At 40.1% G+C, this 71010-nt stretch overlaps 5 protein-coding genes and 1 long non-coding RNA gene across 6 annotated transcripts; 3 read left to right on the top strand and 3 right to left on the bottom strand.

Annotated features, from left to right (window-relative positions):
- Positions 1–19225: 19225 nt before the first annotated feature.
- On the bottom strand, positions 19226–21354 carry LOC122010304. Its single transcript, XR_006119841.1, has 3 exons — positions 21297–21354; positions 20865–21037; positions 19226–19243 (listed from the first exon to the last, which is right to left on the bottom strand). It is a non-coding gene; the product is annotated as an uncharacterized LOC122010304 (long non-coding RNA).
- Positions 21355–32297: 10943 nt separating this feature from the next.
- On the top strand, positions 32298–35261 carry LOC122035609. The gene is made up of 3 exons (XM_042594821.1): positions 32298–32453; positions 32596–33950; positions 34033–35261. Exons 2-3 carry the CDS (start codon positions 32667–32669, stop codon positions 34837–34839), a joined length of 2091 nt encoding a protein of 696 aa, XP_042450755.1. The 5' UTR covers positions 32298–32453; positions 32596–32666; the 3' UTR covers positions 34840–35261.
- A 9477-nt stretch (positions 35262–44738) lies between these two features.
- LOC122035577 (alpha-amylase isozyme 3B-like) lies at positions 44739–46609 on the top strand. Its single transcript, XM_042594818.1, has 4 exons — positions 44739–44907; positions 45104–45236; positions 45310–46115; positions 46188–46609. Exons 1-4 carry the CDS (start codon positions 44815–44817, stop codon positions 46437–46439), a joined length of 1284 nt encoding a protein of 427 aa, XP_042450752.1. The 5' UTR covers positions 44739–44814; the 3' UTR covers positions 46440–46609.
- Positions 46610–46673: 64 nt separating this feature from the next.
- On the bottom strand, positions 46674–58235 carry LOC122035561 (vacuole membrane protein KMS1-like). Its single transcript, XM_042594817.1, has 9 exons — positions 58110–58235; positions 57934–58006; positions 56127–56338; positions 55779–55857; positions 54363–54668; positions 48603–48757; positions 48222–48338; positions 47239–47424; positions 46674–47139 (listed from the first exon to the last, which is right to left on the bottom strand). The coding sequence occupies exons 1-9, from the start codon at positions 58173–58175 to the stop codon at positions 46975–46977; spliced, it is 1359 nt and encodes a 452-aa protein (XP_042450751.1). The 5' UTR covers positions 58176–58235; the 3' UTR covers positions 46674–46974.
- Positions 58175–59131, bottom strand: LOC122003837 ((S)-8-oxocitronellyl enol synthase CYC1-like). The gene is made up of 2 exons (XM_042558838.1): positions 58550–59131; positions 58175–58204 (listed from the first exon to the last, which is right to left on the bottom strand). Exons 1-2 carry the CDS (start codon positions 59129–59131, stop codon positions 58175–58177), a joined length of 612 nt encoding a protein of 203 aa, XP_042414772.1.
- A 1050-nt stretch (positions 59132–60181) lies between these two features.
- LOC122035593 (SWR1 complex subunit 6-like) lies at positions 60182–62573 on the top strand. The gene is made up of 4 exons (XM_042594820.1): positions 60182–60433; positions 60719–60821; positions 61925–62031; positions 62112–62573. Exons 1-4 carry the CDS (start codon positions 60329–60331, stop codon positions 62313–62315), a joined length of 519 nt encoding a protein of 172 aa, XP_042450754.1. The 5' UTR covers positions 60182–60328; the 3' UTR covers positions 62316–62573.
- The last annotated feature ends 8437 nt before the right edge of the window (positions 62574–71010 follow it).

The raw sequence follows: 71010 nt of genomic DNA, 5'->3' as shown, positions 1-71010 counted from the left end.
TTAATAAATTACTCAAAAAGGTTTGGAAGGAAATTTTAGCTAAGAAAATGATTTATCTTTGAAAAGATCACTTAGCCAATTTTAGAGTTAGAAAAAAAAAATTAGTTTAAAGAGCGAAAAAGGAATTTTTAAAGATTCAAAATTTAGTTAAATTTGGAAAATACTTAACTTGAAAATAGTATCAATTTGTAAAATTTTAACTAAGGCCATTTTCACTTAGAACCAGAAAAGTTAGTTCTCTTTCCAAGAAGTCCTAAAGTCCAAGCATGAGTAACTTAATTTCTTTAGCCACATGTCTAACCATTAGCTACTAGCTGTTTACCTAGAGGATAACAGTTTTCACTTGGTTAGTCAAATTAAGTTAGTGATCCAGTTAGTTTTGACTAAGACAGGATAGCTTAACTTGATTAATATAATTTGGTATTTAACACCCAAACTTATGTCGATGCACAGATGATCCTGTCCGAGCGCTGAGTCGACGGACGCTGGGGACGTGGCACGCTCCGCTATCTCCGACTGGTGGTGTAGCTTCTCCGGCGAACCTGCAAAGAAGTCGGGCCGGGAGGGGTTTCCCGGCGACGGCCCTCCGACGCTCAAGTCAGGCAACGAGAGAGATAGCGTAATGTGGCTACAGTAAAGAGTTACGCATACCTTCGTCGACGTCTGGGGGTCCTTATATAGGACCTCGGGGAAAAGTGGACACGCTTTCCGATGCATGCACGCTTCCCCAAACAACCCTTAACGAGCCTGTGTCAGAAAAGTACCTCTGGCGCCATCCCACAATCGTCCGAGCATATCCCGGATGTTACGGTGGAAGCTTCCACCGTATAATCCTGTGTACGGCTCGGCCGCCAACTTTGCTTCTTGTCGGTGGCAGGTGTCTCGAGGATGATGTTATCCCCTGTCTCCTTTGTCCTCTTGCATTCCCTGTCTGTTCCAGGGCCGAGCGGGTAGGCCGCTTGACAGGCATATCACTTCTGCATCGATCATATGCTCGGATGAGATTGCTCCTGCCTCTGTTGCCTGGTGCCTCGGCCGAACGGACATCCCACTCGGCCTTAAAACCTTTTTACCTTTGAGCATCGGAAACCTGACCCCCCAGTCGGGTTGTCTTCGTGCGGTTCAGGGGATTCACGGCTGGTCGACCTACATCGCCCGAACGGTCGGCCCGCTTCGTCCGGTCGACCAGTCTCAAAGTAGAATCTCTTGACCTTTGACCTCCACGTGTCATTGACCTTCCGCCAACGAGGATCCCCCGTCCTTATCACCGGATCACATGCCTCCCCTTCAAGTCTAGTCGAAGGAGGCGCTAAGTCCGACTGACTGGACTACCGGTCGGCCTGAGTTATACCGCCCTGCCACTCGGGAATGTTCCTCCAACCGGCCGCTCGGCCTATTCTGAGCGCTGGCTTTCCTGCCGTGTTGTCGGTCCTCGTTGACACCCTTCGAATCTCCTCGGGATTCATGCAAATCTTCTCCATTAAGACCAAGCACGCACGCTATGCACCGTAATGGCGCTCATTAAATGCGCCCCTATGACATGATGCCACATGGCGCCCCCGCTGGCGTCATCGTACGGTTCGGCGATGTGTCCGATGGGACATCAGTGGTTTGAAATGAACGGCCCGATAGGGGCCTCGATTCCAGTGACCTGCATCCGACGGTCGAGGCCGATCGGGCCCGACCTTATAAAGCCTTCACCTTCTTCTCCGCCGCACCCTTGCCTTCGCGTGTCCCGCAACCTTCCTCGGTGCTTCAGCGTTCCGACGACTCTAATTCTCCCTTCTCCGACGATTCTCCGCCCTCTTCCTTCGATCCTCAACTCCTTTGTAAGGTTCTTCCTCTTTTCTTCCTTTCATCCTTGTGTTTTCTCCGCGTTCTCGGTCGTGTTTCATCCTTTGGTTTCTGTTTTGCTCCTTTCTTCGCTTACGCCTTAGCTTTCCCCTTCGATTTCTGCTTCCTCCATTGGTCTGGCGATGGCAAGCTCCTCTCAGCCTGCAGACCCGGCTCTTGGCCCATGGTACACCACCATGGAGTTGCGGTTCGATCGGCGCGATGCCGAGAGCCTGTTTAACGCCTATGATATCCCTTCCGACTTCTAGATAATATTACCTTGACCCTCCGCTCGGCCACACAGACCGCCGAGCGGCACCTTTTGTCTCTTCCGCGACCAATTCGTAGTCGGTCTGCGGTTTCCCCTCCACCCCTTCATCATCGAAGTCTGTAACTTTTTTGGCATTCCGCTCGCCCAACTAGTTCCCAACACCTTTCGCCTCCTATGCGGGGTTGTGGTCTTATTTAAGATACACAACATTCCCCTCTGTCCGGAGGTCTTCTATTATTTTTATTACCCCAAGCAGTCCGAGCCGGGCACTTATCTATTTCAAGCTCGGCCCGGTTTAGTCTTTTTTGATAAGTTGCCTTCTTCCAACAAACACTAGAAGGAGAACTTTTTCTACCTTCGTGTTCCCGGGCGGCTCCCCTTCCGTACGAAATGGTAGGTCAGACCGCCCATCTCTCCCGAGCTGAAGAAATATAAGACCCGATCGAACTATCTTCAAGCAGCGAATTTGCTAGCCGGTCTGAAGCTCGACATCAACAAGCTCCTACCTGAAGGAGTGATATACATATTTGGTTTGAGTCCGAGCCGGCCCCCCCTCCCGAGCAGCTTCGGTAAGAACTTCACTTGTATATTTGCTTTGAGTTCTAACTGATTTCCTTCTCTTTTCTTTACAGCGAACATCGTAATGGAGTCGGTACTGTTCAGAATTTTGAAGAAGAAAGCGGCCGCGCTAGAAGCGGCAACGGCCGCGCCAGAAGCGGCAGCGGCCAAGGAAATGGAGCAACTGGGCATTGCTCCGGTCGGCTCTCATGAGGACGAGAGCGAAGCGCAGGCAGGCGAGTCGACCGCTCAGGCTTCGCCCATGGATGCTGCTGCCGGTGCAACTTCTGGCAAAGAACCGGCTGTTCGGGAGGAAAGCTCTGATCCGGAGGGCGCGCTCCCACTTAACAGAAAAAGACGGAGAGTTGAGAAGCCCCTCCGTTCGGCAACCTCTGCAGTGCAAGCGTCCGAGCGGACGGGCACCGCCTCCCCATGCGGACAAACACCATCGGTCGAGGCGCTATCTTCCGATCGGACTCCTTCTCAACTGGAGGCGGCTGCGGCCCCCCATCGAAGCAGTTCCGGTTGCCTCCCTTCCTCCTGCACCACGCCGAGTCCTCCGCTTGGGCATTTTATCCACCTTGTCCAGCCCAACCTCCGATCCTTTGGCGTCCGCTCAGACGACTCCGGGCCAGTGACGCACAGTTAGGGCTACTCTGCATCTCCCTACTAAGGCTTTTATGGTCGAGTCCGATCGGTCGACGACCCCCGAGCATATGATCACTATGAAGGGGCCCCTCGCTGAAATGTGGGCGGACGCTCGGGCCCGAGTGGCCATGATACCACTCGACAAGCTGGCTGATAGTCACATGCAGCAGTCCACCGGGGTAAGGTTTACTTCTTTTTTATGTAGTTTTCCCGATCGGCCTCCTTAACCTTTTATTGTACATCAGCGGTGGGTGGAAGAGATTGCTGTCTCCAACCTCTTGGCGATGGTGGAGGACGAGCTGAAGAGTCAAGGCGACCCTTCGTCTTCCCGAGGCCCTTCTTATGCCAAGTTACAGAAGGAGCTCGACAAAACCAAGGATCTGTTAGAGGCCGAGCGGAAGAAGACGGCCGATCAGTCCTACATGTTGGACCAGCTAGATAAGAAGGTCAAATCCTATGACCGCAAGATTGAGCTGGCCACCACTCGGAAGAACACCGCCATCGCCGATCTGTAAAAGAAGAACGTGGAAGCCCGCGCTCTGGAGCATCGCGTGAATGAGCTAGCCGAGCTGCTTGAAGGCGAGCAGAAAGGCCGCTCGGAGGAGGTGACTAAACTCAAGGGCGATTTGAAGGACCTGCAGGAAGCTCTTGAAGCTTCCCGAGCTGCCTTCAAAGAGTACCAAGAGGCGGAGCCGGGCCACGTCGCCGCCTTGAGGCAAAATTACATCCGCTCGGCGGGGTTTGTAGAGAAGGTCTGCGACTGGCTGGTCATCGCCTTCGAGTTGGCCATCATAGCCACGGCGGATTATCTGAAGACTAAGGGTCAGCTTCCCGAGTCCGTGGTCATCCCCGCAACGGAGCACGCGGTGCTTCTTTCTACCATCCCAAAGCATATCTTTGACTTCCTTGAGTGAAGTATTTTCAAGAAAGCTTCCGATCGGCGAGTCTTTAATTTTCATGTGGCGTCTGTAACCTTCAAATGCTAATTTTAAATGAATGCCCACTCTTGTTGCGTTAGCCTTTACTTTCGAGTGTTCCTTTTGACTATGCCGACCGGTCTCTAGACCTTTTTTCCGTAGAGGCTTTCTATTTGTAACTGAGGTGTTTTTATTTCTGTGTCGTTCGGTCAGACGACCTTCCACTAGGGATTTCTATAAGCATTTCGCCTTGCGTTTTCCTTTACTGCGCCGATCGGTGAAATGACTCTAGAGTTTAACGTCGCCGCTCAACGGGCTTCAAGCCGAGGGGTTTATAGTCGCCGGTCCGACTCTAAGATTTAACGTCGCTGCTCGATGGTCTTCCTACCGGGGGGTTTATAGTCGCCGGTTCGACTCTAAGATTTAACATCGCTGCTCGACGGTCTTCCGACCGGGGGGTTTATAGTCGCCGGTTCGACTCTAAGATTTAACGTCGCTGCTCGATGGTCTTCAAGCCGGGGGGTTTATAGTCGTCGGTCCGACTCTAGGGTTTAACGTCGGAGCTCGACGGTCTTCAAGCTGGGGGGTTTATAGTCGCCGGTCCGACTCTAGGGTTTAATGTCGGAGCTCGACGGTCTTCAGGCCGGAGGGTTTATAGTCGCCGGTCCGACTTTAGGGTTTAACGTTGGAGCTCGACGGTCTTCGAGCCGGGGGGTTTATAGTCGCCGGTCCGACTTTAGGGTTTAACGTTGGAGCTCGACGGTCTTCGAGCCGGGGGGTTTATAGTCGCCGGTCCGACTCTAGGGTTTAACGTCGGAGCTCGACGGTCTTCAAGCCGGGGGGTTTATAGTCGCCGGTCCGACTCTAAGATTTAACGTCGCTGCTCGACGGTCTTCAAGCCGGGGGGTTTATAGTCGCCGGTCCGACTCTAAGATTTAACGTCGCTGTTTGACGGTCTTCAAGCCGGGGGGTTTATAGTCGCCAGTCCGACTCTAAGATTTAACGTCGCTGCTCGACGGTCTTCCGGCCGAGGGGTTTATAGTCGCCGGTTCGACTTTAAGATTTAACGTCGCTGCTCGACGGTCTTCAAGCCGGGGGGTTTATAGTCGCCGGTCCGACTCTAGGGTTTAACGTCGGAGCTTGACAGTCTTCAAGCCGGGGGGTTTATAGTCGCCGGTCCGACTCTAAGATTTAACGTCGCTGCTCGACGGTCTTCCCACAGACGGCGCCAATTTGATCCTGTCCGAGCGCTGAGTCGACGGACGCTGGGGACGTGGCACGCTCCGCTGTCTCCGACTGGTGGCGTAGCTTCTCCGGCGAACCTGCAAAGAAGCCGGGCCGGGAGGGGTTGCCCGGCGACGGCCCTCCGACGCTTAAGTCAGGCAACGAGAGATGCAGCGTAATGTGGCTACAATAAAGAGTTGCGCATACCTTCGTCGACGTCTGGGGGTCCTTATATAGGACCCCGGGGAAAAGTGGGCACGCTTCTCGATGCATGCACGCTTCCCCAAACATACCTTAAAGAGCCTGTGTCAGAAAAGCACCTCTGGCATCATCCCGCAATCGTCCGAGCATATCCCGGATGTGACGGTGGAAGTTTCCACTGTATGATCCTGTGTACGGCTCGGCCGCTAACTCTGTTGCTTGTCGGCGGTAGGTGTCTCGAGGATGATGTTATCCCCTGTCTCCTTTGTCCTCTTGCATTCCCTATCTGTTCCAGGGCCGAGCGGGTAGGCCGCTCGGCAGGCATATCACTTCTGCATCGATCATATGCTCGGATGAGATTGCTCCTGCCTCTGTTGCCTGGTGCCCCGGCCGAACGGACATCCCGCTCGGCCTTAAAACCTTTTTACCTTTGAGCATCGGAAACCCGACCCCCAGTCGGGTTGTCTTCGTTTAGTTCAGGGGATTCACGGCTGGTCGGCCTACATCGCCCGAATGGTCAGCCCGCTTCGTCCGGTCGGCCAGTCTCAGAGTAGAATCTCTTGACCTTTGACCTCCATGTGTCATTGACCTTCTGCCAACGAGGATCCCCCGTCCTTATCACTGGATCAACAGACATAAGCATTCTTAAGTCTAGGCAGTATCCTATGCATCTCACATCATTCTAAGTATTTTCAAACACAAGCAAGTTAAACCTAGTGTGCTTGTGAGATCTCTGGTTTTTTCTAGGGGTACATGATTTCTAGGGGTAATTGCCTAGGCTAACCTAGACTTTTCAAAAACTAACAAAAGTTGGAATTTTGAAAAATGATTTTTCCTAGAATTTTAAAAGAATTTTAAAAACAAACTGAATTAAAAGTATAGTAAGCAAAATATAAGGTCTATTCTACTAAGCACAAGACTAAACAACCCAATAGTAAGTTATCAATACAAGAAGTAAGTGTATGTCTAATAGATATAATGCATGTACAAAGTATGATCAACTAGGAGGATCGTCAGCTGGAGGAGGTGATCGCTCGGGTGCATGTAGTGCACGAAGAACCTCCTCTCGGAAAGTGATCATCTTGGCCCATAGTGTACGGAAACCATCTGAGATAAGTTGTCGTGTCTGTGCGGAAGACCGCTCAAGACGAGCGAGTCTATCCTCAATGGATAAGGAAGTGGAAGACTGAGCTGACGTCGAAGACTGTGATGGATCGAGAGGCTCTTCAAATAGCTGAGCATCAGTGAACTCGAATAACTCCTCCTATCCCTCGGATGGCTGAAAGTACTCGTCTGGGGCTAGGCCGAACTCCTCGGCTGGAGCAGCAGACTCATCCCCAACTAGATCGGCTGGTGGCAGCCTACCTCTCCATGCAAGGACCCCCTGAGTAGTGATATCTATATGTGCTAATCCAAGATGACACTGGCCAAACTCATTATAAGGTGTAAGGTGGGTAACCATCCCATGAGTCATATCTATACCATCTATAGTCGAGAAGATATATGTCAAGATATGACAGTAGGGCATATGGACTACATAGGACATAACGAGACTGGTCACATGAATAATGTTATAAAAAATATGTAATGCGATGTCTATGTCTAAGTGCTGACACAATGCATACAAAAAGAAGGAATGCAATGGACACATCTTTGGGATATCCCGAGATGAGATAGGCAAAATGCATGCTATTAGGACTCTATACATGATGTAGTCCTGAACCCTAAGAGAGAGTGACCTGAAGTCGGAAACTCCAAGTGGTCTCTCCTCCCCCAAAAAATACATATGGAGTGTATCCAATGTAATATGGGAGTAGGGCTCGTCCAATGGCAAATCCCTACTAGGGTAGCACAAAAATGGGCATATATAGGGTCTAAGATCTAGATTGGTACGTAATAAGGAGGGGGTAAGCTGAAAATCCTTTCCACAAACTCTGGTGGAATAGGTCAAGCCATCAACTCTTTCTAGGTTGTTATACAATTGAGCATATAAGGTCTGATTTACTGCATTACTACAGTAAACTAGCTTATAAACTGAAAATGCTCAATCGTTTGGACCACAAGCTGACAATAACTAGAAAAAAACTGTCTATTAAAATATCTACATTTGATTACAGAATATGTATGCTCAATGAAATCAAGCCTATGTTGCTCAGTGAGGAATCTAGCATCGGCAGAGGGGACAGTACCAGAAGTGGACTCAACATTGCGTCGTTTCCTAGTTTTTAACCAAACATGGATATAACAACAAAAACACACAATAAAAGTATATAGAAATATTTAGGATGGATTGGGTATACCTAGGTGCCCTTGTGAGGTTTAAAGGGAAGAGACTTTGACTTAGTCAATTTTGGGTTGAAGGCGCCTCGGCGTGTTGATTTGAGGAGAAAACGACGAAGAAATGCGTGAGGAAAGCGAACAGAGAGGTCTCTGTTTGTTGTAACTTTTCGTGTTGAAGGCGCCTTCAAAGCACTTGAAGGCGCCCTGAAGGCTGTGTTGGAGGCGCCTTGATGTGGTCAGAGGCGCCTCAAACGCGTTTGACGAGAAGTTTCCCGCCGCTCTCGAGGGCGCCTCCTCTTGCGTTGGAGGCGCCTTCGAGAGGCGTTTTGCGGCGCCTTCAAGAGGCGCCTTGCCGAGTTTAAAATTAGCATAAGATTTAATTATTAGTTTTAGTTTATTAAGAAATTAAGTTATGCTTAATTTATTAGATATATTTAATTAAACTAATTAAGTTTAATTTGTGTTAATTTTGATTAAGTTAATTAATTAGTTAAGTTAATTAATTAATTAAGTTAATTAATTAGATTAAGTTAATTAAATAGTTAAGTTAATTAATTAGTTAAGTTAATTAATTAGATTAAGTTAATTAAATAGTTAAGTAATTTATTAACAAGTTGATCAATTTTGATTAGGTTAAATTAAATTGGTTAAATTTTGACTAAATTAATCCTAGATCCATCTCATCGGATTCTAAGTTATCAATTAGAAAATCTTAAGTAGTTTTGTGAGATAGTTATCTTTAATTTAGATTATTTCTAAGGATTAATTTACATTTGAGTTAGACTTAGGTTTTCCGATTAGTCAATTAAATACACATTTTTAATATTAGCTCCCAAGCTGTGGCGATGCACTAGACCTTCTTGGGTATGAGATCATCCACCACTTCTAGACAGAGCCTTTCAAAGAAATTATGTATTTAATTTTCTTTTTGAAATCTCCAGGTATAACTAATCAAGTGTAAATTACGCCTAGGTCCTTAATCTAGCCTAATCTAAGTATGTACATATTGTAAAGAAAACGAAATAAACAATCATCAAGCAATTTTATCTAATTATCAAGATAGTTTTTCTATAGGCTCCCCCTGGATCATAGCCTCAATATGGTCTATCAAGGTAATGTACTTGATCCTTGGGGACTCAATATTGACCAAGTCCAACTTGATTGACCAAGTTGAACTTAGGTACCCATGCTTGGACTACCTTTCTATTCGATCTGTTAACAAGCGATAAATAAGACCAGTACTTTCTTCTAGCTTTAAACCCTAGTCCGGATCGATTGTATACGACTTTTTATTTTTCAAGAATCAAATCAAGATTCTTGGAACCCAGTGTGAACCATTCCAATGCTATCTTCAAATCCTTAACTTGCATTTTCAGACTGGAATTCTCTTCCTCAAGCTTTTGGACTTGAGTTGAGGTTCCAGTCTGAATCGGGTCAGTCAAGGATTCAGATTTGGGGTTACTTTTTTAAGGGATGTTACCTCCTTAAGAAGTGATCTGATCTGAATGTTGGATTTAGCTAATTTATGCATTAAATAATTAATTAAATTGTATAAGCGAGAGATACTTACAGAGGGGTTAGGCCCTTCAAAAATGGATACGGATCCGTAGCTTCTCTCGGACTCAGCTTTCAATTCGTCCTTGCTTCCGGATTCATTGATTTAGTCTCGGGCCGTCATTGTAAGGAAACTCGTCTGTTCGAGTTCTTCATGGTCGGACTCTTCTGAGGAAGACTCGTCACAGGTCGCCTTCAGAGCCTTCTTCTTTCTTAGTTTCTTCGCGTTTTTTTGGTTAGGACAGTTTGCCTTGATGTGTCTCTTCTGGTTGCATCCGTAGCAGGTGACTTCGACTTTCATCTTTGAGTTTAGTTGAGCCTCCTTGGACTGAATTACCTTTTTGACATCCTTCTTGTTGAAACCTTTCTTCTTTCTGTAGAGCTTCCTCACTATTAGAGTGTATACTAAAAGTCTAGCTTTTTGTAAACATTTATTTTTGAAATAAAGAATCACATTGGTCAAATGTCTACATTTATGCTAAGTGTAGTTGTTCAATTAATTTATATTGTAGATAACATGGTGTGTGGTGTCACACACAGAAGATCATGTTATTGATTTCTTATAAATTATAAGCAATAGCTCACGACTGAAATGGAAAGGAACAAACCATTAGAATAGTCGTAGTGTAATTAGGTATTAGTTTATCTTGACTGATAAATTACACTAGTACACTCTGAGTGTATTGAGCAGGACCATTTAAGGTAAGTTCTTTTTATACTGACTTAATAAAAGAATAAGACCTTTGTTATTATGGAAGTGTGTGATCTTAAACTCGATATAATAACAAGCACGTGTACTTAGTATTTATTTCTTTGACTTATCAAAGGGTGAGATTTAGCTCGATAAATCAAGAGGTCTGATAAGTTGGGAAATGATATTATTTATAGTGTGTATTATTGATTATAGAAGGAAATTGTGTCCTAGTAATCTAGGTTGATAATATTTCCAAGGGGAGCTCATAAGGATTGTCATATAAACCCTGCTGGTGGACTTAGTCTGGCATGACGATAAGGTTGAGTGGTACTACTCTTGGACTAAGATGTTAATTAAAGAGAGTTGTCAGTAACTCATTTAATTAGAGGACATTCAACATCTTAAACATAGGGAGATTAACACACTCATGATAAGAAGGAGCCCAAAATATAATTTAGGATTGGTGCGGTAGTTCAATAATAATTCTTTAGTGGTATGAATTATTATTGATGAAATTAAGTTGGGTGTTCGGGGCGAACACAGGAAGCTTAATTTCATCGGGAGACCAAAACCAATTTCTCCTCTCAGTCCCTATCGTAGCCTCTTATTTATAAAGTGTTATACCCACTTATACCCACCTTCCTACCCAACCTTAGTTGGCCAACCACAAGCAAGCTTGGAGTCCAAGCTTGGGTCGGCCAAGCCAAAGGTTGAGCCAAGTAAAGGTGGTCGGCCGTAGCTTGGAGCCCAAGCTTGGTGTGACCAACCATATAAAAATGAAAGGGATTTTATTTAAAATCTTTCCATATGTGGAAGCCATGATTTTAAAAGAGAGTTTAAAATTTAAATATTTCCTTTTATAGCTTTCTACAAAAGATTAAGAGAAATATTAGATATCTTTCCTTATTTGTAGTTAAAAGGAAGATTTTAATTTTAAAGAAAACTTTCCTTTTTGGAAATCATCCAAATGTTTTAATAGAGAGGTTTTAATTTATAAAATTTCCTTTTATAACTAACCATGAAGGGAAAATTATTAGAGAAATTTTTATTTTAAAAATTTTCGAAAACAAATAAGGAAGTTTTAATTTTATGTTTAAAACTTGCCTTATTTGGAGCACATGAGGTGGCCGACCATGTAAAGGGTTAAAAGGAATTTTTAATTAAATTTTCCTTATTAACCAATGACAAGGAGAATAAGGGAATTTTAATTATAATTAAATTTCCTTATATGCCAAGACCAAGGAATATAAAAGAGGGGGTAGAGGTGCTTCACCTCATAACATATCTTCTAGTATTCCCCTCCTCTCTTCCTTGGTGTGGCTGGCCCTATTCTTCTCCTCTTCTCTTCTTCTTTAGTGGCTGATGCATCCCTCACTTGGAGTTCATGTTGGTGGCCGGTTCTTGCTAGGAGAAGAAGGAGAGAAAGGAGGCTTTGCTCTTGCATCCCTTGGAGCTTGAAGGTTGGTGGCTGAAACTTGCAAGAAGGAAGGAGTCTTGGTGGTTCTCATCTCGGTAGATCGTTGCCCACACAACGTCCGAGATAAGAAGAGGAATACGGTAGCAAATTAAGAGGTTGTTGCTTACAAAGAAATGTATAACTAGTAATTCTATTCCGCATCATAGTAGTTTTTCCTTTGTAAGAATTTTGAAATACCAAACACAAGAGGCATATGATTCTATGTTTCGAATTTGTGATTCAAGTTTGTATTCTTTTCTTTTCTTTTTCGATCTTGTGATTCGATTGTTCTTATTGGTTAAACCTAGGGTTAGTGTAAGGAGATTGAATATTGAATTTCTTTAAAAGGCTTTGTCAAGGAAGTGGTGGATGATCCCATAACCAAGAAGGCCTAGTGCCTCGCTATGCTTAACCTGGAAGACAATTTTAGAAATAAATATTTAATCAACTTTGTAACATGGGTGGAGTTGGATTAATAATGTTAAACATCGTTTGCGACCCAAGTCTAAACCTCTAAGAACAGATAAGTTAAATTTGAAATCAATAATGTTAAGTTCTGTTTGTGATTCCTAATTTAATTTCTAAAGAACACAATAGGTTGTTAGGAATGGTTCAGGACTTGTACAAAATTTTTGTACAGGAGAACCGGTACGATATTCCGAGTATCAACCAACAATTGGTATCAGAGTTAGGGTTTGCCTCCGTGTGTTTGGTTTTCAATTTAATTATGCACATGTCATACATAATTTAGGTAGGATAATAGTAGGATGTGCTAACTCTGTGGTTACAGGCTCTAACTATTATGACTTATAGATATTGTGTTGGATTGGACCCTTGGACATGTCAAGGGCATTTTATGTGTGTGCATGATTGTATGTATTAAATACAGCAGAAGCTGTATTAGTTTTATGATTTTATATTTTTGTTTCGATCTAGATTACATGTACATTCCTTTGTAGAATATAGGATCGATATATGTAAAATTCTATTTTTGTCGCGGATCGTATCCTTGTGAGGCACGGTACTTTTTATGGACCAGAGGCAAAGCGGAAAAATAAGCAAGATAGATGCGGCGACTAGACCTGATTGTGGTGGCTAAAGATGGCAGCAGCTAGGGTTGACAGCACACGGAGGACAGTGATGGAAAATGTCATAATAGTTGGAAAATTATTTTTTCCATATTTGTTGCTTTATTTGCTGTGATGTGTGCTTGCATAGTTAAAATTCCTCACCTTAAATAACTAAGTGGGAGAGGGATTAGTAAATAAATTCCATGGTCTCCATTACTGGTTTGAAGTGATGTGACAAACTTGCGTGTTGGCTCTGAGTGCCTCCCTCTACAACGGATGAGTTTGTTTGCAGATCACTAGATCAAACTTCCTTTATGGATGGTTATAGGAAATTATTTAGGATGTGTGTGATCTTCTCCAACTGAAGAGACACAATTCTATTTAATTGACTAAGTATCAAGTAATGGTATACACTTAGGCACATTTAATAGTATCCTCCCCAACGGAGTCACTGCTATTATTTGTGTGACCAAAGGAATACCAACTATTAATTTTATTTGTCATAAAGTTAGGATGGCAAGATAATAAAATTAATGGGTAAGACCCTCTTACAAATGTTGAATTTGTATACGTCCACACTAACGTGGCATGCAAAATTCACGGTGTTTTGAGGTGTTAGTAAATTTAAATAGTATTGTTTGAGGAATCAATATTATTCTAAATTTAGAGTCTTGACCAAAAGTTTATTTTGTGATTCTTAGGATGACTTTCAACCCACTGGCTATTATTCTAAAAGAGAACAAACTTACTGGTCCCAACTATATAGATTGAAAAAGAAACCTGGACATTGTCCTAACTGCTGAAGACTATAAGTTTGTACTGTTAAAGACCTGCCCTGATGCACCTAATAGCGATTCTAGTGAAGAGGAGATTGAGTATCATAAGAAATGGGTAAAAGTAGATGAGATAGCGCAGTGTTACATTTTGGTTTCAATGTCAAATGTGCTGCAACATCAGCATCAGGACTTACCAACTGCTTATGATATGATGAACAATCTGAAAGAACTCTTTGGATACCAGAATCGGGATGCTAGGCAAGAGGCAATGAGAAAGTTAATGATAGCCACCATGTCAGAGGGGACACCCGTAAGGGATCATATCCTCAAGATAATGGCTTATTTGAACGAAATACAGATCCTTGGAGCTGAAATCGAAGGGGAAACTCAGATCGATATTATTCTCCAAACGCTACCGAGAAGTTTTGAGCAGTTCCGCCTGAACTATAACATGAACAAAAGGGCTTATACATTGGCGAAACTTCTAACAGAACTTCAGGCAGCAGAAGGTATATTTCGTCATAATTCTCAGATACACTTTGTTGAAAATGTTTCTACTTCTAAGTCGAAAGGCAAGAAGAAGAAGAAATAGGTTGGCTCAGCAAAGAAGGTGAAAAGATCTCTAGGTACTGAACCTAAAGCTGGAGTGAAGAAGTCAAAAGGCAAGTGCTTCATCTGCAAGCAGACTGGACATTGGAAGGCAGACTGCCCTCGTAGGAATCAGAACAATAGAGGTATATCTTATTCTCTTGTAGTTGAAACATGTTTAGTGGTGTTATCTACCAGTACCTGGTGTGTAGATACAGGAGCCACTGATCATGTCTGCAATACATTGCAGGGGTTCCAAGAAACCCGACGACTATATGAGGGAGAGATAACAGTCTACATGGGCAATGCTACAAAAGTGGTAGCTGTTGCAGTGGGAGACGTCTACTTATCATTTGATAGGAATAGAAGTTTAGTTTTGAGAAATTGTCTTTATGTACCAACTTTTAGAAAGAATTTAATTTTAGTTTCTAAATTGTTTGTGGATGGATATTCTGTTTCTTTTGATGACAAAGTAGTTATCAAGAAGAATAGGGTTATTATTTGTATACTCTAAATCAAATAACTCTCATAAAGCAACAAATGGAAGTTAATAGCACATCTTCTAATTCTAATAAGAGAAAGGAACATTCGCAAATGAACCAAACATATCTTTGGCATCTAAGGCTTGGTCATATTAACTTGAGTAGGATTCAAAAGCTTATAGCCGATGGACTCTTGGATTCATTAGTGTTGGAAAACTTTCCAACGAAGGTAAAATGACCAAGAGACCTTTTAAGGCCAAGGGGTATAGAGCCAAAGATGTGTTGGAACTGGTTCATTCTGATTTGTGTGGTCCTATGTCTATCCAGGCAAGAGGAGGTTTCGAATATTTTGTCTCTTTTATAGATGATGATTCGAGATACGGATACATTTACTTGACGCACCGTAAGTCTGAGTGCTTTGATAAGTTCAAAGAGTACAGGACTGATGTGGAGAAATGTCATGGTAAAAGTATCAAGACACTACGGTCTGATTGTGGTGGCGAATACCTCTTAGGAGAATTTAGGAATTACTTATCAGAGGCTGAGATTCAATCCCAATTGTCTGCACCTGGCACACCCCAACAGAATGGTGTGGCAGAACGAAGGAATATGACTTTTATGGAAATGGTTAGATCGATGATGAGTTATTTAGAATTACCAAATTCGTTTTGGGATATGCTCTGGAAACAGCAGTATATATTCTTAATATGGTACCTTCTAAAACAATACCCTCTACTCCCATGGAATTATAGAATGGGTGTAAGCCTAGTCTGAGTCATATCCGGATATGGGGTAGTCCAGCACATGTGCTAAAGGGAGATACTGACAAGTTGGAATCACGTACAGAAGTTTGTCTGTTTGGGAACGAAAGGTGGTTTATTTTATAATCCTAAAAATCAAAAGATCATTGTAAGTACCAATGCTCAATTTTTAGAAGAAGATTATGTAATGAACCATAAGTCCATGAGTGAAATTGTTATAGAAGAAATTAGAGAGGACACGCCTAATTTAGTACCAATAGTGCAAGATGAAATATCACAAGAAACTGCAACACGTATCACAAATGATACACAACAACAAACAGTGTCTCGTCGTAGTGGGAGGGTTGTCAGGCAACCTGAAAGATTCATGTTTTTGAGAGAGTCGTCGGACTTGGTCCCAGGTAAACATGAACTTGATCCCAGAACATATGACGAAGCACTCCAAGATATAGATGTAGCATCTTGGCAAAGAACGATGAATTCTGAAATAGAATCTATGTATTCTAACAAGGGTTGGGAGCTTGTAGAACCGCCAAATGGTGTAAAAGTCGTTGGATGTAAATGGATCTACAAAATGAAAAGAGGGGCAGATGGGAAGGTGGAAACTTTCAAAGCAATGCTTGTTACGAAAGGGTACACTCAAAAAGAGGGAATCGATTAGGAGGAAACTTTTTCGCCGGTGGCCATGCTTAAGTCTATCCGGATACTCTTATCCATTGCTGCTCATATGGATTATGAGGTTTGACAAATGGATGTCAAGACAGCTTTCCTCAATGGAATTCTTGAAGAAAACATCCATATGAAGCAACCAAAGGGGTTCATTAAAAAAGGCAAAGAGCATCTAGTGTGCAAGCTAAATCGGTCGATTTATGGATTGAAGCAAGCTTCAAGATCTTGGAACATCCAGTTTAATGAAGTAATCCAATCATATGAATTTATTCAGTGTCCGGATGAGTCTTGTGTATACAAGAAGTATGATGGAAACGTGGTGATATTTCTTGTATTATATGTAAATGACATTTTGTTAGTTGGAAATAATATCAAAGTATTGTCGAAAGTAAGGGTATGGTTGTCCAAACAATTCAATATGAAGACATAGGAGAATACGCACATATTCTTGGTATCAAAGTAATAAGGGATCGCAAGAAAAGGATGTTGTGCTTGCCCCAAGCTTCATATATCGATACAATCCTTGCTCATTTTAACATGCAAGACTCCAAGAAAGGTTTCCTACCTTTTAGGCATGGAGTAGCTTTATCTAAACAGATGTCTCCGAAGACATCAAAGGAGATAGAGAACATGAAGGTAGTTCCTTATGCTTCGGCTGTAGGAAGCCTAATGTATGCTATGTTGTGCACGAGACCGGATATCTATTTTGTCGTGGGCATGGTTAGCATATATCAAAGTAACCCTGGACAAGGACATTGGACTGCTGTAATGCATATATTAAAGTACCTGAGAAGGACTAGAGATTATATGCTAATTTATCAAACAGATGATTTGCTCCCTATGGGTTACACGGATTCCGACTTCCAATCAGATAGGGACAATAGTAAGTCTACATCAGGTTATGTGTTTACTTTAGGAGGTGGAGTCATTGCATGGAGGAGTGTTAAGCAGAAATGTGTTTCTGACTCAACTATAGAAACTGAGTATGTGGCAACCTCTGAGGCAACAAAGGAAGCAGTGTGGCTCAGGAACTTCCTAATGGACTTAGATGTGATTCCTAGTTTGCCCAAAATCATCACAATTTATTGTGATAATAGCGGTGCAGTAGCAAACTCGAAAGAACCACGAGCCCATAAGGCGAGTAAACATATAGAGCGCAAGTACCACCTGATACGAGACATCGTAAAGCGAGAAGTTGTTGTCGCCAAGATTGCATTAGCGGATAACCTGGCAGATCCTTTCATTAAGGTCCTTCCAGCGAAAGCTTTTGATCAGCATGTTGAAGGAATGAGAATTAGATGTATGGCAGCGTTTATGACAGCATAGTCTTTTAGTATAAGTGGAAGATTGTTAGAGTGTATACTAAAAATCTAGCTTTTGTAAACATTTATTTTTGAAATAAAGAATCACATTGGTCAAATGTCTACATTTATGCTAAGTGTAGTTGTTCAGTGAATTTATATTGTAGATAACATGGTATGTGGTGTCATACACAGAAGATCATGTTATCAATTCCTTATAAATTATAAACAGTAGCTCACGACTGAAATGGAAAGGAACAAACCATTGGAATAGTCGTAGTGTAATTAGGTATTAGTTTATCTTGACTGATAAATTACACTAGTACACTCTGAGTGTATTGAGCAGGACCATTTAAGGTAAGTTCTTTTTATACTGACTTAATAAAAGAACAAGACCTTTGTTATTATGGAAGTGTGTGCTCTTAAACTCGATATAATAACAAGCACGTGTACTTAGTATTTATTTCTTTGACTTATCAAAGGGTGAGATTTAACTCGAAAAATCAAGAGGTCCGATAAGTTGGGAAATGATATTATTTATAGTGTGTGTTGTTGATTATAGAAGGAAATTGTATCCTAGTAATCTAGGTTCACTACAACAAAAACCCTCATAGACATCAGTTTTCCACCGATGTCTATTACATTTTCGACCGATGTCTATGAAGGCGGTGTAAAAGGTCTGCCATTTTAGACATCGGGTTAAAACCGGTGTAGTATCACTTAACGACATCGGGTGTAAAACCGATGTAATATTATATGTTAATAACACCAGTTTTGGCAGCGGTATACGACCGATGTAATATTAGTTAAGGATACCGGTTTTGCAGTGGTGGAAAACCGATATAATATCAGTAATGTTTAACGACACAAATTTGATTTTCGAAATAGTGAAAAACCAATATTATCACCAAACAAATCATAAAATTAAGTTAATATTATTAATTCACTAAGAAAATCACAAATAAAAATGCACTGATGTATCTAAACACACCAAGTCAATATCCATATAACCAATACATAAATATTCTTCTTACAACATAAAAAGATAATAAATATTGTGCACATCAAGTCAGTATTCACAAATTACACATAACTATTCTTCACAAGTTGTTGAATCGCTGGGCGAAGCCTCTTATCACAAGGACGATGATATCACACGAGTGTTTAGTTTGCACCATCAAATCCATTTCATTGTCGCTGTCTACTACAATCTTGAATCGGTGCGGGTCGTTACGGTATAGCTCAACCTGCAAACGAATGATGAGATTGTAAACCATAAACAGAAGTGTGTTCATCATTTGCTTAGTTTAACATATAGTCAATTATCAGTTCTAGTAGGGTAAATAATCCAGAAAACTCGACTCGTATCAATGAGTTTGCACAGGCATTGCTAAAATGTGTCGTCAACTTTGCCGTAGAGAACTTACATGAAAAGGAGGGGCATAGGTTCCACGAATTTCAGTATTGGGAAATGAAGTCTTAGAACCAGGTTTAACAACTTTGACCCTTTTTCTGTTAACTTCTAGAATTCTTCTTTCAAGATTTCCTGCACTTGGAGCCTGTGAGTGACAATTTGATGAAAGAACAGTTAGCCAAGGAAGATGATCATTAGTAGGGCTCTAGAAGTGAGCAATTACCTCCTTTGTAGACCTGTCTTTCTCACAAAGTACCCTTATACGATTAAACATCATAGATATGATTGTAACATTCAACAAGAAACATATACATAGTTGATGGTAATTACACGATCTTTTGAAATGAAAGGATACAACTGAAACCTAGTGCAAGGATACACCATCTAAAATGAACATGGATAGGATATTTTAATATTTCTGCAAGAAACCTAGTGCATATCAACTGATATCACATACAGAAAACTTTTTCAAGACATACCTCTTGGTAGGCAGACTTGCGGCACCTGTCAGTCTGTTTTGCAAGACGAATCTTTTTCAAGACATACCTTCAATAATAACATTGCAGAAGGGAGTTTTAGTATGGTTCAAATAAAAACGAGTCGGAGAGAAAACAGAAGCATATGATTTTGCTTCTTTGCTTACTTCTTCTTCTCAATTTTATGTCTCACTAGAAAAAGTATCCTTATACGATTGAACATCATAGATATGTAAAAATCATTGTCAAAAAAAATTAACGCAGTATGATGTGCGAATTGCAGTACTTGAAAGTTGTTTGAGATGATTTTTACATGTATGCTGAAGATTATTTTTATAAAGGAAAAAATGAAACAGGCAAGTCAAAAAATCTGCCTTTTTTGTATCACTTCTCCAAAAACAAATCTATAAGCAAGTGATACCATGACTTGAGAAGTATTGCTGATCGCATCATGGAAAATGAACCAAGCAAGGCCTCTTGCAGTGTTTTCTCATGTTTTTCCATTGCTTAGTTAATTGTTATGAATAGTTAATTCAGAACTCAATCTGCTATTGTGCCAAATGATTGCATGCTACGTATTAATTGAGAAAACAATTGAGGGAAATTGACAGAATTTTCAGGAGTGAAATACATGATACAAAGAAACTTACTGAGACTTGTAAAATATCTTCACAAGCTAATGCAACATCCAGTAGAAGAAGGCATACACGGAGAGCTATTTATTGCATAGGAAAAAATAGCAAGGCAGAATAAAAAGAATCATCTTATCAATAACTCATAAGATGATTAAATTAAGGCATACCTCTTTAATTGGCTCGATATTCTGAACAGCTTTTTGAGAACAGATAATGACTGTGTATACTCATGGATATGGTAGAGAATGATTGCCTGTGAAGAACCAAATTAACAAAAATACTAAGAAGAGAGCAATTTGTTAACTCATTCACTAATTATGGAAAGAAAAATTTTGACAAAATGCGTTGAACTACATACAATATTCAACATTGTTACTGAAACACCAAACTCTTGGGCATGGACAACTCTACTGCTATTTATCTTTCAGAGTCAATCTAGTCCACAAAAGTATGCGCAAGCTCTTCACTCTGCTCCTATAACCAATATAGTTATTAATCAAAGAGTGCATGTAAAATATCTTTTCAGTTGCAAGAACAATACTAGTTTAAGAAATCATAGAATATTGACTGAATGAATAAACATGGATTAAACAACTAGAGTTCTAATACATATAACATGCCGTCATAAAACATCCATTTACAATCTAAATGCTAAAATAGAAAAGAAACTTATCATAATAAATCAAGGGAAGTAAACTTTTAGAAACCTTTTCAACCCAAGAATCTTTATAATCCACAATAAATGGGCTTCTTACTTTTGAAATTAGCTCCATCTGCAATAGTGGCAAAGATAAACAAAATGAATAAATAGCACGCAAACACTATACAGAACACATGCTATTACGAGCATATGAACAAGATGGCTATTGACTTTTTTTTCTATATAGATGAGGTAGCAAGCAAACAAAGCGAATGATATGGAGATACCTGTAGTATAAATGGAAAGACTAAGATAGAACCCAAGAAATGAGTCAGACAAGAGAAAGGAAGAGAATGATATGGAGATAGAGCAAGCAAAGAACTACAACAGTAGAAAAGATAGATCACAGCCCTCACCTCTTGTTCTCGACCTTATGCTTCACCAGTAGAGCTGACCCAAATGCACCTTTCCCTATCTGCTCCAAAACCTCATACTGCTCCATTTCACAACCAATCTTCACCCAGGTCATCTATATTAACACGACCCTTTTCTCCTAAGATGCGGTGAAATCAAACCTTTCCTTACCAAACTGCAACCAAACATTCCAAGAAACCCTATGTTATAGACTCATACATCATAAATGAATTTAATGTGCTAACGACAACCAATAAAAGCAGAGATCAAAAATCAACCCGAATGTGGGATTCTTAGCAAATCGAGAAGGGTAACAGAAGGGAAAAAAAGCCTCCCACACAAAATGTGCAACGGAAGGACATATATCAAAGCTCTAACAAGCATTTCTACCAACGATTAGCAAAGAACGTGGAGCACGGAAGGAACGTTGTTACCTGCATTGTTCGTGGCGGATCGAGTTGGATCTAACAATCATCAACTCTTTCTGCTGCCCTAACAAGCCGCTAGACCTAAAATCCACAGCAAGAACCACAACACTGCCGCAAATCAAACAAAAACCCCAGCTTTTTCTCATAAAATCACCATATTGGAAACAAAAAAAAATGGTCGATTCAAAAAGCCCAACAAAAAGATCCAACTCGACCATCACCTCCATAATGCAGCTCCACGATAACCAACAAAAGCAAGACATAAAAGCAAACAGATCGGGCGGCTCCAACCTTAGCTTGAGGACCTGACCGAAGGCTGCCGTCTCCAACAAGCCTTAGCTGCTAAGTCTCCACCAAGTCTTCAGATTTCGACGATAAACATCAAAAAGTAAGGAGAAGCAAGGGCGGAAAAGGGCTCCTATTCTTACTCAGAGGGAGGAGTTGGAGGAGATGAGGTGTGGTTGGACGAAGCAAGGGGCGTCTTGATCCTGATCGGGAGAGGAAGGGGATGACGCGATATAGGTTTAGGTTTGGAGGGAAGAGTAAAGTGTTGCAAATTTTGGCTAAGTATTGGTGGGAAAATTAAATTATTTTATTGTATCATAGACACCGGGTTTTAAAAACCGCTGTTAAAATCGATGTCTATTAACTAAAAAAAGGTGCTCATAGACATCGGCTTAAAAAAACCGATATCTATGAGCGAAAATCTGCGCTTATAGACACCGGTTTTAAAAAAAAACCGGTGTAAAATACTCAAAGACATCGGTTTTTGTTTAAAATCGTTGTTGTTCCACCGATGTCTATGAGGGTTTTTCTTGTAGTGGTTGATAATGTCCCCGAGGGGAGCTCATAAGGATTGTCATATAAACCCTACAGGTGGACTTAGTCCGGCATTACAATAAGGTTGAGTGGTACTACTCTTGGACTAAGATGTTAATTAAAGAGAGTTGTCAGTAACTCATTTAATTAGCGGACATTCGACATCTTAAACACAGGGAGATTAACACACTCATGATAAGAAGGAGTCTAAAATATAATTTAGGATTGGTGCGGTAGTTCAATAATAATTCTTTAGTGGTATGAATTATTATTGATGAAATTAAGTTGGGTGTTCGAGGCGAACATGGGAAGCTTAATTTCATCGGGAGACCAAAACCAATTCCTCCTCTCGGTTCCTATCGTAGTCTCTTATTTATAAAGTGTTATACCCACTTATACCCACCTTCCAACCCAACCTTAGGTGGCCGACCAAGCCAAAGGTTGAGCCAAGTAAAGGTGGCCGACCCTAGCTTGGAGCCCAAGCTTGGTGTTGTCGACCATATAAAAATAAAAGGGATTTTATTTAAAATATTTCCATATGTGGAAGCCATGATTTTAAAAGAGAGTTTAAAATTTAAATATTTCCTTTTATAACTTTCTACAAAAGATTAAGAGAAAGATTAGATATCTTTCCTTATTTGTAGTTAAAAGGAAGATTTTAATTTTAAAGAAAACTTTCCTTTTTGGAAATCATCCACATATTTTAATAGAGATATTTTAATTTATAAAATTTCCTTTTATAACCAACCATGAAGGGAAAATTATTAGAGAAATTTTTATTTTAAAAATTTCTGGAAACAAATAAGGAAGTTTTAATTTTTGTGGTTAAAACTTGCCTTATTTGGAGCACATGAGGTGGTCGGCCATGTAAAGGGTTAAAAGGATTTTTTTAATTAAATTTTCCTTATTAACCAATAGCAACGAGAATAAGGGAATTTTAATTATAATAAAATTTCTTTATATGCCAAGACCAAGGAATATAAAAGAGGGGGTAGAGGTGCTTCACCTCATAACATATCTTCTAGTATTCCCCTCCTCTCTTCCTTGGTGTGACCGGCCCTATTCTTCTCCTCTTCTCTTCTTCTTTAGTGGCCGATGAATCCCTCTCTTGGAGTTCTTGATGGTGGCCGGTTCTTGCTAGGAGAAGGAGAGAAAGGAGGCTTTACTCTTGCATCCCTTGGAGCTTGAAGGTTGGTGGTCGAAACTTGCAAGAAGGAAGGAGTCTTGATGGTTCTCATCTCGGTAGATTGTTGCCCACACAACGTTAGAGATAAGAAGAGGAATACGGTAGAAGATCAAGAGGTTGTTGCTTACAAAGAAAGGTATAACTAGTAATTATATTCCACATCATACTAGTTTTTCCTTTGTAAGAATTTTGAAATACCAAACACAAGAGGCATACGATTCTAGGTTTCGAATTTGTGATTCGAGTTTGTGTTCTTTTCTTTTCTTTTTCGATCTTGTGATTCGATTATTCTTATTGGTTAAACCTAGGGTTACTATAAGGAGATTAAATATTAAATTTCTTTAAAAGGCTTTGTCAAGAAGTGGTGGATGATCCCATAACCAAGAAGACCTAGTGTCTCGCCATGTTTAACCTGGAAGACAATTTTAGAAATAAATATTTAATCAACTTTGTAACATGGGTGGACTTGGATTAATAATGTTAAGTATCGTTTGCGATCCAAGTCTAAACCTCTAAGAACAGATAAGTTAAATTTGGAATCAATAATGTTAAGTTCTGTTTGCGATTCCTAATTTAATTTCTAAAGAACACAATAGGTTGTTAGGAATGGTTCAGGACTTGTACACAATTTTTGTACAGGGGAACCAGTACGTTATTTCGAGTATCAACCAACACTCACCAGGTTGATGAGTTCGGTCGTGAGCTCGTCATCGTCGTCATCTGAATCTGGTTCTTCTTCTGACTCCGGTTCGGTTCTGCGTCTTGGTTTTTACTCACGCGCTCTGCCTGTACCTGCAACCAAAGATATACCCTTCTCGGCCACACGTGAGTTAATCTGTTCATGAAATTCGAATTCTGAAATTACAACTCATCCAATTTAATTGAAGAGAGATCCTTGGATACCTTGTAAGCATCTACCATGGACGCCCACATGGTATTCCTCAAAAAAGCATTTAGGGAATACTTGATGATATCTCTATTTTCTACCTTTTGTCCAATTGCGTGGAGACCGTTGAGGAGGTCTTGGATGCGTGCATGCAATTAGCTCGTTGTTTCTTCTTCCTGCAACTTAATATTAAACAGTTTATTAATAATAAGATCCCTCTTACTTACCTTGGTATCAGATGTGCCCTCGTGCAACTCGATCAACTTCTCTCGCAGTTCTTTGGCGCTCGAGAACGGGCCGACGCGGTTCAACTCCTCCTTCGTTAGTGCACATTGGAGGGTGCAGGTTGGAGGGTGCAGGTCGCTTTGGCATTGGCTTCTACTTTCTTGATCAGAGTCGTGTCCCAGTTCTTGTATGATATCAGTTTGTCGGCGCCGTCAGTTGGTAGTTTGAGCCCGATTTGTTTATCATCCAGACTTCAAAGTGAGTCTGAAGGTATGCCTCCATCTGACCCTTCTAGTAACCGAAGTCATCTTCGGTGAAGAGCGGTGGGCGAGCGATGCTATACCTTCTTGGAGAGCCATTGAAGATCTAGCACAAAAAAATAGAAAAACTTGTCCCAGGACTTTATCCTGGATTAGTAGTGTGGAATAAAAGAAAAACTAGCACGCGTTCTCGAGTGGTGTTGCACCAACTTCGAGAAAAATTTGATTATGAAAAATCAGATCGAAAGGCGGCAAAAATACCGTCTCCGAAAAACTAAAAATCACCACGAAAGAATGCTTGACTGGTTGTTGCACCAAATCGAAGCGCCCCCGCTCTGATACCAATTGTTGGATCGAAAAGCGCTACGGGGTGAATAGCGCTCGTGGCTTTCACTTATCGTATTCAAAAATTTGACGAGAGTTAAGCAGCGGAATAAGAAAATAAACACAAAAGACACCAAGTATTTACTTGATTCGGAGCCTAGGACGACTCCTACTCCAAGGCTCACTCTCGTTGAGCGTTTACTTTGGGCAACAACTATATCGCGCAAAAGGTTACAACTTTAGAATATGTAGGACCGATGCGGCCGGGTAGAAGGGGGGTTGAATAGCCCTGAAAAATCAAACGCAACCCTTTCTCGTACGATTAAGCTAACACATAAAAAGTAGATTAAATAGAAAATAAAGCATAAAAACGAGGCACCGAATTTGACTTGGTTACAACCGGGGAGGTTGTTAATCCAAGGATGAAGATCGCACTAAGAGCTCCTTCAGGCGGAGAAGCCTCGTTTACAGCAGTGTAAGCTAATCTAAACAGTGGAAGCACACAAGTGTTGTTTACAATTTCTGAACTGATGAAGAGCTTCTGGACCAAGGCTATATTTATAGCCTTGGTCAGGGCGCCTGGAAGGGTTCCGGGCGCCCTGGGGGGGGGATAAAGTTTTATCCCCCAACGTTCAGATCACGTAAATCGCGATCTTGGTCAAAATCAGGGTCCGGGCGCTCGGAAGCATTCCGGGCGCCCCGGACAACTCCGGGCGCCCGGAGCAAAAAGTCAACTATGGTTGACTTTTTGTCCGGGACCACTTCTCCGTTAAGTCCCCGTCTCGGTCCGGGTCTTCTGCTCCGGATCCGCTTGATTGGGTGATCTCTGACATCCGGAATAGGGCTCACCCGAACCCATCTTCCGGTCTTCTCAAGCGTGCTTCCCTCCGGCTTCTCGTCCCTCGGAATTGCCGCGTGTCCCTTCTCGTCCACCAGCGTACTCATCCGCAGACTTCGTCCCTCGATCGCACCCCGTGCCGACCTTCGCGCTAGCTGCGTCTCTTGCTCCCCGAGCAATCTTCCGCTCCGGCTTTCGTACCTCGGAACCATCGCGCGCACTTCCTTCTCGTCCGCCGGTGTACTCTTCCGCAGCGCCTCGTCCCTCGGACGCACCGCGTGCCGTCCTTCTCGCTAGCTGCGTCTTCCGCTCGAGTACCTGTGCTCCTAAGCTCCTGCACACTTAGACACAAGGTTAGAAAACAACAGAACCTAACTTAACTTGTTGATCACACCAAAACCAACCTTGGGGTTCCAACAATCTCCCCCTTTTTGGTGTGATCAACCCAAGTTAAGCTAGGGTTAACTAGACAAAAAATAAACTAACTAAATTTACAATTTAGTACACAAAGATAGAAAAAAATAGTTTTAGGCTACCTCCCCCTAGACTTATACTTATCCTTCTCCCCCTTTGATCACAAAAAAATGGGGTTCCAAAAAAAAATCTAAGGGTTAAAGACTTAGAAAATTTTGAAAAGCTACCTTAAAAAAAATTTCTAAGTCAAAAGATTCTAAGTTAGAAAAAGAATTTTGCAATCAATAAAACTTAATTAAATATTTTGAAAAATATTTTTGAATCAATAAAAGCAGAAAAAACTCTAAGTAAAATTTTAACTTAGGAAAAAATAATTTTTGAAAATTTTTCTAAACACTCTAAGTAAAAATTATTTTTGAAAATAGAATTTTAAAAAAAATTAATTATTTAAAAAAAATTTATGTCAAAATTTTGAAACATGTTTGAATAACTTTTTAAAGCATTAAATAATTCTAGTATTAATGCTTTATTAATTAAACATTTATTTCAATATTTGGCTTCCAGGCAGTGGCGAGGCACTAGGCCTTCTTGGTTATTGGAGCAACAATCACTTTCTAGTCAAAGCCCATAAAGAAATTTTTGTTTAATTTTCTCACTTAAAGCGCTAACTTTGATTTTAAAAATTTACACTAAACAAGATTTAGGAACCCAATAAAGGTTCCAACCTACTGGATTAACTAAAAATTTCTTAGGGACATATTTTCTAGAGATATTTTTAATTTGTCCCGGTGATATCTATAATACCAATTCAAATTATTGAACCTTCTAAAATTGGTTTTAGATGAGCAAGCAGAGTTTTTCAAGTTTTCTACTTGAATTTTTAAATTTTGAATTTCTAATTTTAATTTTTCATTTTCTAAATTTGATTTATCTAGCATTTCTAACGGACAAGATGTAGCTAATATTGCTTTTAAATCTTTATTTTCATTTTCTAATTTGCAGCAATCTTTTGTTAAAATTTTAATGAATTTAAACATTTTATCAGGAGGAAGAGATCGTACCTCACTTACCTTGTCGATCTCGTTGTCGGTTTCTCCCCCTGAACTGCTGCTCTCTTCGGACGTGGCTCCCCCTTCATCGATGCTTTCGATGCTCATTTCGGAAGAGCTTGACTTGCAGTCGTCGTCTTGATGACTCGCCATTAACGCGAGCCCGGAGAACTCCTCGACTTCCGATTCCGACGACGTATCGTCCCACGTCGCTTTTAGGGCCTTGTGCTTTTGGATAGGCTTCTTACCCTTGTCCTTCCCTTTGTTCTTCAGTTTAGGGCAATTGTCCTTGACGTGCCCTTCTTCATCGCAATGGTAGCAGCGGATGGTTCTTTTCTTTCTTCCCTGCGGATGGTTAGATTTCCTAGATTTACAAATATTTTTAAATCGTCTTACCATCATTACCATTTCCTCGTCGTCAAGAGAAGATTCTGACTCAGGTTCGTCTCTCGAAGCTTTAAGAGCGACATTATTCTTGGGCTCCTTCGGACCTGCACATCTTGACTCATGCACTTCAAAAGTTGAAAAGAATTCGTCTAATGAAATTTTTTCTAGATCTTTTGAAATGTAAAAGGTATCTACTAGTGATGCTCATTTTGAGTTTCTAGGAAAGGAATTTAGGGCATACCTTAGCGAATCTCGGTTACTTACCTCTTCTCCGAGATTCGTAAGTCTAGTGATGAGTTCCTGAATCCTCGAGTGTAGATGTGCAATTGTTTCACCTTCTTCAAATCGGAGGTTTGTAAGCTGGTTACGAAGTAAATCCCGTCTTGCAAGTTTGGCTTCGGATGTTCCTTCGTGTAACTCAAGGAATTTCTCCCAAAGCTCCTTTGCCGAGTTGTAGGTACCGACTCGATTGACTTCTTGTGTTGGAAGTACACTTAGCAGATGGAATTCTGCTTTCTTGTTTGCCACGTGGTCAGCCTGCTCCTTCTTTGACCATTGATTATTTGCTTTGCCCTCTGGTGCTTCATAGCCAAATTCCATTGTTAGTAATAAATCATAATCTGTTTCAAGAAATACCTCCATTCGCTTTTTCCAGCTAGCGAAGTCCCCTTCGAATTTTGGTGCGTGGATGTTAGATCCGGCCATCTTGTTGCTTCGTTCGGCGGTTAGTCCTCCTGAAGCGACTCGGCTTTGATACCACTTGTAGGACCGATGCGGCCGGGTAGAAGGGGGGGTTGAATAGCCCTGAAAAATCAAACGCAACCCTTTCTCGTACGATTAAGCTAACACATAAAAAAGTAGATTAAATAGAAAATAAAGCATAAAAACGAGGCACCGAATTTGACTTGGTTACAACCGGGGAGGTTGTTAATCCAAGGATGAAGATCGCACTAAGAGCTCCTTCAGGCGGAGAAGCCTCGTTTACAGCAGTGTAAGCACAGAAAGACAGAAGCTAATCTAAACAGTGGACCAAGGCTATATTTATAGCCTTGGTCGGGGCGCCTGGAAGGGTTCCGGGCGCCCTGGGGGGGATAAAGTTTTATCCCCCAACGTTCAGATCACATAAATCGCGATCTTGGTCAAAATCAGGGTCCGAGCGCCCGGAAGCATTCCGGGCGCCCCGGAGCAAAAAGTCAACTGTGGTTGACTTTTTGTCCGGGACCACTTCTCCGTTAAGTCCCCGTCTCGGTCCGGGTCTTCTGCTTCGGATCCGCTTATTGGGTGATCTCTGACATCCGGAATAGGGCTCACCCGAACCCATCTTCCGATCTTCTCGAGCGTGCTTCCCTCCGGCTTCTCGTCCCTCGGAATTGCCGCGTGTCCCTTCTCGTCCACCAGCGTACTCATCCGCAGACTTCGTCCCTCGATCGCACCCCGTGCCGACCTTCGCGCTAGCTGCGTCTCTTGCTCCCTGAGCAATCTTCCGCTCCGGCTTTCGTACCTCGGAACCATCGCGCGCACTTCCTTCTCGTCCGCCGGTGCACTCTTCCGCAGTGCCTCGTCCCTCGGACGCACCGCGTGCCGTCCTTCTCGCTAGCTGCGTCTTCCGCTCGAGTACCTGTGCTCCTAAGCTCCTGCACACTTAGACACAAGGTTAGAAAACAACAGAACCTAACTTAACTTGTTGATCACACCAAAACCAACCTTGGGGTTCCAACAGAATACAATATCAAAACTGAAATAACAATTATACCGACGAGGAAAATAGTAATCCTAAAGCTTTGGGTCGTCGGGGTCTTGTCGTAGCTTAGCCGGATCATTTTGTTAGCAGTACACAGCTCAAAGATGTCTTGAAATTCGTTGAGTACAAGTGCTGGTCGAAACCTCCTTGTATAGCCTGCTGAGGGCGCCCTCAATCCCCTTGAGGGCACCCTCATCCGCGCCAAATCTGTCGCGCGGATGGGCTTTGAAGAAGTCCTCGCTAATCCTCTTGAAGGCGCCTCCATACTCCTTGAGGGCGCCTTCAAATCTGTCTAAGGCGCCTCCAGCCTTGTTGTGCACACTTCTTCTCCTTTGCACCCGAGGCGCCTCTAAGCTCCATGAGGGTGGATCGGGTACTGTTCATCCGAGGCATAATGTGCTCTTTTGTCTCTGTAAAATAAGCTAGTCCACAAAACAACCATATATCATATAAAACAAAGTTAGCACATAAATAACATAAACAAGAATACCTGACAGTCACCGGACTATCCGGTTCTGACTTCGGATTTCCGACCGGAAATTCTAGGTCGAGCCGACACCTATTGTTTCCTCCGCGGGGAATGCATCCTCACCTACACCACTCAGGAGAGCATATCTGATGTCAGTCCGGTCCTCCAGACCGACTAGACTTTCTGTATAGAGTTACCACCCCCTAAGACCTAGGGTTACCACCCCCTAGGGTTTTCCGCCACCTATGGTTATCTCCCCCTAGGACCTAAGGTTGTCACCCCTTAGGGTTTTCCTTCACCTAGGGTTACCACCCCCTAGGACTTAAGGTCACCACCCCATAGGGTTTCCCACCACCTAGGGTTACCACCCCCTAGGACCTAAGGTTACCACCCCATAGGGTTTTCCACCTGCCTAACTGCAGTTAGGACTTTCCTGCAAACTCATTCATACATGTCAGATAACAATTAACTTTAACTTTGAATCCCTTTGTCATTATCAAAACTTGTGTTCGATCGTCGGATGCTTCCCACACCAACAAAACAGATGATCGGTCGACCGAACAAGGCTAACTCAGAGAAGATATCAGTTCAGACCAAAACAGAGCAGGGTATGATCAAATCTTGATCGGTCGATCGAACCCTGATGAATTAGCACAGTTCAGATCGAGCAAAAGTAAAGAAGGAAGAGCGACGAATCAGTCGATCGAACCATGGGATCGGTCAACCGAACAATCATCACTTAATGGCGCATTAATTCCAGATCTCGGTGAACAGGGAAGAATCTCTGTTTGGTCAACCAAACAAGAGGATCAGTCGACCAAACACTTTAATGTCATTAAATGCCGAAGATCGAATCAGCATCAGATCTCAGCGAAGATGGAAGGGAGTTGGTTCGGTCAATTGAACCTAGGGATCGGTCGATTGAACGTCGACGACTCTTATAAAAGTGAGCTCGAGGTCCGAGGCTGTAATGAAAAGAAAATATGTTCTGGTTCGAAATTCATCTATGTGCTAGTTGCGACTATTCATGCTTCTGCTCTACAACTCACGCAAGCAACTACTTCGTTCAAGCGCCGACCAAGCATCATCTTCCATATAAGTGTCGGTATATTTTATTTTTAAAAAGCTTGCATTATACTTAAACTCACATAAGATAGTAGGTTGTTACTATCTTATATTCCTGCATATTGTACGCACTGCTTCTTTTTGAGATTTTCATAAAGAAGAATCTTAGTGGATTGCCTATTGGTGCGATCAAGGATCGCGAACCTTGGAGTAGGAGTCGACCTAGGCTCCGAACCAAGTAACTGAACCTGTTCTCTACTTTTTCGCTACACGACTATGATTTAAACGAGTAAAAGAAAAGTTTTTAAAAGCGCGATATTCACACCCCCCCCCCCTATCGCACTCTTACGATCCTACACAATCCTCACTAGAAGGCACATTATGATCATCTTCTTTTAGAGCTACTACCATATCACCATACTTCTCAGCATAGATTGAAAAACTCGAATATAATTTAAAGATGAGGAAAGCATAATGTATGTGGAGTTCCATCTAGTTGGAACATCCAAAGCAAGGTGTTTCTTGTACTCAATGTTTTCAAGTAAAGTTGTTTCTTTGAATTTTCCAATCCTAGCAGGAGACATTCTAATATATTTTATGGTTGACCTTACATTCTCTACTGATTCATCTGTTATTTTTAACCCATCTTTGATAATCAAATTCAGAATATGTGCTAAATACCTAACATGAGACATTTGCCCACCTAATATGCAATTAAGCAAATTCATAAATTTTCTTTTCAAATATAGAATTGTTGTGTCATTTGAACTTGCATTGTCAACGGTCATGATGAACACATTATTAATGCCCAAATCTAGCAAGGATTTATAAATCAATTCACCAATATCATTGCTTTTATGATTAGAAACAGGATAAAAATTCAAAATTCGTTTATGCATCTTAAAGTCAGTATCAATAAAATGGGCAGTTAGGCACATATAATATTCCTATTGTTTTGAATTCCAAGTATCAGTCGTCGAACAAATCCTACCACTTTCATTTTTAATAAATGACTTCAAGTTATCCTTTTCTTCCATATATAACTTATAACAATACCTAGTAATAGTAGACCGAGATAGAACAGAAAATAAAGGATAAACCATACTCATTAAGTATTGAAAACTCTTACCCTCTACAAATCTAAAAGATAGCTCCTGAACGAATTTCTAAACTTGTAAATTAGCTTTTACTTTGCCAGACACATCATCAACTTGTCTTCCAACCAAAATTAATTGACTTTATATTACCTTTAAGTCCTTTAATATTTTATTTATTTTACTTTGCCTCACTCCCTCTCGATCGCTTGCTTCATCGAGGTCTCGATCCGATTGCGGCTCTGATGCAGGAACATCGTCGCAGTCGGAGATTTCTTCCCTACGTCAGGATCCTTCAGGCATTGGACGATTCTAGGGGTCTTCTCGCTGTCGTTGGCTGGCTTGCTGGATTGGGATTTGGGGGTTCTCGGACTCTGCGTTTTTTCGGGAGGTCGAGCACTCTCAGGTAGAACGGAGGTTGAGGAGGAAACGCTGTAGCAGAAGATTCGGTTTCTAAGCTCGCAGTTTGTTCCTTCTCTTTTGGATATTTCGGTAGAGGCTCGTCTGGCTAGGCACTGGTTGTTGAATGATGTGTATATTTTGTGCAGTTCCGAGGTGGTCGCGAAAGATTGCCACCTTACTGCCCTGGCTGTTGTTTCCAGTTCTCTTTTTCTGGGGGATGTCGCCGCTCCTCCCTCCGAGGCTCCGCTTTGAGATCACCTCGCCTAGGATCGCTTGTCTGAGCGTCCTCGTCCTGATCCTCGTATGGTACAAGGCTTTGGTGCCTCTATTGAATTATTTGCAGGCTTGTAGGGCCGCTCGCGAGCACGAGTGGCAGCGGACACTTGCAATCGAGATGCAGACGCTTTTGAAGACTGCCATCCGCTGTTGCCGGAACTGTCACACTCCGTACAGGGACCAGAATCCGACTGGAGTCCGCTTCAAGTGCTCATACTGCGGCCAATTTTCTAAAAAGCCCATCTTGGATCTTCCACGTTCTGTTAGGAGCTCCACGTTCAGTAAACTTATGAGGAATTTTGGATGGATATGGAGTCAGGATCAGGAAGCCCTGAGAAATATCAACAGGGGTTGTTCTACAGTGGCAAAATTTTCATCATTTCTCTTTTTCTTTCCTTTCAATCTGATTTTCTACTTATTTGTCCATATGAGATGGTTCTGTAAAGTAGCGTTCAAACATAGTTCAACAGAAGATGATTCCGACACAGACCACAGAGGGGTGTTTTATAAGAGAGGGGATGGAGGAAACCTTCATGAAAGCGGATGGGAGAAAACGAGGAGGAAAGCTGAAGAGAAACGTCAGGCAAAGTTGGAAAAAGAAATGCTGGAAGAGGAAGAGAGAAAACAAAGAGAGGAAGTTGCAAGGATGGTAGATGAAAGGAGAAAGATGAGAGATGAGAAATTGAAAGCTGAGGGAGAAACTACTAAGGGTTCCATTGCTGATGTGGAAAGGAACAGTTATAAGCAAGCTAAGCAAGCGGAGAAAAGAAGGAAAGATCGAAGAAATGTCAGGGATAGGGGATCCGGTAAAAGCAACTCGGATGTTGAAGATTTAGAGAAGATGGCAAGCAGCATGAATGAGAGAAAGCATGGGTTTTACAATAAGAATCACAATGAGAGACATAATGTAGTGAGAAACACAGCAGTGATATCAAAGCCACTTGCCTTGGAGACATCACTTGGAAATAAAGTGATTCCAGGTAAAACAAGATACTCTAGTCATATAACTAGCAACTGTCCATCAAGAGGTTTTGGTGGCTCCATACTTTTTGGGAGAAATACCCAGAACCCAACTGGTGCTGTAAAGAAATCAATTAAACCAGTTACAATCTTCATGAATCATACTTTGAAAAATGTAAGAAATTCTCAAGTGGCTGAAGCTGCAAGTGTTAATATCCCGTCAAGTGGAGATAATAAAATTCTCAAAAGCAACCTTCATCAGCCTGTAAGTTGCCATAAATCAAGCTCTTTAGTATTCTTGTTTCTGATAAATGTGCATTGATTGTTGGATTTTTTGCATTTCCTAGATAAATTCATATGTACAACCACGCCAAGCTATTCTAATGAAACCATGGCACCAACTGTTTACTAATACAGATACTACTAACCACCCTGATTCAGCTACTCCAACTAGTCAAAACAATAACAGTCAAATAGAAGCTCAGGTTACAGGCGTAAATAATCAGAAGTTGCTTCCGGACAATTTCTGCGATAGTCAAACTAATTTCACACAACCATTTTCTTTAAATTCTATGACCTCATCCAATGTCTTATTTAGTAGCTCTTCGCCCAAAAGCTTGTCAGATGAATCTTTATTTTCTTCCATTAAGGATTCAACACCAAGTGTTATATCAGAAGAACCAGAAATTTTTGAAGATCCGTGCTATGTGCCGGACATGATATCCTTGCTTGGTCCAGTTTCTGAGGAACTTGACAATTTTCCATTAGATACAGGGTCTGATTTTCTTTGCAATGATAAGGTGGTGGAATCTCAAGCATTAATGTATCCTTCTGCTCCTGGAATCATATCTAAGCCTTCTCCAATCGAGTGCCCTATTTCTAGATTGCAAAATTTAGAAGAAAAGCAGACTACTTTTGGCCAAGTTTCATGTAACTTAAAGTCTCAGGATTTACATACGACGAATGTTGATGGGTCACAAGGTACATGGCAGATGTGGGAACCTCCATTGGATCAGAACATGGGATTATTAGGAGGGTCTTCCAGATGGCTTTCAACCATAGGACATCAGCATTCACAACAAGAAGAAGTATTAAATCTTTTCTCGAACAACTCTTTGGTATCACAAAGCATAAGGGAAGCACTGCAGTTTTGAGTACCAAGTCTCCACAATATGTTCTTGGTGGTTTTCCACAGAATGGAGTCACACATGGTGCATATAGTGCTGCAATAATCCTTGGATGCAGACACCACCTTTGTGATCATTAGCTTTTGATGGAGAAAACCATTTCCTTCCCTTGTGTCTCACAGATAAAGTGCAACAAATTGCTGCAATGGTAATTAGTCCAAACAAGTCAAAACCTGATTTCTCTATTGTATCTCCTATTAGTTGGCTGAGGTAAGGATTTAATATGCATAACAATGGTTCCTTGCATAATCTAGTTTTTCTGTATTGGAAATATATTTATACTGTTTATCTTCACTAAAAAATTTGAATCCCTTTGAACATTTTGACATTGTGCTTCTGTGTGTACTTACTGCCTGACGAATTGCTGAAAATGAGTTACATTTCTTGGAATTATGATTAATTTAGTTTTTTTTTGTTGGGAGATAGTCACATATTATGCTTGTTTGCTTGCAAATGATGATTCTATCCAGTGATCTCATGATCTATTTTATCACTCCTTCAAGTGTTTTGTTCAAGTTATAAACTTTGCATCCTCAAACTAATTAAAGTCTACATATCACAATAAAATAAGGGCGGATCTCTGGAGCCATTTTCATGGGAGGAGTCTGGAACAATGTTTCATGGCTCATAATTCTCAAATATTTAGGTGAATTAAGCTTCCTTCTTTTGAAACATTATGCGAATATTTTCTTTTGGGTGGTATGGTGGAACAAACTGAGAAAAACTTAATTTATTTTGAGAAGTCATGGAGTAACCTAGAAATAACATAAAAAAAATGTCAATATTCGCCAACAAAAGTTGAGAATACAATATTTTGGCACCATTTGAGAAAAATAAGGATTACTATAAAAAAAACATTATTAAACATTATCTATAATCTATAAATATGCATATTAAAACATTCTATTTGTATATCCTGTATATACATCTTTTTATATAACAAATTTAATATTGTTGAATGTCTTAGTGGATTATTTTTTATATACAATATGCCATATAAATATGCCCATGATGACCGGTCATAGTCGGTCTAAAGCCCGGATAAAGATGGAGGGCAACCTTGTCAGCCAGCGTTAAAATTATGGTAAATATTCAATGAATGGATCCATTAAACTATTGTGCTAATGCTAGGTTGTTCCCCGAAGGAACGCGTTGCACGATTCGACTATAACGTCTTGGCAACCGCTACATCTTCAGAACTCAGGTATAATGCTAAATATGCAAGAGCTCACATTACAAGGTCCGACTGGAACGTCTCAGCAATGACCGCTACATCTCAGAACTTGAGTGTAGTATTAAATAGACAAGAGTTCTCACACCATAAGTTGAATAAGAATAAATATGATAGGAAAATTAATAATCTAGATTTGGAATATGGAACATAGGAACTCTCACTGGTAAATCAATGGAAGTAATAGATATAATGATTATGAGAAGAATTAGTATTTTGTGTGTATAGAGACAAAATGGGTAGGCAAGAAGGCAATGATGATAGAAAACTCGGGTTTTAAGTTATGGTATATTGGAAAGAGTAAAGCAAGAAATGGAATGAGTATTATTGTAGATAGTTTGTTAAAGGATGAAGTTGTAGGAGTAATTAGAAAAGGGAATAGAATTATAGTCCTTAAGATAATAGTGGTGAAAGAAACTATGAACATAATTAGTGTATATGCACCACAATTAGGATTAGATGAAGCTACCAAATCAAAGTTTTGGGACGACTTAGATGAAATGTTACAAAATATTCCACCAAATGAAATGATTTTAATAGAAGATGATCTAAATGGGCATGTCGGAGTGAAAAATGAGGAATATTAAAGGGTATATGGGAGTTATGGGTTTGGAATGCGAAATTAGGAAGGGAAAACTATATTAGATTTTGCGATAGCATATGATTTTATATTAGCTAATACATTTTTTAAGAAAAGAGAAGAACACTTAGTCACATTCAAAAGTGAGAATAATAAATCGCAAATTGACTTTCTTATGGTTAGGAAGAAGGATAGAAAGATTTGTAAAGATTGTAAAGTCATAGGTTAGTAGCGTTGAATATACGCCTCAAATATAGTATCAATAGAAAGAAAATATATATGATTCATAGAATTAAGTGGTGGAAGTTAAAGGATGAGAAGCAAAAAATATATTTAAGAAGAAAGTAGAAGTACAAATATTAGGTGAAATATACGATGACTTTAATACAACATGAGATAAGATGGTATCAAAGTTGAAAATGGTAGCTAAGAGTGTACTCGGTGAGTCAAAGGGACATGCACCACTAAGTAAGAAATCTTGGTGGTGGAATGAGAAAGTACAAGAGAAAGTGAAAGAAAAATGAATAACTTATAAGGAATTATATATTTGTAAGAACGAGAAAAACTTAAAAAAAATATACAATAGGCAAGAAAGAAGCTAAGAAAGTAGTGAGTAAAGCAAAGAATGAATTTTTTTAATGATTATATCAAAAATTAGATACAAAAGAAGGGGAAAGAGACATTTATAGAATAGCTAAAATGAGAGAAAGGAAAACAAGAGATCTTAGCCAAATAAAATGTAGTAAAAATGAATGTAATAAGGTATTAGTAAATGATGGAGAAATAAAAGAGCAGTGGAAGAGGTATTTTCATCAACTTTTTAATGAAGGTTTAGGTGACCAACTTAACTTAGGTAATTTAAGTAAATCAAATGAGCATTGAAATTTTAATTTTTATCGTAGAATTCAAACTTTAAAGGAGATGCACAATTGAAAAGTCATTGGACTAGATGATATTCCGATAGAGGTATAGAAATGCCTAGGAAAACAAGGTATTAAATAACTTACAAAAGTATTTAACATGATATTGAAAACGAAAAAAATATCTGATTAATGGAGGATAAGTACTCTAGTTCCCTTATATAAGAACAAGAGAGACGTACAAAATTGTGCAAACTATAAGGGTATTAAACTAATGAGTCATACTATGAAACTTTGGAAAAAAGTAATAGAAAAAAGATTAAGGAAGGAGACCACAGTGACCGAAAATCAATTTGGGTTCATGCCTGGAAGGTCGACAATAGAAGTTATACATCTTCTTAGATAATTAATTGAATAATATCGGGAGCAAAAACAAGATCTACACATGATATTGATTGATTTAGAAAAAACTTATGATAAAGTCCTAAGAGAAATTATATAGAGAATTCTAGAAAAGAGAGATGTTAGCGTAAATATATATTGAACTAATTAAGGATATGTACGAGGATGTAACGACCAGAGTAAAGACTTCAAGCGGAGTAACTGAAGCATTTTCAGTAAAGATAGAATTACATCAAGGATCAGCTCTAAGTCCTTATCTTTTTATATTAATTATGAACGAACTCACTGCACACATTCAAAATACAGTATCGTGGTGCATGTTGTTTGCATATGATATTATTTTGGTAGATGAAATACGTGAAAGTGTAAATGTTAAACTAGAATCTTGGCGGGAAACACTAGAAGGGAAAAGTTTTAAGCTTAGTAGATTAAAGATAGAATATATGGAGTTTAAGTTTAACAATATTGGAAGTAATGAGATAATTGTTAAGATAGGAGAGGACGAGTTGCCCGGAACCGAGAGATTTAAATATTTAGGATCATTTTTGTAAAATAATGGAGGGATTGAGAGAGATGTCTTACATAGAATACAAACAGGATAGTTGAAATGGAGGGGAGCGTCGAGTGTTTTATGTGACCGTAAAGTACCTCTTAAACTTAAAGATAAGTTATATAAAATCGCAGTTAGATCTGGTATGTTATATGGAGTTGAATGTTGGCTATAACTCGAGCACATGAGCAGAAGATGAGAGTTGCAGAGATGAGGATGTTAAGGTAGATGTGTGGACATACGAGGATAGACAAAATAAGAAATGAGAGCATTAGAGAGAGTCGGAGTTGCATCTATTGAGGAAAAACTCCGAGAGACGCGTTTAAGATGGTACAAACATGTATTTAGACGACCAATAAATGCTCTAGTTAGGCAATGTGAAACTAGGATAAACATGCATATCAAACGAAGAAGAGAAAGACCAAAAAAGATTTGGTTAGCAACAATAAAACAAGATAAAATTTATTTAAATATAGATCATGATATAGTAGAAGATAGAGTTCAATGGCGTAAAATGATTCATACAGCCGACCCCACCTAGTGGGAAAAGACTTGGTTGTTGTTGTATATAATATGCTATACTAGCGAATATTTCCATTCGTGGGGATGTAAAGAAACTTTGACGTCCAACAAAGTTCTAAAATTCGCTAGGCACTAGTCAGCGCCAGATCGCTTAGGCATGGACTAGGCACCACTAGCCGGATTCCACGATATCAACATAAATTATATAATAAATCATATTCTATAACTCCAATACAATAACATCAAATTTAAAATGAGTATAAAATTACACAACTAATAAAATATTATAAATTTATTCTACTTCCCTATAATTTTCAACAACTTGTTCTTCATCGGACACAAACTCAATATTATCATTGTGATCCTCTTCTTCGGATGTAATATAATCCTCGCGAAGTTCTCTCACTCTAGAGATTCTTCGGGGTGGTTTGATAAAAAGATGTTTCCAAAGGATGAGACTTTGGTCAACCTTCAATTCAATCGTGTCCAAGTCGTTAAGGAAAGATCAGACAACAAATTTTTTTTCAAATTGATTTCTCCAGTCTTTTAACTCTCTGCTTTCTTAGAAATGTAGATTTCTTCATTCGCTCTAAATTATCCGGCTACAATGAATATGAAGTTTGATACTAACCGCTAGGGTAAGCCAATAAATCGATTTCCTTGATGGACTAAAATTTAGGACTTATAAAAAAAAAAATTACATTTCAGTTTTTTTTTAATTGGATTTTAAATTTAAAACCTCAAACTAAAAAAAATCATGAAAACTGATGATTCGACCGATTAGTCAGCACCTAGGGTCACCACCTAATCCCGCCTTAGCCGACTAGCATGTTTTCGGTGCAGCTGGTTGGCGCCTAACGCCTAGGCGAACGTCTAGACCGATTTTTAGAACACTGCGTCCAAGTCTCCAGCAGAGATGAAATAAAAAAATGACCATTAACTCTAACCCCGAAATACCAGATTTCATGAATAATATAAAGTAGAAACGAAGGGAAGGGAATACCTTGTTGCAGCAATCAAAGGAACTTAGTTATAGACCCATGTAATGAACATTTCTAGCAATGTATTCTTAAAACAATTGTAGTTTTCCAAACCAATATAGACCCATGCCTACACTTATATTGTTTTATATATTTGAACCAAATTATACATCCGCTGTGTTTTTCCTATTTTCTCTTTTCCTTATTTTTTTAAAAAATTGTTTCTACTAGTTTCTTTGGTGATTTCAAGTTTACTAATATGATACAGCTTAGATGGCTTATACTAAGTCTTGTGACGTGCTAATCCCGATATTAAAGTTGTCTTTGCAACTTTTATTTTGAAGGACTTTACAACCTTATCAGGATTGATATGCTAGGTTAATCCATCATTCCAGAAGGCAACTAATTTAATTCCTTTAATTTATTTAAAAAAAGGTGGAACAAATCTTTTATTGTTTTCTTTGGCTATGAATATCCTTGTGTTTGGCTATCGCATTCTTTAGATATAATACTCATTGCAACCCCCTCTAAACAATCAAAACTAGTCATTTGGTGTACATTTAAACTTTATATGGTAGATGGCTATCCCATTTTATATTGTTCTTAATTTTGTATCTTGTCTGCAATCTGCTATGATGCGCAAGCTAGTATTCTCAATTGACCATCCCTTGTTATTGATTTCATAATTTGTACTTTTTCTGCATCCTACCATGATGCACAAGCTATTCTCAATCAAAACTAGACATTACAAATACATGTAGAACAAGTTATACTTCTCAACTATGAGTTTTACCAACTGGAGTTTTGAAAGTTTAAACTCTATTATTCAGTTTATATTGTTTCTACAAAAAACATGAAGAAGCTAAAATGAAAAATAAAAAAATGCTGGATTGAGTGTTTTACTAACCTTGACCTTTTTTACAAAGTCTGCTCCTTTAATGCTATAATCACTAAACAACTGGCTCAGCTCACTGGCATGCTAAATATTAGTTTGTTGGATACAGAAAGTTCATAGCCCCAATTATTTGAGATTTTATCAGGAAGCATTTTATTCTGTCGCTGTAATTTTCTTTAGATCTGATTATTGTCAATTTTTTTACTCGGTGCGAAGATGGTCTCATCCAGGTAAGTAGGTAACTCTTATTACAAGCAGTATTTTCTGATAAGAAATGCCATCAAAATATTTCGAGGTGGTAGTATGTAAAGATAAATTATCTGGTGGCTCAACGTCCAAGGGCAAGTGCTGCAAAGGTCTGATTGTAAAAGCCGGGATTTTAATGTCGCGGTAGGATATTCAGATTGTCATTCAGATATTCGCAGTTTGATCTCTAGCTATGATATATTTATAAGAATTTTTTTTTCTAAATAGGAGACACAATTAAAGAATGTTAGATTTTTTAGTTGATCGTCGCGTGTGTTTCTTGATTTATTCTAGTAATCGGTAGGAAATTTTTGTACAATTAGATTGATTATTTCATAGATAATTAATAAGATTAATTAGAATTATTATTATTTTTTAAAAAAGTCGGAGTATAGTTGATTTATCTGTTTATATGATATATATACACACGGTGCTTCTGACCGTTTAAAATCTTTAGATCGAATTGTTATTACAATTAGATCCTCTGATGAATGTTTTTTTTTATCCTAAAGTCTGGTGCTTTGTAAATTGTATCAACTTGTCAAGTACCAACAGCAACGGAACGATATTATCATTAGCTCACCAAAAGCCACATATACAGTAGTTATCCTGTTAAGATATTAAAGATTAAGCATCCTGTTAAGCTATTATTGGTATGCATGATAAGATGGAATTATATTTTTTTAAAAAATTTAAGATAGGATTATATTTTTAAAAAAAATTAATCAAGTATTTGGTAAAATTGATTAGAGATAAGATTATGGATGATTAAGAGTAAGATTCATAATATCTTGATTTCAAAAGGGATTTTTTATCTTATCTTAATTAATTCAATATTATCCTATTATACATACCAAACGGAATGTAAGAGATTAAGCACATTTTTCTTGACCATTTTATGTAATATATTTGCTGGATTGTGCAGTAACATGTAATTGATATCCTTTTGTTCACGTAACATGCACTGTAATTATGGTAGACCTCATACTCTTGGCAGTCAGAAAACTGAAGTGTTTGTCAAAGCAAATAGTGGAGATTTGTCTGAAGATGCAGACACATTCGTCAATGGGTCAAAAGGAGACTCATTTAATGTCACCAAAAGCAGCTGCCTTCAACCGTCATCCATGCAAACAGGTTTATGATCGAACCAAACTTGGGAGAAAACAGGGCTCAGCATGTACAGTAGAAGCAAGATTGGATACGCTGTTTGCGTGTTTAGGAGAACATTTTGTCTAAGAAGCGGCTTCGACAAGACATGGGATGTGAGGAGACAGACCCCGAGGCGAGTCTCCCGTAATCCAGACAAGTGTGCATGGTTAGTTCCACCGCCCAATACGACTAACTTGGCGTAGTCTACCTCAACCATCGCATCGACCGACGACTGCTCAAGCTAAGTAGTCGCGACGCTTAGTGTCAAGGATTTCTGGAATAATTGGATTGTTCGGTGGCGGTGGCGGTGGCGGCGCCGGTCAGGGCATGTAAAGCTTGTTGCCGCACTTGCACCGCCATGCCTCCGGGTAATACTCCTCGACCGCCGGCTGGCCCGGCCGCACCGCCTCGTGCACCGGGTTGCACGGCGTGCACTCTCCGCACTTGGCCGCGCACAGCGGAGGGTACGATCCCGGCCTCCCGCAGCTTTCACTCAGCTCACGACGTCCTTCCGCCTCTCCCTGCACCCGTCCGGCTCATGTTAGCATTCACGGCACATTTGGGCTAAATTGCGCCTTCGTCTGCAAAAGCTACCGAGAAAAAAAAAACAGAGTGGGATTCTGAACAGAGCCTGGACTCGAGGAATTCTAGTTGGATTTCCAAGATCTGTGGCAGAGAATAACAAATTGATTCTGAGTTCACGAGTACTTTTAACAAGCACACACATCAGTTAGCTGAAATGGTAGTGTAGTTGGATGGGAAGGAGAGGAGATGCATGATTGAACAGAACCGAAGTACCAAAGGAGAGTGCCATGAACGTGAAACGTTGCTCACCTGCACGAGCACTGCTCCAAAGAGAAGAAACGGAGAAAAAGGCGATGAGATAGCAGCACAGGAGCGCTGCCATTGCTGCCGCAGACGTATATTCTCGTCGCCCTTTCCTGCAATCCATGGATCGACCTCCTCCTAAAATGGGTGCCCAAACCTCAAGCGGGTGAAAGCCGGTGATTAAAGAGATTTGGAATCTCAAAAGGTCATCTCCTCTTGGTAAGCAGCGACTCTCACCGCCATTGTACCAGCGGCAACGGCAGCAGATCACAGCCACTGGCACTGAGACAACGCCAGCGGTCAGCAGTGTAATTTAATGCCGAATCTGATGCGCGCATATGTACGGTTAGTTTCACCTTTTTCTTCGACTCCCCTACCCTTTTTACTGTAGGGCTGATGCAATTGATATTATATGAATGTCTGCTGCCTGCTGGGAGCATAGACACGAACGCTTCTGATACCATTAATTGGAACTGGAGAATGGAGACTACTCTTGCATCGTCTGTTACGATTTGTCCTCTCCAAAACAAGTTACTTGGACACAGTCAGAAACATGAATAAGTTCAATTTAATGTAGTTGTGCATAAGACTAATTCAAACTGTCTCTCTGTAAATAAAAGCAAAATACAAAAATAAAAATAAAAAAAATAGTCTCTTACCCACAAATTTATACAATAAGCCACTTATTTCTCTGCTTTTCTCAAGAAAAAGGTCTCTTTCTCAAATCATGCGATTGCCAATTTGTTATAGCATAGGCCTCTCCATAGAAGTTGCAGTTGATAAATGGCTTGTCAGTGAGTGAGGCTGGGTTGGTGGCCCAGTTGAATAGGCTAAGTTCGAAGCCCTGTTCAGGATCTTTTATAGTAGATTTTTTTTTTTTTTTAGATTTTGTTTGCCCAGTCAAAAAAAAAAAAATGGTTGGTCAATTTTGACCAAAAGGGAAAGGAAAAGGATAAGCGAGGCCATCCAATTGGCCCTGGCCCCATCTTTCAGTTACTAACGAATCGACCTTAGGGCTCTGTTTTGGATAGGCTGAGGATAAGATTTATTAAAGAAAGGGGAAGAAAGGAACGAACAGAGTGGGAAAGTATTTTTATATTTTTTTTATTTGGAAAGGAGAAAATGTTAATTAAGGTAGTTATTTGAGATAAAAGGAGAGAAATAAAGATCCACCTCTTAAATTAGAAATTTATTTATTTATTTATTAAAATAGGGATTAAATTAAAATAAAAAATATTAGAGTTCAATCACATCAATTTCTCTATAATACCTCTAAAATTTAAAATAAACAATTATTATTCACTACACACTACATTAATTATATTAAAAAATTTATTATCCAATTTATTTAATTATCTTTTCTTTTTCATATGTAATACCTATTTTTTATTATCTAATTCATTCCTTTTATTTCTTCTCTTTTCCAAATTAAATAATATTTTAATATTTAAAAAATAAATTTTTTATATTTGAAGATATTTACTCCCTCCTTTATTGACTCTTTCCTCGCCTACTCCTAACCACACTGCAGATTCCACGCCTCATCACCGTCAAAGAAACCCTCACCCGCATGCTCTCGCGTCCCTTGCTCGCCTATATAAACACTCTGCGACGCTCTTTTTTCTCTCATCGCAGCAGCTCTCCGTCGATCCCTAGCTCTTCGTTTCTCGCCTACACATCCATTTTCAGCAAGGGAGAGATGAGGAGCCATCTCGCGGTCTTCGCTTTCCTTCTACTTCTGTCGCAGCTTTCTTTTGCGCCGCACAAAGCTCGGGCTCAGATCCTCTTCCAGGTGAATTGACACGCATTTTATGCCGTTGAGTTCGGTGTATTAAAAAAAAATAAATCGGTCCTCCTAATATCGTAAACAGATTATAAGTGCATAGTAAGATAAATCATATGTCTTTCTGAGAATCGATGATCATTATGTCAGAGATATTATACATCCACAGTATGTGCTATGCGTGTACTAAAAAAATCTGTTGCAGGGGTTCAACTGGGAGTCGTGGAGGCAGCAAGGCGGTTGGTACAACTTCTTGAAGGACAAAATCACCGACATCGCCGGTGCCGGAGTTACTCATGTGTGGCTTCCTCCGCCATCTCAATCCGTCGGCCCGCAAGGTAGTTTAGTTTCTTCCAAATATGGTAAAATTAAGGGTCGTCGTAGTCTGATCGAAGGTCCTGATTCGATAAGGATACATGCCGGGGAGATTGTACGACCTGAACTCTTCCAAGTACGGTAACGAGAGCGAGCTCAAGTCGCTGATCGGCGCGTTCCACGAGAAGGGCATCAAGTGCGTGGCGGACATCGTGATCAACCACCGGTGCGCGGAGAGGCAGGACGGGCGGGGAGTGTGGTGCATCTTCGAAGGCGGCACCGACGACGGCCGCCTCGACTGGGGCCCCCACATGATCTGCCGCGACGACACCCAGTACTCCGACGGCACCGGGAACCCCGACACCGGCGCCGACTTCGGCGCGGCGCCCGACGTCGACCACCTCAACGCGCAGGTCCAGCAGGAGCTGACGGACTGGCTGAATTGGCTGAAGACGGACCTCGGATTCGACGGCTGGCGGCTGGACTTCGCCAAGGGCTACTCGTCGAGCGTGGCGAAAGTTTACGTGCAGGGGACGCGGCCGGACATCGCGGTGGCGGAGTTCTGGAGCTCGTTGGCCTACGACAACGACGGGAAGCCGGACTACGACCAGGACGGGAGCCGGCAGGAGCTGGTGAACTGGGTGCAGCAGGTGGGCGGCAGCGCCGCGGCGTTCGATTTCACCACCAAAGGGGTGCTGCAGGCGGCGGTGCAGGGCGAGCTGTGGAGGATGAAGGACCAGCAGGGGAAGGCGCCGGGGATGATGGGGTGGTGGCCGGAGAAGGCGGTGACCTTCATCGACAACCACGACACCGGATCCACGCAGAAGCTGTGGCCGTTCCCTTCCGACAAGATCATGCAGGGCTACGCCTACATCCTCACCCACCCTGGAATCCCTTCCATTGTATATATCAGCGATCCATGCATCTCTCTTTCCACAAATATACACAAAATTAACTCGTTACATATCCTGCAGTTCTACGATCATTTGTTCGATTGGGGACTGAAGGAGCAGATATCTGAGCTGGCTGCGATAAGGATGCAAAACGAGATTCACCCGGGAAGCACGCTCGCCATTCTGGCTTCTGATGCAGATTGCTACGTCGCCATGATCGATGGAAAACTGATCACCAAGATTGGCCCTCGATTCGACGTTGGCAATCTGGTTCCTTCCAACTTTCAGGTCGTTACGTCGGGGAAGGACTACTCTGTGTGGGTCAAGAAGTGAGTTGACAAACAGGATTGGAATAAACTGTTTTATTTCTCGTGATCAATAAGTTGAAATTTGCATCCGAACGATACGATTGATGTGGTAAGACTTCGATCAGAAGTCGTTCATTCTATGTATTGATTGCCGTATGGTGCAGTTGAATAAGATCTTTCAGCAAGAATTATATATATGTGCCATCTCAAACCAATCGTAATAGTGCGTTATCAAGTGATTTGACATACCATTTTTCAATTTGTATGCAAGAACATGCACAAGTTATCCAAAGTTAAGAAAAAGAAGCACCGATAACTTGTTAAAACATTCTTTGGTCGATCTATTGTATGAACAACAAATGACTGTAGAATCGAATGCATAACTTGGTCCCTTCGGAGCAGGTGAACAAATAGGGCCTGCCATCAAATACTAACCTGTACAAGAGTATGATTTTGCTTTGGAAAAGTGTGCTTTCACAGATTGCAGAAAAAGGGAGGGAGCCTTCTGAATGAATCGAATGTGGATTTGACTGGCGAATATTAGGGAGATAACTCCATGCTCAAGAGGACTTCAACTTCGTTTCCTGATTCGTCAACTCCAATTCTTGCTGCTCCTTGAGGTATCCTTTGGCTGTAGCTGTCACTATTTTCACAAAGAAGTTCATAAGCACGAACCATAGCACAGCGTTCCATATCATAGTAATAGATAGGTTCCACTGCTGAGCCTGCAGAACCAGAAACACGGATCAAAACACTGCCCTGAGAAATTTCTAGCCTACCTAGACCACAGGCAGTGAAAAATCTAATTTTTTTTAATGACCAACCGTTCTCTCTGGTAGGGCAGATTCTGGAACTGGGGCAGATGAATACTTGTCCTGGACTGTTCGTAATTTAGCAATCATGTTAGGCAGTGCAGACGAGAGACCAGGGATGAGACGAAGCACCCATATTAACTCATTCTCCAGCCACTCCAAGAGTTGATTATTACACACAGAAATAATGAAAACTGTCTGTAAAAGAACATTAAAGTTTAGGAAAACACTAAATGAATCTAGACTTTACCTATAAAATCATCAACAATTTGCAAGTATTAAGAGCAAATAACTGATATATAACTAGAAAAACTAAGATATAATGCAGTAGTGCATCCACTATAAACACGAATATTCGTAGTTTCATACACTGCGTGTTTCAGCAATTAAAAATCAGTTGGATAATATTTTTTTTAGAGCTACATGGGAAGGGATTGATCCTTTCACCTGGGGGACCAGTTGGATAATCTATAATTTTCCATAAAACAGTCCTGTGATTTCTCTTTTATTCCCATTTAACAATAATCAAAGGTCGCATTGTCCATATTTCCAAAACCATGTGCCTTGATATCAGAGCGAAAACACAGCTATTCATCTTCATTGTTCTTCTATCGTATGCTCTAACGTCGCCCAATCATTAACTATACTACACCTCTTCTTGTCTCCTTTCTACGACTGCCTTACCCAACCAAAGTCTCTTCTCTCTTCCCAGAGATACTGTGTAGAGCCATGCTACAGGCCTAAGCATAGTTTTCCTTTGGGTGTATTTCAATCTCGTAAAGTTACAAAATAATTTGATCGAAGAAGTACTCCTTTAGAACTTCTAATAGAATGAAATTCCTCTATTTTTTTTATAGCTATTTTGCATATTAATATGATAAATAAAGAATGCAACATAACATTAGCACTCCTATTTATTTTATCGGAGGATATAATATTACCACAAAAAAAGATTAAAAAATCCTAAACATTCGAAGGAAATTTCTACTACTTACCTGAATATGAGTCTTTATCAGTGCCTTTCCAATCAAGGTTGCCAGGAAGAACTTCCAAAATGGGATCCCAAGTTGCCCACACATAATACCAGCAAGATCAAAAAGTGGGTTTGGTACCTAAATTGCATGATCAATAACAAACTCATCGGACAAATTCCAAGTACAAATCCTCTATGTAAATCTAGCAGCTTGACGTAAGAATGTTAGAATAAAAAAAGTTCTGCCAAATGAACTTTTCCTAGCACAATTAAGACATGAACAAGCAGTGGCTAGAAACTAATTATGCACTCAAGATCTAAAAGAAACTAAGATTATTCTGCCATCACCAGTGAATATGTTGCATCTGACTGACTATAGGTACAAGGAATATAGACAACTTACTGAAGCAAGCATTAAAATTGTTAGGAAGTTAAGATGCTGGGAGTGAGTGTAGAACCAGCATTTAATTTTCTTCACAGAAGCAGTTATGAAGCCATCTTCTTTTGTTGACACCGCATCCAGTTCCTCCAACTCCATTTTGTTTCCAGAGGACCTTGCTGCATTGCATTTGTATTTTGTCAAGGAAAAAATCAAACTAATTAATCTAACATCGAGAAAGGAAGATCATCAGTATATAACTCATTATTTTGAAAAAGGAAATTCAGAAAAGCAATGCTGTAATTAGAAAACAGCAGGTGCAGATTAGTTACTTGGAAATTATCCTAAGAGATTATCAAAGTAACACATAGTTACCATAAAATTGTAATTAATAAGGTATGTGTATCTTAAGTTATCTTCAATCCAGATTCGCAAATCCATCTTTTAGACCCTGTCAACCGTTTTCAATCATGATTACAAAAGGTATATAGTTAACTCCTTTCTCTCACACAACAGTCTCCCTCTTGCAAACAGTTTGAATGAAGTATCATGTCTCTTTGTTTATGTTGTCTCATTCATAGACATGGTTCTTGTTGGAGCAATCTAGGTGCCCTAGGTTTTGATGTTTGGGCAAATGTTTAAGTTAGGTTTATTGTTTTATTTGATATGCATTGTGAGTGTGCAGGATACAGGTACAACAAAGCGAGTCCTTGTGTGATCTTGACAGAAGAGGAAAGTCCAAAGGTGAGTCTTGGCGGTGTAAGTTCAAGCATATAGTCTTGGCAACGTAAGTCCAAGTGCGACTTGGAAATAGATGAAGTCCCGGAGGCGCGGCCTCTTGGCAAAGGAAGATCTGACAAGAATGACAAAGCCGATGGAAGCTCCAGAAGGCAAGGCGTGAAGGATGGGGAGGCATTCGAGGGACGCGAAGCTGATGGAGGAGGCTAAAAGGCTAGGTCTAGGTTGTGCGGGCAAGGATGAGTACATGAGAGACTGTACTCAGGCTAAAATTCTAGGTACTATAACATTACTTTGTAGCGTTATTGTAGCAGTCGACTTGTAGCCAATCGTTGGCTTATAACGGTAGAATTTCACTTAGGACCAGTCGACTGATGGTTGTACCAATCGACTGGTGACGGGAAAATAGCTTGGTGTTTTCCTCCTGAGCTCTACTTAATAGAGCTCGGGATGCTTGAGCAAGTTGACGAAATTAATAGTGGTTAAGCCTAATTAGAGTCTCCAAGTTCTAAAGTGATCTAGTGTGGTCTTGTGCGAGTTGTGGCGAGGTTTCTCCACCCACAAGGAGTTACACGAGCTAGCCAGAAGTTCTCCGGGGTATCATCCACCGAAAAATTGGGATCGTTCATCTTACGGACATTCGTGGAGTAGGAGTTTTATCTCCGAATCACGTAAACGAGCGTGTCTTTATGGTTTGCTTGTCTTCATTCTTCTTGTTTTAATTTAGCTTTCTATTGTTAGTTTGTTTTGTATTCCGCTGTGCACTAACATTATAGGAAGCGAACGATTTGGGTGATACGCTATTCACCTCCCCCCCCCCCCCCCCCCTCCTCTCCTCCTCTAGCGAACGTCAAGGTCCCAACAATTGGTATCAGAGCTTGATAACTCTTTGTTGGACTAATCGCCAAAGGAGCAACTGCTAGAGAAGAAAATGGAGTCGGAGGGACCTCTCGGATAGGACATCCGGATCCCACCTCCATATGAGCACGAAGACTTTGGCTATTGGAAGTTGCGCTTGGAGATGTGGTTCCAAATGGATTGGAACTGTCCGAAAAAAAGGGAAAATGCCTTCGACCTTGGTATTGGACCGAGGAGCAAAGGGAGCAATCGAAGGCAGACAAGGAAGTAACTAGAATTTTAATTAATTTATTATCTCCTAATGTGGTATTGAATGTAGTGAGTAGAAGAGTACTCATAAACTTTGGAGCAAGGTGATTGCACTCCATGAAGATACTAGACAACTCCAAGGAGTGGAGGAACCCAAGGAGAAGGGTTCATTGGTCCAAGGAAAGGACTAATCGGATGTTGACACGTGCTCAACATCCGAGGACGAGAATACACATCTTCAAGGGAGGAAGAAGTAGAACCGACAACAACTTCAAGTGAAGAGGAAGAAGAGCAATCCAAGGAAGAGGAGATCTTGGAAACTCAACCCTCCACCTCAACTACCAAGAAGAGCACAAAAGACCACATCAAATGCTTTGAGTGTGGTAAGATGGGGCACTATAAGAGTAGGTGTCCTTCTCTCAAAAAGGTAAAGGAGGTAATCCCTAAACCCAGTAAACTTGCTTTAAGAACTAACGTGGATTGTAGGGATGAAGTCAAAGAGAAGAAGAACATTAGATGTTTCACATGTGGTGAGTGGGGACACTACCACATGAAGTGCCTAAGGAGAGGAGAGCTCAAAAAATTGGCGCATTTGAAGAAATGGGAAAGAATAGGAGCTCAAGTCAAGTAGGAGCTTTAAAGGTAAAAGGGATGATAATCCCTATTTTGAAGTTTAATCCAAGTTCAAATTTCTTCATGCTTGTTAGGAATATTGAAAATTATATACTCATGCATAATTATGGATTAGGTACAATGATAGGAATAGGGTTAACACGGTAGATAACTCTAGGAAATCATGTAAGGTTAGACCTAACAAGAAACAACTAATCTTGCCTAAGGAGAGGAAGGTGGTTGAAAACCTAGGCATTAATCCCAAGAAGGGGAGACATATGCCTAGGATGGTGGGTAGATCTAGGAATGCCCAAGGTGGACAAGTTGACTCTAGGGTTAGAACCCTAGAGTTGGAAAATCAAGCCTTAAAGTTAAGGCTTGAGGAAATGAAGAAAATCCTAGATAGGTTCATTATTGGACCTAAAGGACTTGACATGTGTTTGGGTGGCCAAAGACCCAAAAATATCAAATTGGGTCCCTCCAAGGCCAAGAGGAGGTCAAGTGCTAGGATGGCACATGACAATGGCAAGGAAGGAGTGACTAAAGGCAAGGGAAAATCATCCAAGGTCCATGATAAGAAATATGCAAGGGTCGCATATGATTATGGAAAGGATGAGGTGCCCAAAGTTAAGAATAAGAAGTCTAATAAGGTACACCATGTGGGTGTAGTCATGATAGATGAGTCACCTAGGGAGGTGATTAAGGTTAAGATTCCTAAAATTAAGAAGAGCCTCTGGGACCCATGGTAGATGGGCTATCAAATGTGCCAAGTGGTTAGGAGACGGATTTAAGTCTCTAACCTAGTGGGTTGACACAATTGGGATGATATCATGCATGAAAATATGACATTGAGGTCATATTGCATGAAAATTAGTTTTTGATGTATAGATGTCATATAAACTAATGCTAGAGATGCATTATGGTTTAGTGTGGGCAGATACATCAAGAGGAAGCCAAAACAAGGACTTTAGGTCAAGGTTCAATTGAATCATTTATCTAGTTTTGAATTTTGTGTCAATCTTAGGATCTGTGATAAATATATTTTTTTTATATATTTTTCCTAAGTAGACATTGGTAAAATAGACCTCTCCACAAAATTTGAAAATTTTTGGAGGTCTGTGGAATTTCTAATGCATTTCTGAAGTTGGGTCAGAAATGTTATTTTTTGCTGAAATAGCGTACCAGCCGACTGATACAGTTACCAGTCAACCGGTAACACCGTTCACAAACACATAATGTCTCTGTAAGCTCGTTTTGAAGAGGGCAGTTGATTGGAGTTAATGGCAGCCCACTGATACAGTCTAAAAATGTGTTTTAGCATTAGGAAATGACCAAAAGGATAGTGAACATGTATGTAATCTTATGAGAGATTAATACATGATATTTATGGTCATTAGAGGTTAAAGAGTCTAATAATTGGGATATTGTTGGAGCTCTTTTTAATGTATGACAAAGGGGGAGAAGTGTTGGGTTTAAGTGGGAAACCTACGCACCCTTGCAAGAAAACCTAGCTCAAGGGGGAGCTTAGGTGAAGGGGGAGCAATTGCTCACTTGTTGGCAAAGGGGGAGAAGTTTAACTTTGTACGAAATCCTAGCTCAAAAGGGAGCTTAGGTGAAGGGGGAGCCTAGGGTTAGGTTCTATGACTTATGCATGAGTAGATATGCATGTTTATTTGTATTGTTATTACATATATGTTTCTCTAACTTAAACAGATTGTCAAACATAAAAAAGGGGAAGATTGTTGGAGCAATCTAGATGCCCTAGGTTTTTATGTTTGGGCAAAGGTTTAAGTTAGGTTTAATGTTGTATTTGATATGCATTGTGAATATGCAGGATACAAGTACAACAAGGAGAGTCCAAGTGTAATCTTAGCAAAGGAGGAAAATCCAAGAATGAGTATTGGTGGTGTAAGTCCAAGGGTGAGTCTTAGCGTTGTAAGTCCAAGCATGTAGTCTTGGCAACATAAGTCCAAGTGTGACTTGACAATTGATGAAATCCCGAAGGCATGGCCTCTTGGCAAAGGAAGACCCGACAACAAACAAGGCCAATGGAAGCTCCAGAAGGCAAGGCGTGAAGGATGGGGAGGCAACCGAGGGACGCGAGGCTGATGGAGGAGTCTAAAAGGCTAGGTCTAGGTTGTGCGGGCAAGGACGAGTGCATGAGAAACTGTACTCAGGTTAAAATTTCATGTTACTGTAACGGTACTATAGTGTTACTGTAGTAGTCGACCGGTGTTTTCATTAGTAGACTAGTAGCCGACCGTTGGCTTGTAATGGTCGAATTTCACTTAGGAACAGTCAACTGGTGGTTGTACCAGTCGACTGGTGACGGGGAAACAACTTGGTGTTTTCCTCCCGAGCTCTATTTAATAGAGCTCGGGATGCTTAAGCAAGTTGACGAAATTAGTGGTGGTTAACCCTAATTAGTCTCCAAGTTCTCAAGTGATATAGTGTGGTCTTATACGAGTTGTGGTGAGGTTTCTCCACCCACAAGGAGTTACGCGAGCTACCCAAAAGTTCTCCGGGGAATCATCCACTGACGGATCAGGATCGTCCACCTTACGGACATCTATGGAGTAGGAGCTTTATCTCCGAACCACGTAAATGAACGTGTCTTTGTGGTTTGCTTGTCTTCATTCTTCTTGTTTTAGTTTAGCTTTCTATTTGTTAGTTTGTTTTGTATTCCGCTGTGCACTAATATTATAGGAAGCAAACGATTTGGGTAAGACGCTATTCACCTCCCTTCTAGGTGATGTCAAGGTTCCAACAGATCTTTGCTTCATTCACATGTTTAGAAGTTTTACAAATGCCAATTAGACAAAGAACTTGCAGACTTCCATGCTTGATTCTTTAAACCAAAAGAAAACTACTACGAACTAATGTGATTGAAATTGCATTCACAGCAAGCACTAATACAATAAAACTGGTAACAACATCAATTTGTTTCGTAAGGCAGAGTGACATAAATTGCTATAGCATTTACAATCATGGCAATATAGCAAACTAATGAATAAACTAAATAAAGTTTCCTCTATCAATACCATCCGACTCATTAGAGTATAATCCAAAAAATAGTTTAATAATTAAATGAAAGACCTCCAAGGATGATATAAAGAAATACATGGATGTAAAGGAAAGTATGTACAGAATACAAAAAAAAAACAAAAAACCAGGAAGTCAAGGAACCAGTAGGCTAAAATGTCAAAAACCAGTTAAACTCAATGTTAATATTTCAGCTCAATAAATCATGACTCAATATGCAGCCATAATGATGCTATGTGACAAGAACCTGAATCTTGATTTATGGTCAAGAATATGAAAATTTACCTGCTCTTGAGATGAAATAAGGAGGAAGCTCACCAAAGGCAGTACCCAATCCCCAAAGAATAGCCTCCAGCTGAACCTGAGGGAGAATACTGCGGAGTGGAACCTTAACTAAACTTTCAGGTGATGAATGGTATATGGGTGGTCCAAACTCTGAACACTTCTTTTCAAGCCATAAAGGTCTTCTTTTTAACTGTATGGTATCATATGGAGCAGTTTTGAGATCCACTCGACCACACTTGATCGCCTTGATAGTGAAAAAGGCAATATGGGGGCCCAAATACAGCACAAATGTGTGCAAACCAGATCCTGCAAAAACCCCATGTTGTTAGCAACCTATGAAATGTATCCGTCGAAATAGAAGAAATATGCAAGCGCAAATTTTAGGAACTAGCAAATCAAAATAAAACTTAAATTAACTCATTGGAGAACAAGATCTGTTCTAGAAGAAGAAAAGAACTAAGAAGTATTTATATGATGGATGTTGATGTAATTTTGAGTCATTTGGAATTCCTAAATCATATCAAAATTTAGTATTGACCTAGTAGCTGCATATTACACATAAAACTTTCCTCAACATATACATAGATAAAGTTATTCTCAACATGATGTATATGGAATTAGGGATGTAAACAAGCCGAGCCGAGCTTTCAGGTGTTCAAGTTTGTTTGATAAGATAACCGAGTCAAGCTAAGCCGAGCTTAAAATAAATCAAGCCTTCGAAATGATTGCTCAAGTTTGGCTTAGTTATTTTTATGAGCTTGAGCTTGGTTCGTTTAGATGTTATCGAGCTCTCAATTCAAACTTGACTTGAGATTGGTTCAAGCTTGGTTCGTTTAGATGTTATCAAGCTCTCAATTCAAGCTTGGCTTGAACTTGGTTCAAACTTAGTTCATTTAGATGTTATCGAGCTCTCAATACAAGCTTGTTTGATTGTTTGAAACTTTTACTTGTTTGCTTAGTTATTGAATTTGATAATTCAAACTTATTTGTTTATTTTATTTTATTTTTTTTGTTTATTTAGCATATTGCTAAGAGTTTTATTAATGAACATAGTTCGTGAATATTGTTCATGAACATTATTCACGAACGTTGTTCACGAACATTAACGAGCTGCACATATATGTGTTCAAGTTTGTTTGTTTAGTTTAACAAGTTGTTCAAGCTTGTTTATTTAATTGATCTTGTGTAAATTGAACGAACATAAACAAGATCTTACCAAGCCGAACACTAAGCTTGTTCATGAACGTTTGGTTCATTTACAGCCCTATATAGAATGGCAGTTAAAGAAGTTATAGTGAACTGATATGACCATAACATTCTTTTATAAGAAAGTTCCTAGCAGATTATTTTCAACCGATATAACAGAACAGGTTCCAAACTGAGTTTAGATGGTACTCGAATGCAATATTCACCTACCTAGCCCGATTGATGATGCCACACCAAGTGTCACCCACCATACAACATAGTTTGTGTAGTGAAGCAATTCCAGAAGATGCTGTAACCAATAACAGGAACGCCGTTAAACAAAAATAGAGTAAAGGATCAAGTTTCAAGAAAAAAGAAAATTAGAGATGATAGCTAGGTGAAATTGAAGGAACAAAACACCAAGTGGTTATAATAATTATAAAACCTAAGAGTTACAATCTACTTCAGCAGTGATAAACTTAGCTTATCAATTTCCCAACTGCAATAAAATCGGAATTGTTTGACATCTTAGGTCTGGTGTTTACAAATGAGTGACTGATCAATTCAATAGTAAGATACCTTCTCATAGGAGCCATAATCACTAACAAGAAAGAAACCCAGAGCAGCAAAAGGAATAGTTAAAGGCATGATCCAGCCGCTCTTCCTTAAAATGTATATAAGTGATTGCCTTAAATGTTGTAGTGTAGCAAACAAAAACAAATAGAACGTCTTGAAAGGTTGAGTTGCCAAAGTCAAGTTCTGCAAATCCTTTTGATGTTTCTCCTTCAGTTCTGCACAAGAAAATCATGTCTGAGATAGATAAAAACTAAAATCTAACTGAATACTAATATACTTTAGGAACAAAAAACTATTGTTGTTAAATTAGGAGGTAACATTTCAGTAGTTTGATTGTTGATTGCTGTAAATTTCAAAGGATAAGATCCATGTAGCTGACCACAAAATAGTTGTACTTATTAGCTGCTCAAGTAGTTTGTGAATTAATTTCAAAAAATTTAAATAATTTTAGGGAAAGACGAATAAATAAATAAATAAAAAGATTAATAAAACAAGAAACTACACTCCACGTTCTTGTTTGCAATATACATAACTTCAATACCAAACTCCAAAGATAAAAGTAGTCTCAAATCCATTCTGTAGGTACCTATTTGTCTCAACCTCAAATATAAATATGCTTATAACTTGTCCATGCACCAGACTAGAACAGTTCTGAAACTGAACAGAAACTAGTTCCCGCACTGAGACTTCATACAAAGAATGTAACAGTACTCAATCTATAAGTGTTTGTACTCGGTGCTCCATCTAGAAGACAATTCAAAATTGACAAGATGCTAAAATCTAAGAATTTCTTCCTTAATTCCAAAATTGATCACTTTCACAAATGCATGAAGCTAGCATTCCCTCTTCCTTAATGTTCATGATTTTTTTTTGAAAATGCCTCCACGGTTAAGTTAGTACTAGGATGGCAGATTTGCATCATAGGAGTAAGGTTCGAATCCCTTGGATTCATTCTCATAGAGAATAAGTTCCTGCCACCTAGGAACCGTGATTTACCTCCCTTCCATTACATAAGGCCTGTGGGCAATGGAGGAGTGTCTGGGGTGAGCGTCATCACCTTTTGTATCATATGATTTTTTTTTTTGAAAACGATTGTCTTTGCCCTTAATTTGCAAAAGCATCTGGTGCATTTTCAAAGAGGAATAAATATTTACTCTAGGTAGTTCAGTAGTTGAATAATTGCATAAAAAATATATACACAGTTCAGCATGCTATATCAGTCTCAATAGTCTAACCAGAAAAATGAATGAAGATAATTTAAATAGTCTTTTAGTTGGACTTAGAAAGCCTTCTTTCCACCCGTTGTTAAAAAGGATAATAGCGTAAATAAAAAATTTCTTCAGGTTTTCTAATGAAATATCCAAAATGGTTCATATTTAAATCTTGAAATACTAAATTTGATTTGGAACTCCAAACAGTGTTATAAGAAAAGAAAGAAGACAATTTGCCTAGGAAATTGGTAAAGAATGGCGATAGATTTGTGAGGACTAGGGATACTAGAATAATGGATCCTCTCTATCCACCTTTCCAACTCTCACGACAGTTCCCTGAAATTCATAATGCAGGTTCAATGGATTATTTTTACCATGCCAGAGCTCAACGAATTATGCTTCCACACCCTTGGCATGAAATCCCTATTCACGGCAGGGGAACATTAAGATACATTTTTGATAAATAAGCCAAACAAAAAGAATCCATAAACTAAACTAACGCTCCCCGAGCAACCCGGGGCCAAATGAATAAAAAAGGAGGAGTTTTGTTAACCTGACGACGACAAAAGTATCAAAAGAACAAGAAAAAAAAAACTCACCTTTAATCGACGGATGCAAATCCTCCGTAAATGGAGACGCCATCGCCTCCCCGGAGCCCATCTCCTCCAAACCCTAAGGAACAAATCTGGATCTCGATAGCGAAAAGAAGAAAGAAAAAAAAAACCGCTGCCGGGGAGATCCAACCGCGGCCGAAGACGGAGTATTAGAGTCGTACGGTGCGAGGGGCAGAGAGAGAGAGAGAGAGCGCAACCGCGAAGCGAGAGGCAAATGGCTGGCGCATTAATCGCGCTCTAGCAGCAAGCAATTGAACTGATGGCAAGGAAGAAGAAAGGAAAGGAAAAAAAAGACAATGGCTTCCGTTCTGGGGAGGTTAATAATATATAGGTTAAAATTAAAAATAAAAATAGGGCCGAAATCGTTACGTTGCCTGTATACCTCTATTATTTAATATTATTCGATACGATTTTTCTTTCCTCCGTTGAATTCAATTGGTTTGGCCTTAATTTCATTAATTATTAACAAAATTAAAATTGATACGAATGAGATTTTCAAGTTTTTTTAAAAATTAAAAAAAAAAAAATTTACTAATAAGGATCGACGGCGGCCCAAATCTGCTGCTCGGAGATGATGTGGGCGTCGGACGCGTAGCTGAACCCTTCCCACTTCGTCCGGCTGCCGAATCATCGCCGAGGGGTTCCTTCTTTCCGGCAGATGGCCGCGTAGACGCAGAGCGTGCCGACCAAATTCATCAGGCAGTTGGGCGAGAAGCCGAAGATGGCAGTTGGGCGGTGTATTGACCAGGACGTCTTCCTGGTCGTAATAGAAATTAGGGACGTCGAGCCGGGGGAGATCCTCACGGAAGGGCGGATCGCGGGCAGCGACGTAGAAGACGTGAGTGACGTCGGTGAGGGGAGAGAGCTTGGCGGTGGCGTCGACAGGGTCGAGGACATCGCACTGAATGCAACGGACAGGGAGAGAGTCGGCATCGTCGGCGTAGGAGAAGGAGGATGGATTAGGAGGGCGGCGGGAGATGCCGTAGACCTTCCAAGGGCCGCCGGGAGTGTCGGGGAGGGGGAAAATGTCGAGGAGGGAGGAGCCGACGATGTCGGTACTAGCGCCGATGACGAGGGCGACGCTTTCATACTTGGGAGGGGCAGCGGCGTAGTCCGATTCTAGCTCCTTCCGGGCGTCGCCGACAATCTGTGTGATCGGTTTAGTTGTTCTCGATGTCGCCATTTGAACGCCTGGAATTTCTGGCCTTTTATCTGAATTTGATATTGTTTAATTTTTTTTTGTATGAGCTTAAAATAGTAATTATCATTTACACGGAATAATAAAAAGAGTAAAGTAGAGAAAAATCTCCAATCATAATTTGAATTTTGTATGCAATCTCTACTCATAAAAAATTTTATTTCTAATCCTTGTATATAAAATTTTATTTACTTCAACTCATTCATGCAAATATTGTGACCTGATTGTCCTCAGATTTTTTAGGTACAAAAGATCCAAAAATGAGTATAATTTCTCTTAAATTCAGTTCTTTACATTAGAATCGAGTATATTTTCTATTAAATTTAGTATATTTTTTTCCTATTTTAATATAATTTCTTCTAAATTCAGCACCATGTAAAAAGAAAATCTAGTATATTTTCTATCTAATTAAGTATCATTTAAAGAAAATATAGTATATTTTCTATCCAATTGAGTATCATTTAAATAAAATCTAGTATATTCGAGTATATTTTTTATTAAAATTGTTCTTCATATTTTTTTAGGTATAAATAGTCTAAAAATAAGTATAATTCTTATTAAATTCAACATTTTAAATTAGAATAGAGTATATTTTCTATTAAATTGAGGACAATTTTTTCCTATTTAATATAATTCCTCCCAAATTCAGTATCATTTGAAAAAAAAAATCTAATATATTTTTCATCAATATCATTTAAAGAAAATCTAATATATCTTTCATGTATCATTTAAAGAAAATTTAATATATTTTTTCATCTAATTGAGGTGGAAAAAGAATCGTACTCAATTTGATAGAACATATATTAGATTCTAATTTAATGTACTGAATTTAAGAATAATTATATTTATTTTTAAATATTTTATACTTATAATATCAAGAATAATTAAATAAATATATTAGATTTAGGAGCGAAAATAAAAAAAATTTCAATAAAGAATGAAAATAAAGATTTTTCTAATACGAAGGGTTTCCAAATAAAAACCCTTCGTATTAGTTTTGTCTAATCTCTTCACCTTTTTCTGTCTTTTTATATTTTTGGGAAAAGGGCAAGAATAAAATTTCCCGTCATTTCTCCACGCCTCCACGGTGTCCGCGGACTCTCGCTCCCCGCTTCCGATTGTCACGAAAGCCAAACCCTAGTTCCGACGATCCGCGCACTGGACTGGAGGACTTCCACCACGATGGAAGAAGAGAACACGGGGCCTTTTCGCCGGACTTCAAGCCGGACCAAGAAGATAGCCGCCAAGATGGCTGCCGCTCTCGCCAGCACCGATAACAGGATGCAGGTGGGTTTCATCGCCTCGCCTTCTGCGATATCTAATTTTCTGCTAGTATTGACCTTTTCTGATGGCCTAATTCCCTCTGCCAAAGATGTGAATACATTTTGTCTGTTGTTTTAAATGTCGGATTCTCTTCGACTTTTGTTTTCCCCTTCTTCCTGTTATGGAGTTCTTGAAAACACAATGGATAACGTATCGGCTCTGTGTCCATTCACTCGGTGCTTTTTTCTTGCATAAACACTCTCTGTTCATCTGCTAATAACTGTTTGGTTTGGCGTTCTATTGTTGAAGGCAGCGATTGCTCGACTTGAATCTTTAGAAAATGACAATGCGGTGCCGGAGGTCATGGAATTTAATGATGATGATGATGCTTCTTTGGATGATGAGGATCAAGGTCGGTCTACATCTTGCTCGCTACTCATAGTAGATAAAAAAAATACATTTTTTTTAAAAATTCGCAAGTTTCATTCCTTTATGCATCTTTCACTGTTGTCTAATTGCAGTCTTCTACCAAACAACTTATATGTTCCTTCTTTTTTTTTTACACGGTGATGTACAAATGTCAGGTTGAACTGCATTATTTTGTGACTACATTCCTTGATATAGGGCAACCGATAGGAGCTTAAGGGTTATATGCACTTTGTTTAACATGGTAAGCCAAAACTAGAAAGGACACTAAAGCTAAGAGAGGTTGGCCTATAGATGCCATGCCTAAATTCTTAAGTTTCAACTGATCCAAAGGGAATAAGATTGGGTAGTTTTCTTTCATATGACACTTTAGACCTAGAAGATGCTTATTATCTGATTGTATCTAATTGAATTATCTTTCTATTTTTCGTATGCTCTTGGTTGATATTTTGGTCCTTGGGATTTTAAAATGTTAAGGTATGCATCACAATCTTAACAACTATGATTTGGATGGCTCAAGCGCAAAATCGTATAGAGCAGATTGGTTGGTTAGTGGATTCTACAATTTATTGTATATGATATGCTATTGGCATGCACTTTGCAGTTTTATTTTGTCTAGATGAAGAGACTTGGCTGTGTTCATTTACACCCGAGAGAGGCCTAGAATCATTGATGGTTTCTACCCAGCTTAGCCTGATGTTTCTCATCTTAGTTCTGACCAGTGCCAACTGAAATCAAATACCAAATCTGGTTTATGATGCTTGAAGGGTAAACATTGTTTGGGTGAGGAAGTTTTGATTTTAGAAACCTAAAGATGCTCGAGGATATCATTGTTGTAAGAGTAACAAGTTGCTCAATTAAGCAAAGAAATGAAACGATATCATTCGGAAATGGAATGATTTTTTATTAGTTAGTCAAACTCCCTGTTTGTTTTTCTTTATGAGTGAATTACAGGATTACATGTTTAGTTACTGCTAAGTGCGACTTTCTACTATTTTTAAAGGAAACTATTTGAAACCTTTTTAATCTTAGTTCCTAAGCCTGTTCTGTCTTGTTATGGTGTTTAACAAATTCTTCCTGTCTGTTCAGCTTATTTTCAAAAGAAACATTCTAAGAATAAGCGCAAGACTAGACAAGCAAAAGCAATTGAAAATGCAAAGAAAGCACCAAGGACATTTATGGAGCTCTTACAGGAAGTAAGGACATGTGCATCCGTTTGTTATATTATGCTCCTACATCTATTTTTTTTCCACAAATTTATGTTCGTTTGCAACAGTCGAACATAGAGTCCTTGCCTCCACATGTCCCTACCTATTTGCGAGCTGCAGTTGGTCCTCCAAGCATAAGGTCCCGTCGGCATTTTTGCACTGTTTGCGGCGATGCTGCCAGCTACACCTGTGTCAGATGCGGAGTCCGATTTTGCTCTTGCCGTTGCCAAGTGATACATAATGACACTCGGTGTTTGAAGTTTGTAGCCTGATCTTGCTGGCCATCCCTCAACAGGTGTAGTGGTGATTCCATGCACGGGCTTGCTGCAGAGCTGCAATTGTAACCAAAAGAATGGAGGTCGGGAACTGTTTTTCTTTGTACTGAACAAACCGATGCTCTACATCCCTTAGTTCTAGGGACATGATATTAGTCGCTGTAACTAACTGTAGAAGTGATACGGATACCTTTGAACTAGTAGTTGTTCTGTAACAGCTATGTTGAAATAATTGAAAGGTTCAAGTTTATCATTGATCCTGTCTAAAAACTTGAAATTGGAAAGCTGAAGAGGTGGTGGTTTTGTTGATCGGCGGTAGACTTCGCTCCGTTCTGTAAAATAATTAATATCAGTGTCAGGCTAGGAAAGAGGTCTCTGGTGTTGGCTCTCCAACGCTCAAGTCAGTCACCAAAAAATGTAGAGAAGCAGAGAAACAGTAGTACTATGTGCAAACAATAGAACTCAAGAATAACGTGTACATCTACCGGTGAAGGACTCTCTTTTATATAGAGTCCTGGTGGTCAGCATGCACGTTTCTCAAGGTATGGACATATTTTTCCATGTGTCCCATGAAAGGGCCTTATCAGGAAAGGACTTCTGACATCATACCTTAACATGGCATGCATATCCCTGACGCGACAGTAGAAGCTTCTGTCGTATGATCCGTCTGTTGACCTTAAACCCTGATCTTCCTTTCGGTTGTCTTGCGTATCATCTCAATCCTGACTAAGGGTTTACTTGGACCCCTCTCCTATCGGTCGGGGCCTAATAGCCTGACCGGCTGATCCCAAATTGATCCTGTCCGAACCAGTGGTCAACGAACGCTGGGGATGTGGCGCTCCCTGCTGGATCCTCGAGTGCTCCGGCGAACCTGCAACAAAACCGAGCCGGGGGGGTGTCCCGGCGACGGCCTTCCGACGCTCAAGTCAGGCGAGGGAATAGATGAAGAAAGTGGCTGCAGGATGAAGACTAGCGTACCTCCGGTTGAAGAAGTGGAGGTCTTATATAGACCTCTCGAAGGAGCCTGAGCACACCAATCGAAGCAATCGTCTGTTTTTGACCATGCCCAGGCGTGGGCCTGTCAGAAGGGCATCCATAAGACCATACTGTTGAAACAATCACCTGCTCTCGACCATGCCTAGGTGTGGGCTTGTCAGAAGGGCATCCATAAGGTCATCCCACTACTGTATCAACCTTTCCATGACGTGATGGTAGGGCCTTTAATAGTGTCATCTTGCGTACAGTCTGATCATCATGTTTTTGCTGACATACCATATCCCGGGCCGAGCGAATAGGCCGCTCGGCTAATCACTATTCCCTCGCCATGATTCCGGCCGAGCGGACACCCCCGCTCGGCCATTCTGTCCTCGGCCGAGCGGACACCTCCGCTCGGCCACTCGGCTCCGGTTCTACTGCTTTGGCGTCGGAAACCCAAACCTTTGGCTGGGTAATCTCTGGTTCCGCTCGGACGGGACCCCATCTGTGGGCCCCCCATTCTTACCGCCGGATCACCGGCCATTGCAATAATACTCCATTCGGTCCTTTAACACAAGGGTGTTGACCATCTTACTTTGACCTTCACCCTAGCAGTTGACCCCATGCCAAGTAGGCCTCCCTCTATCGCCGCATCACAAGCCTCTCCCTCAAATTTAGTTGAAGAATGCTGCAAGTCCGACTGACTAAACCAGTAGTCTTCGATGGCTTCCACGCCTTTGTCGTTCGGCTTCGCATCGCTCAACTGGTCATGTAAGTGTCGTTCGGCCCAAGCCTCTCAAATCCAATTGTGTCTCGGCCATTTGGCTGTATGATAACCGCATATCCATGCCGCTTGGACAATGGGCGACAACACTGGACAAAAGATCTTTTCCTTGCGTTCCTCTACCAAACGCCTTGACGTCATCCAAATTTCTCGAAGATCGTGCAAATCTCTGCCCCTTATGGCCGAGCACGCAGCCATACCTTTTAATTAAACCTCATTAATGTCGTCCGGTGACTGAGCGTCACGTGTCTCTCTTTCTACCACCGCACGTTTGACCTGATAGGCGGATATCCGCTGGTGATGTGACATGCGCCTTTTCGAATTTAAGGTCGGATCTCCTTATAGTTTTTCGCAACCCTGGATCGGATGGCTCAGGTCAATTAGCCGCGAGGTTTATAAACCTCGCATGCGTCGCCATCCTCTTCACTCTGCGTGCCTTCGTCTTTAAGCTTCCCGACGACATTTCGCTGCTTCTTCTTCTCCAGTGATCCTTTCTGTAAGCCTCTTCATCTCTTCATTCGAATCTTTTTGTTGTTCTTCATTGTCCTCCTTGTTTTCGATGGCAAGCTCCTCACAGCCCCTTGACTTCGTCCCTGGGCTCTGATACACTTCCATCGAGTCCAGGTTCGACGGGGGCGACGCTGAGAGTTTGAAATCTGCTTATGAGTTTCCCCATGATTACCAAATCGTTCTTCCTTCTGCTTCCGACTGGTCGCATGAACCACCGTTGGATTTTCTATGTTTCTTTAGGGACTAGTTCGCCGCCGGTCTACAGTTCCCGATCCACCATTCCCGGTCCACCCTTTTTTCTGTCGTTTATAAATATTCCCATATTTCTCTTCATCAATTAGTGTTGAACTCCTTTTGGTTGTTGTGCGGGGTTGTCGTCTTGTTTCACCTGCACAGTATTTCTCTGACTTCTTGGCTCTTCCATTATTTCTATTATCCGAAATTATTCAAGCCGGGAACTTTTTGTTGGTGCGGTTAGCACTAACGGTCTAACTCAGGTTTTGATGAATGACAAATCAGGTTAAGTTAGGTTTGTTGTGATCTAACACTCTGACCGAGTGTGCAGACGAAGTCCAGACAGGTCGACGGGCTGACTGGATGTCTGGCACGAAGTCCAAGCGGGTCGACGGGCTGACCGGACGCTTGGCGAGAAGTCCAGCTAGGTCGACGGGCTGACCGGATAGCTGGCGAGAAGTCCAAGCTAGTCGACGGGCTGACCGGACGCTTGGCGAGAAGTCTAGATGGGTCGAAGGGCTGACCGGACGTCTGGCAGGTAAGTAAGGTAAGTCACTGGAGGGGAGTGACTGTGAGGACGCGTTCCCGGGAAGGGAACATTAGGCATCGATCTGGCTTAGATCCATTTCGGATATCTAAGTCGAGATCGTGACTAGATTCCAGTCTCGGAAAGACGGAATCTAAGTCATACTTTTTATATTAAACCTATAAACTGTACTAACACTTTGTTTTGCAGGATATACCTTATCTATTTGCCTCGGACTAACCTTGTCTTGCAGGAAAGTTGTCTTCTGGAGAAAGGTGGTCCGAGCGCCCGAAGGGGATCCGGGCGCCCGGGAGATGAATTTTATCCAGATCGCGCGTCGCCACGTGGAGCTCGTTGGTTGGACCTGTCACGTCTCACCAGGGCGCCCGGAAGGGATCCGAGGCACCCCGAGCCTCATATAAAAAGAGGGTCAGAGGGGAGCTTCAAAACAACAACTGAAAGAAAGTCTTCTACTGCTTGCTCTGCTGCTCTGCGCTCCTGCGACGCTAACAAAGCTTTGACAACACTCTCCTTCCCTTTTTGGTTAAATTCTTGTCGGTATTTGCTTTATTTCCATTAGCATTCCTGTACTTTAATTTGTAACAATTTTCGAACTGCTAGTGATTGCCCACCGAAAGCACCCTTGTGTGTGGGCCTTGGAGTAGGAGTCGACACAGGCTCCGAACCAAGTAAAACCAGCTTGTGTTAGCATTGTCTTTTTATTTCCGCTGCGTTTATACTCGAAAGATTTTGTTTATCGATATTCACCCCCCCCCCCCCTCTATTGAATCTCACGGTCCAACAAGTGGTATCAGAGCAGGTACCGCTATGATTTGGTGCAACCACCAATCAGACAAGAGGGGATTTGTTTTTAATTTTTTTTCTTCGGATTTCAATTTTTCGTAAAATTCCAAACTGGTATAATTACCTTTTTGGAAATTTCTTTCCGTTGTAAATACATCTAAATTGGTGTAACACCAATTTAGCTATTTTTTTCCCGCACTACTAATCCAAGATCAAGTCTTGGAACCTCTCTACTTGTTTTTGTTGTGCAGATCAAAAAATGTCCCAATTGGAAGGCTACAGCACAGTACGTCCTCCCCTATTCAACGGGGATGACTTCTCGTACTGGAAGAAAAGAATGGAAGTCTACCTAAAGACGGACTACGATCAATGGTTCAGCGTCATAAAAGCCTATCGAGCGTTAGTCGACAACTCCGGAAATTCACTAGACCCGGAACAGTGGACTCCGGACATGAAAAAGAAGGCATCAACAGAGAACAAGGTAATTAACACACTAAACTGTAGATTAACAAGGGAAGAGCTGAACCGGGTCAGACCACATCAGAATGCAAAAGAGCTGTGGGACAAATTGATCGAGTTGCACGAAGGAACCAGCGACGCCAAGGTAACGAAAAGGGATTTACTATTAAATAGAATATTTAATATAAAAATGCAGGAAGGAGAAACGACGAGTCAGCTACACGCGAGGATCAAGGACATCCTCAACGGACTCCACGCGATAGGCCACCAAATGGAAAATAGGGATCTGATAAGGTACACCCTAAACACCTTTCCGCGTAATTCCTTGTGGGCATCCATCGTGGATGCCTACAAAATTTCTAAAAATTTATCAAAATTAAAACTAGATGAACTCTTCTGTGAATTAGAACTGCATGAGCAAACTAACGCCGGGGTCGAGAAGGTGTAGCCTTATTTGCAGGTTCCTCAAAAGAAAAGAAGAACAAGACTGAACCTGAAGAAGACTCTGATCAGAACTCTGAAGACGAAGAACACCTGGTGAACCTGGTAAGGAAGAGATGTTCACCAGGAGAAAAAGGAGCTTTAGCAAAAAAGACCTTCAGAAGATCAACTCTCCAATCGATTCAAGGAGCGTGACGTGCTTCAGTTGCAACAAAAAGGGCCACTACAAGAACGAGTGCCCGAAACTGAAGAACGACAAACCAAAGCTAACCAAAAAGAAGGCGCTCAAAGCAACATGGGATGACACTTCCTCGGACGAATCGGAAGCCGAAGAACAAAAGAACCAGAGTTACCTCGCGCTGATGGTCCGCGAAGAAGAATCGGAAGACGGGTCCGAACCCGAATCGAGCCACGAGTCCGTATTCGTTTCCGAAGGTTCCGAAGAGGTATGCCAAAATCTAAACAGAATTTTTTTTAAATTATTTCCTGCTTAAACAATAAATTAGTAAAAATAGAAAAGGAAAATAAATCACTCCTTGAGGAAAATCAAGACCTCAAGGAACAAATCAAAAACTCAAGTCCAACTCAAGATCTAACACTTGAGGAGGAGAATCTAACACTAAAAATAGAAATTAATAATCTAAAGGAAATACTAGAAAAATTCACAACGAGCTCCAAAAACTTAGATTTAATTTTAAACAATCAAAAAGAAAGTTACAACAAAACTGGACTTGGTTACAAATCAAGTTCAACTAAAACCTTTAAATCATTAATAACCCAACACAAACCAACACGTAAAGCTTGGGTTCCGAAAGCGTGTCTCACCACGCAAGTAGGACTTAATCAATTCTACATACCTAAAGAAAAAATATATTATATAAATTCAAATAAACCAAAACCAAAATACAAACCTAAATCAAACAACTCAAAATCTAAAACCCACAAAAAATTAGACTATCACCAAGTTAATTATAATTATAAAAAAAATAGACATAAACCAAAGAACAAAAATTAAATTAATGGTCATTAATTCAGGAGGAAGCTCCAGAATAGCTGGCACCTCCAAAACTAATCTACCCGGCAGGGTAACCCCAACCAACCTACCCGACAGGGTAATTAGGACTAATTAAAGAGGGTTCAAGTTTAACTTGAAAAATGGTACTGGTGAAGTTTTGGATGATAGTACGTTAGGGAAACTTAGTCTATGCATGTCTAGGAAGATATGGCTTCGACCTAGTGCATCTGGCTAAGTGGAACTGACCGAAGCTACCCTTAATGAATCCTAACCAGTTAGACCAAGATTTTGTACTAAGTCTAGTGGATAGGATTATTTGGAAAACCTCGAAGGCATGGTTACTTTAATGATGTCCGAGTGACTCACCATAGCCCAGAAGTTTATCTAGAGAACGCATATTTGTTGAACCCAAAACTAAACCTGAATCTAACACAAGTTAAAAACAAACCCTAAAGTTGAACCTAATTCATCTCACAAAATTATAGGATTCTCTGATTGACAATATAGATCGGGTGAGATGACTAAGAAATTAAAATTAATTCAAATTAAAAATTAAATTAAAATTAATTAAAATTAAAATTAAATGAAATTTAAATTAAAATAAAAATTAAATTAAATTAAAATTAAACTTAAAATTTTCTAACTTAAAAATTTATTTTAAAAATTAAACTTAAATTTTTTTTTCTAACTTAAAATTTTATTTTAAAAATTAAACTTAATTTTTTTTATTTAAAAATTTATTTTAAAAATTAAACTTAAATTTTTTTTTCTAACTTAAAAATTTATTTTAAAAATTAAACTTAAATTTTTTTTACTTAAAAATTTATTTTAAAAATTAAACTTAAATTTTTTTTCTAACTTAAAATTTTATTTTAAAAATTAAACTTAAATTTTTTTACTTAAAAATTTATTTTGAAAATTACACTTAATTTTTTTTCTAACTTACAAATTTATTTTAAAAATTAAACTTAAATTTTTGTTTACTTAAAATTTATTTTAAAAATTAAACTTAAATTTTTTTACTTAAAAATTTATTTTAAAAATTAAACTTAATTTTTTTTATAACTTAAAAATTTATTTTAAAAATTAAACTTAATTTTTTTTAACTTAAAATTTTATTTTAAAAATTAAACTTAAATTTTTTTAAAAAAAATTATTTTAAAAATTAAACTTAAATTTTTTTCTAACTTAAAAATTTATTTTAAAAATTAAACTTAAATTTTTTTTCTAACTTAAAAATTTATTTTAAAAATTAAACTTAAATTTTTTCTAACTTAAAAACTTATTTTAAAAATTAAACTTAAATTTTTTTAAAAAAAATATTTTAAAAATTAAACAGAAATTTTTTTTTAACTTAAAATTTTATTTTTTTAACTTAAAAATTTATTTTTTTAACTTAAAAATTTATTTTAAAAATTAAACTTAAATTCTTTTTAACTTAAAAATTTATTTTAAAAATTAAACTTAAATTTTTCTTAACTTAAAAATTTATTTTAAAAAATTAAACTTAATTTTTTTTTAACTTAAAATTTTATTTTAAAATTAAACTTGAAATTTTTTTAACTTAAAAATTTATTTTAAAAATAAAACTTAATTTTTTTAAACTTAAAAATTCATGTTAAATTAAAACTTAACTTAAAAATTTATTAAAACTTAATTTTTTTTTAAAACATAAAAATTTATTTTAAAACTTATAAATTTATTTTAACTTAAATTTAAATAAAAAAAATCGGAGTCAAAAACCAGGGGCGGGCGCCCGGAGGGGATCTGGGCGCCCCGCCCCACTTGACCTCGGGCGCCCGGAACAGGTCTAGGCGCCCTGGACTCCCCTATATATAGGGGGGTAGGGTGCCCCCTCCCTTTACACCTCCAAGCTTTCGTTCAAGCTTTCTCCAAGCTTTATTGCGAAAGCATTCAAAATTAAAATTTTCTCTCATTCTATGGTTATTACGCGCTCGCGAATCAACCAAGGTCATCAGCTCTAAAATTATTTAGCAATGCCTCCTCGGTAAAACTCTTGTCTTCTATTTTAAGTTTATTATTGCTTGTTTATTATCCTTAATTAGTATTATTTTACTATATAATTTAGGAAACGTTCTAAATCTGGTGCTGAGCCCTCTACTCCTAGTGTCGATCCTAGGTTTCCAACTAATGAGCTTAGGATTAAGTTTGAGTCAACCATCTACATGGTTGATCCTGTCCGAATGCCGAATCAACGGACGCTGGGCACGGGGCGCTCTCCAACTGCTGACGTGGATCTTCGGCTGGTGGTACGAAGCTCCGGCGAACCTGCATAGAAGTCGGGCCGGGAAGGGGTTCCCGGCGGCGACCCTCCGACGCTCAAGTCAGGTAAGCAAGTGGTGGAAGAAGTGACTTCAAAGGTATTTCACGCGTACCTCCGGCGAAGTATGAGGCTCGTTATATAGGATGGTGAAAGAGTTCCTGTGCGTCCACCGAGGCACATACATGTCCGCAACCCATACTTCGGTATGTGTCTGTCTGAACGCTTACCTGATGTCATACTGCTACAGTCCAATCACGTCTTCGATGGGACAACAGAACACCTCGTTATCAGACTTGGAGTATGGCCTAGCCATAGGACTTGACGGCTGTCAGAAGATGTTCCTGTCCTCCTTTACCCACCGCCGGCCGGGACGTACGTCCGGCCGGCTGGACGGAGACCGTCGTTCGGACGGCCTTCATCCCCTGCGCCGGTCGGGCGGCACGCCCCTCACTTCTCGCCTGTCGCTTGTATTGATATGCTGGGGAGACTTCCGGGCGAGTGCCCTCCGCTCGGCTCTCAGACATTGTTTCAACTGAGCGTCGGAACCCCGACCCCTGTCAGGGCACCTTTTACTGTTGGATGCTCCTCGGTTTAGCCGATCGGTCTGTCCTTTTCTTCCGAATCCGGTCGGCTCATCCTCCTCCGGTGGACCCCCCCGGC

Source organism: Zingiber officinale, chromosome 1A (genome assembly GCF_018446385.1).
Source record: "Zingiber officinale cultivar Zhangliang chromosome 1A, Zo_v1.1, whole genome shotgun sequence".
Taxonomy (NCBI): domain Eukaryota; kingdom Viridiplantae; phylum Streptophyta; class Magnoliopsida; order Zingiberales; family Zingiberaceae; genus Zingiber; species Zingiber officinale.
Note: the sequence above shows the minus strand (reverse complement) of the source record. Positions and strands in the feature narration are given on the sequence as shown.

Bases quoted from the DNA above. Each gene is read 5' to 3' on its own strand.
- LOC122035561 (XM_042594817.1), bottom strand. From the start codon at position 58,175: ATGCGCCAGCCATTTGCCTCTCGCTTCGCGGTTGCGCTCTCTCTCTCT. The intron at 56,339-57,933 runs GTGAGTTTTTTT...TTTCTTGTGCAG, and splicing joins TTTGCATCCGTCGATTAAAG to AACTGAAGGAGAAACATCAA. The intron at 48,758-54,362 runs GTAAATTTTCAT...AATGCAATGCAG, and splicing joins TTATTTCATCTCAAGAGCAG to CAAGGTCCTCTGGAAACAAA.
- LOC122035577 (XM_042594818.1), top strand. From the start codon at position 44,815: ATGAGGAGCCATCTCGCGGTCTTCGCTTTCCTTCTACTTCTGTCGCAG. The intron at 45,237-45,309 runs GTAGTTTAGTTT...TGATTCGATAAG, and splicing joins TCAATCCGTCGGCCCGCAAG to GATACATGCCGGGGAGATTG. The intron at 46,116-46,187 runs GTATATATCAGC...CATATCCTGCAG, and splicing joins ACCCTGGAATCCCTTCCATT to TTCTACGATCATTTGTTCGA.
- LOC122003837 (XM_042558838.1), bottom strand. From the start codon at position 59,131: ATGGCGACATCGAGAACAACTAAACCGATCACACAGATTGTCGGCGAC. The intron at 58,205-58,549 runs GTTCAGCTACGC...CCTTGCCATCAG, and splicing joins AGCCGGACGAAGTGGGAAGG to TTCAATTGCTTGCTGCTAGA.
- LOC122035593 (XM_042594820.1), top strand. From the start codon at position 60,329: ATGGAAGAAGAGAACACGGGGCCTTTTCGCCGGACTTCAAGCCGGACC. The intron at 60,822-61,924 runs GTCGGTCTACAT...CTGTCTGTTCAG, and splicing joins TTTGGATGATGAGGATCAAG to CTTATTTTCAAAAGAAACAT. The intron at 62,032-62,111 runs GTAAGGACATGT...CGTTTGCAACAG, and splicing joins TTATGGAGCTCTTACAGGAA to TCGAACATAGAGTCCTTGCC.
- LOC122035609 (XM_042594821.1), top strand. From the start codon at position 32,667: ATGTCGCCGCTCCTCCCTCCGAGGCTCCGCTTTGAGATCACCTCGCCT. The intron at 33,951-34,032 runs GTAAGTTGCCAT...TGCATTTCCTAG, and splicing joins AAAGCAACCTTCATCAGCCT to ATAAATTCATATGTACAACC.